We start from the raw sequence: 63,538 nt of genomic DNA on the forward strand, positions 1-63,538 counted from the left end.
CCAAACTGAATCAAAAACGCTTTTATTATTTTTTTTTGTTTAAAAAAATGTTTTAAAAGCGTTTTTCGATTCAATTTGCCATGCTAAACAACCGTACTGAAAAATGTCGAGATAATCGAGTGACAATTTTTTGATCAACATCCCACATAGGTATACTTGAAGGTGGGTCTAGGAGGTCTAATTCGGTTAAATTTGATTATTTGTTAAGGGGTTACATACATGTAGAAAACCGGAGAAAAAATTATACAGAATATTTGTTAAATCTATTCAAAAGATGATTATTAATCACTCCTGAAAGTTTCATGAAGATATTTCATGATTAAAATGAGTAAGAGACGATTTAAGAGGCGATTTAAGCTAAAAATTGCCGGTTTTCTCTAAACCCCGAGTTGATTTACGGGTGCCATGATATCTCGAGATGGGATGGACTAAACTGGCTGAAGACTCTCAAGACGGAGCCCATTTTTTTTTAAATTTGCTCTTTAAAAAAATACTAAAATCAAAAACTTACGATTTTTTATAAGAAATACACAAAAATATTTTTATCTTTTTTTAAAATAAACTTTTTGAAAATCGGGCTTCGTCATGCACACGGAATTGGTTTAACGAGTCTTCACCAAAATTTTGAGCAGATTTGGTCAAAACAGTGGCACCCATTTTATGAAACTGCTAACATGAAATTGCTATATCTCGGTAATGATGCAACCAAATATCTTCAAATTTGTTTTGTTAGTAGGTGAAAATGTGTATTTTAATGCCCTGAAAAAAAGAATTTTAAAAAAAGTTGAAGTGTGCGCTCATACTAACCTCTGACTTTTTTGACGATGTACATGTATTTAACCCCTTAAAGTTTTTACTTTTCTGAAAATCTCTGTATAAAATTCGGGGTTTGTTCTAACTAGTTTTAGACAGTTGGGAAACACGACTTGGCTTATTTAATCTACGTACCTTGCTTCTGAGTTAACGGGGTTAACTTATCCGGATGTGCGACGGATGGACGAAAGGTCGAATGCCAAAAGGTCGAAAGACATTAAGTCGAATGGACAAAAAGTCGAATGTGAAAAAATATAAATAACAAATAATTAAAATTATAAGCCTATAAAAAATCTATAAAAACATTTTCTTACAAACAAATCTGATTTTTTTATGTGAGTTTATACTTGGTTTATCCATCCTTTTAGTAATGATATTTTTTTAATAAGGCTGGTACAAATATTTTTAAAAGTTTTTGCCCCTTCAAAATTGGCCCGAAAAATCAGGGGGCAAAAAAAATATTTTTACAATAAACTTCAAAATTTCAATGAAAATTCAAGTGCAACCAGCTGAAATTAAATTAAAATACATTCTTCTGCGTTTTAAATCATTTTTAGCATGTTTGGGTTTATTAAAAAATCTTAAGATTTTTTGAAAATTTTCGATGCAAAATCTTTTTTTTCGATACAATTTTTGTTTTTGTCAGATCTTAGATTTTTTGAAAACTAATGATTGCAAATCAACTGAACTAGTGTAAAATGCATTTTAAAACACTTTTTTCATTTAAATGTGAAGACTATGGCTTGTTATTTAAATTTTTATATTTTTTTATTTTTTTGCCTCCCCCCCCTTGACCTCGGCCAGGGCCGAGGGACAAAAACTTTTTTAAATATTTGCATCGGCCTAAGCAGAAAAATTTCCAACCCATTTTTGAAAAGATTTCCAATCTATAAACATTAGCAGTTCTTCCAAAATAAGTTCGACATCTAAATCGTTTTTTTCAAGTTTTTATATTATTTTTGAAAACAAATTATTCTTGTTTGTCATAACTTTTTGTGAGTTTTTCAATTCTTCATGAGCAGTTCTTTGAAAAAAAAAAACGACTTCTTAAAGATTTTTCAAATTCCTTTTTTATTTTTAAAAACAATCAATTTAAGATTGACAAAATATTTTTGTTAGTTATTCCATTCTTTCAAACATGGGCAGTTCTTCCAAAAAAGTTCGACTTCTTGAGTATTCTGGAAGTTTTTTTTTTAAAAAAACAACCAATTCATCATAATATTTTGTGAGTTTTGAACATGAGCAGTTCTTTTAAAAAAAAGTTGACTTGTATAATATTTATTAAGTTTCTTCATTAAAAATGCAATTCTTGACTGTCGCAATATTTTTGTAAGTTTTGTTGCGCGTATTCCCGAGATAGATACGCGGCATATCAGGCTCGAAACGACGCGCCGCATTGTTTTTGTTGATCTTCTTCTTCGAATCGCCTGGCATTGTTGCCAGGAATGTTTTTGATTGCATCAAACGTGCAGAAAATCGCTGGCAACAATGACTATGGCACAGCTCAGAAATGCCGCGCGGCGTGGACTTTTGAGAGAAACGTACAATACCATTCTTTCAAATATGAACAATTATTGCGAAAAAAAAGTTCAACTTCTAGAATATTTTTCAAGTTTTTATTTAATGTTCGAAAACAACTTTTTCTTACTAGTCGTAATATTTTTGTGAGTTGTTCCATTCTTCTAAACATGAGCAGCGTTTTGAAAAAAAGCTCGACTTCTAAAATATTTTAGAAGCTTATTATTTATTTTAAAAAAGCAACCTATTCTTGACTATCATTCATTCTTTCAAATATGAAATGTTCTTACAAAAAATTGTTGGAATATTTAAAAGACATTTACATTAATTCAAATTTTAATTGTATCTAAAAATGCAAGACGCTTCTTAAATAAAGTTGCAAGTTTTCTGTAATGCATTTTCATTCTACCTTTCATGGTCACAATAGATCCTAAGAAAAATCTGACTCAAACTCATGGATGCATGTATAAAAAAAAATTGATCTATTTATTTATATTTTTAAAGGTAAACCCCCTCTATTCCCCCTTTTTTAAAAGTCTCCACCAATCCGGGGGCAAGTTTATATTCAGAAGACCTCTAAATATTTATGTTTGTAGAAGTGAAAATAGAGAAAAACGTTCAAATCACCTTTACGTAGATGCTTTGCCATATTTGTGCATTTAGGCTCACATCAAAAGCTTTGTTTTGTAAAATGATTTTTTTTATTTGACTTCTTGTCCATTCGACCTTTTGTCCATTCGACCTGATGTCTTTTGACCTTTTGTCATACATTCAGTTAATTTAATTGGTTTTCAACCTTATTTTGATGGAAAATAAAAAAAAACATTTTTTTTTTTTGCTAAGTGAGCTAAACCATAGTCTGTCTCTTTTGTTGCTTTGTTTCAGTGCTTCGTTAACGGTATCATTTATGACAGGTTAGCGATATTAATTACGCGATATTTTCCGAGCAATTTAACCCGATTTGTCGATTGTTTTTTGGTTCGTTGAATAAGAGCATTTATGCGTTTAATTTATGATATCACAAGATAATTCTGTTTTCGATAGAGACATAAATATTTTATTTTTAAATTTATGACTGGCAATTATTTTATGTTATTTTTATGGGGGCTGAAAAAAAAAATATTAAAATTTTGGTACATAATTTTGTCATAATGTCGAAAAATAATACAAATTATAAGGTTTTCTAGACCTACTGAAATAACTAAGATTTAACACAAAAAGGATCAAAACCTCGTCAGAGTGTCACCAAAGGGTAGTTTGGACCGTCTGACAGCTGTCAAAAACAAGAAAGTCAAAGTACGAACTTTAGTTTGACAACTATTATTTGACTTTCGGTCATTCCAATTACGTTAAATTGATTTATTGAATCCACTTTTTTTATAATTTTTTTTGATTTGAGTTCGACTAAAATATCAAATGAAACATTTGTTTCATGTTCGACAAACTCAAAGTTTGGTTTTAAATGTTTTTTTTTTTTTTTTCAAGTGGCAGCTGTTTTCCAACCACTAGATAAACAATGCACGCTGATAAGGAATTGGGTTTTTTTTTCTGGATTGAAAGAAGTTGGTCTTTTAAAAAGTAGCTCAGAAGCAAAAACTGTCCTTGCAAAGCAATTACGCCGGTTCAAGTGTTGCCAACCACGTTCCAATCCAAGCAATCGCTCCTCGTAACAACGTGCACAACATCTGAACAAACATGGCCAACTGCCGGTAAGGTTTCCCGAAAGCGAATTCAATTGCCAAGTACCTTGCACTGACAAATGTTTGAATAGATGTGCTCAATCCACCTCATCAGTTTAATCGAACGCCACTGTTCCAATTTCAACCGAAACGGCTTCCGTCTCATTCCGTAGTACGCTCTCGTCCCGTCCAATGGCGGCAACAAGTGGTGCCAGCAGCACAAAACGTCACTTGGCCGTGGCGGCCATGTTTGTGCCGGTGTGCCTGCTGGCACTGTGCCTCGTCCCGTTCCGTTTCAATTCCGTGAGTAGTGCTGCGACGGAAAACCATTAAATGCTGAATAACCGTATAGCGGCGGCTTCTCCGTATTTACACTCTGTCGGAACAATCGCAGAACAGATTCTTCCAGCACGGACCGCACCACCCTCAGTCGTCATCTTCCGGGTTGCTGCAGTACGTCGGACGGGTTTGCCGGGTGCAGTTCCAGGGTTGGAGCGGGACGACGACGCCGGGACAGCAAACACGTATGAACTACTTTTTCTTGCTACATTGACGGTCGAAGTAGGCTGGATATTAACTTTCTTTCAAAATTACTTTGATTACACCGGAATCAAACTTAGTCTTAAATGAGTTTTTGAGCAAGTGTCAGATTTTGGGTGCATAGAAAAAAAATGATGGTTATATTCATCAAGAAATGGTGACAGATATTGTGGCAAAAATGATAAATTTTACCTCAGAAAATGATGAATTTTCATCAAAAAATGATGAAATTTACCTCAAATAATGGTGAAATTTACCTAAAAAATGATGAAATATACCGCAGAAATGTTGAATTTTACCAAAGAATGTTTATTATTGCATTAAAAAATGTGTAATTTGTGGCTCAGAAAGTGGAAGGATATGTATTGAACTGTCATCCATTTCAGAGAACGTAAATAAAACATTTGATTCAAACGAATATTTTATTCTTGACTTTCAGGGTACTTTGTGCTTGATCACTCTAAGAACTCGGGTTGGGTTTTTAGCAAATATTACTTTAAGGTTAGACGGAACGCCAGTTCTTGGACAACTTTTGTTCAACTTAAATAAATGTCTAAACAACACCCGGACTATTCTTCCAAAACAGTCCGGAAGAAGCACTAACACAAACTCACCAAAACAAACCACGACGGTGACACGAAATCTGCGACGATTCCTGGATGTAAACACCCGGCACCTTCCTCCAAACCGATCCGGAAGAAGCACCAACACAAACTCACCAAAACACACAAGGGACCATCCATAAACCACGTGGACACTCTAGGGGGGGGGGGGTATGGTGATTGTCCACGATCCATACAAAAAAGATTTTTTTTGTATGGACAATTATCCACGAGGGGGGGGGGGGGGGTTGAGATTTCCAAAAAAGTGTCCACGTGGTTTGTGGATGGTCCCCAACGACGACTGCACAGAATCTGCAACGATTGTTTGACGCACGAGCGACCAAAACTCCCGGACACGCGACGATTGAATCACGATCCGACAGGCTTCTGCCAACCACTTTTCAAAACGTTGCGTTTGACAGTTGTCAAAGTCCCTGGGTCAAAAGATGATTGAATATTGTACCTAAATTTGATGAATATTACTCAAGTATACGAGTAGCAAAAATAATGTTGAATATTCATCAAGTATAAAAAATCAAAAAATCACTCGGAACTCTACAAAGAATAGTAAAATTCTTCCAGATCTTAGTGAAAATCACTCAAATCTGACACATGCCCCATTTACTCAATTTTGATTAGGAACGAGCAGGACTAAAAGTTAATGTAAAATTGTTTTGATAGATTTCAGAAACTTTGACAGCTGCCGCAACCGGTTGCCAGATACTTGGGACCGGCGATGCTCACCTTGGGCGCCCCACTTGAGCAACCGTTTCCGCTTTCCGGACAAGGTTGCAAACACACACACACATACCTACTCGCTCAAGCAGATTCTAATCTTTTGCCCGGGAAAAACTTTTACTTGTGCTGAGCTTGGCTAGGCTTGAGCAGGGCCTGCTTGGATCACTTTGTGAGCGGATTTTGTTAGCTGACAACACTGAAAATTTATCTTTATAAACCTCTTTTGAAATCACTTATTCTACGTCAAAACAGAACTTAGTCAGAAATTAGTTATTAATCAGTTTGTGAAGTTTTGCTCAAAACTCATTTTTGATTAAATTTAACTTTGCGTGTACTTTAATTTGGCTCGTTCTAATTGACTCAGTTTGCTTAAAAACTGAACCTACTCAGAGATGAGTAAAGGGGGCATCTGTCAAATTTAAGTGAATTTCACTCAAATATGGGCGAATATCACTCAGTTTTCGTGGAATTCTGAGTGAAATTCACTCAAATTTGGCAAATGCCTCCTTTACTCATTTCTGCGTAGGTGCTGTTTTGACGAAAACTGAGTGATTTTGAACATGCGTGTATGGTAGCATATATTTTCATTCTCAAACTGTCAAATAAAGCTCGTTAAATTAATTTTGAATGTTTTCCCTAAAATTTTGTAAGAAAATAATTTTACAAAAGTTAAAACTGAAGTTACAGGGTCGTTACGAGCCCATTTCCCACACAGAAAAAGAGTAAGGCTCATGTTAAACCATGTCCAACTCGCTCGTTGTTTGCACTCTGAACTTTTGATACACAGTTTCGTCGACACACGCTCACAAAAAAAAGAACAAGTTGGCGAACAAGTTCGCAAAACTTTTGCCCAAGTTACAAGTGGAAGCGCAAAAACAAAAAAAAGCCGGCCCATCGTAACGGTATGAATTTTAAAACAAAACGATAAATAAAAGTGAAGTTTTTTTCTCCTTTCAAGCCAGCAACCACCATCCGGAAGCGGTGAACACGGCCCGCTGGTGTAAAACTTTGGACGGGAATGTATCCTTCGCCGGAAGGGGGCGCTTCGAGCGCGGCTGGATCGAGCGAATCGCTCGCGAGATTGAGGTTAGTGTGTTTTTTTTTTTTCGAGGGTGCGCACAGTAGGCGTTGACATCGAATCTGACCTTTTGAACTCAGCCCGGCAGCTTGGTGATGCTAGTGGAGCACCCCTTGGTTCGAGTGGCACGATTCTACCGGGACGCCATCGGGGACGTTCATCCGAAAAGTCCCTTCTGGACACTGGCCGTGGACATCAAAGCTCATCACCGCGACCGCAACATCCACACACCGCCCAGTTTCGTCCAGTTGCTGTCGTTTGTCGTCGATTCGCGCAACGGTGACCATCCCCTCGGTTACCACTGGCAACCGTACGCGACGCTCTGTCAACCGTGCCTGCTGCGATACGACGCCATCGTCAAGCTGGACGCGCTCACCGGCACAAAACCGGTCTACCGTGCTCACCAAGCGGAGCTGGACCAGCTGGTCACCCTGTACGGTGCCGGGATGGACGAAGCCCTGCTGGAACGGACGGTCGATTACTATCGGGACGATTTGATGCTTTTAAACTACTCCGTGGACCACTTCTATCGGGAGCTGTACCGGAGCTTCCACGCCACCATCGTGCAAGTGCGCCCGTTTTGACTGCTCAAACGTCAGAATTTGACGCCATCGCCTACCATGATAGCGGGTGAATAAATCGTTAAAACGGCTTAAACGCCTCCTAGATTTTGTAATCATGCCCGGTCGAGCTGCTGCTGTCATAATACGCGCCACAATTACGCGGGGTGGGGAGGGGGGTGCCTGCGGGAGGTTGCGCGTTTGGCCGCGCGAGTGAGTGTGTAAATTTTCCGATTTTATGTTGCGCTGGATGAATGGACGCCGGACTAATAAATGGCTGCGCGAAATGGTGCGGGGAAATGGTTGCTTTAAGTTGCTAATTGTTGCAAAAGCGAGCAAATGGTGATTTGCTGCTGCGTTTTAACCGCTGGCAGTGGGTTTGAAATAGCATGCTATTAAGTTGGTTAGTTAAGACCACCGGCCTTTGTCAACGTTTATGGATGTAATTATTGTGTGCGATTGCAAGAATTTGACTGACTCTGTAATTTCATGCTTTAATTGATAAATATTGAGTGCGATGGAAACATCATCAAAACAAAATTATAGTGCAAACAAATTAAACTCAAAAATGACGAACTTCTCGTCACAGTGTCCTGATGCAAACAATGATCGAGCGCGAGCTGTCACAGTGCCTGCGAAATATGTTGGCTGACATATCGGGCGGTCAGTCAAAACAACCAGCTGGAATTCGCATGACAAACAAACTTTTGCTAGCAAGAGCAAGCAGATTTAATGCAAACCAACCCGCCGCTGCCATGTAAACATACTTTGAATGTGTTGGTTAATTTGTGACTAGAAAGCATTATTTTTTACCGCGAAGCGAAAAAAAAGTTCGATTTATGCTTTTTTACTAACATTACGTTGAAACTTAAAACTTCATTTGAACTGTCGTATCCATATTTATAGAATTATTTACTCACATAGAGCTTTAAAAATAGACTTATGAAAAATATCATTTCCATTATCGAATTCGAGACACTTATCACCAGTTCAATTTATGAGATGAAATAGCTGCCTAAACTGTTTCCTCATCATCGTAAATAACTGAGATCATCTAAGCTGTCAAATTTTTATGGAATTCGTATCAAATATATTTGAATTTTAACAAATATTCAAAAATGTTATAGTACGATTCACCAAAATCTGGCATTTCACTTTTAACCCAACAATGAGTCGTTGAGTTGAGCTGAGTTCACTCAGATTTCGTTCAAATCGAAACAGATAATTACCAGAATTCTTTTTGTTTGTTCATTTTGTTTTGACGAAATCTGTTTCGAAATAATTAAGAACTTTGGTGTTTTAAATGAGCGTGTAGGGCCTTTGCAAACAACGATATCACCCATATTTTTAGTAATTTTTAGTAGACACTGGATGGATACAAAGAGATTTCTTACCACTAAGCCAACAACTTAGCCAAACATTGTTTACTAGGAAACCAATAACAGACACTTACAATAACAAAGATTCTGGTGACAACAAACCTTCTCACAGCTTTTTTATTGTGTTGGACTAGAAAACCTTGTTTGTGATTTTTGATTTTTAGGTGCAAACAAATCCGTTGTAACTTTTACAAAGGGTGAAAAACGGAATCGACGTCACACTTTATAATGTGGCCCTCTTAAACCTTGCGGTTTCGTCAACGGTTCCACAGGTGTGTATCGTTCTTTTTGCGACAAGACTCCGCCTCCCAGGTCTCCTAAGTGTGAAGGTATGGCACGGGAAGAGGGCACCGAATACCTATATTTACACTTAGAATTTTTTGCGTCCGCCTCGGGATTGGAACCAGCGACCTCTGGATTGTGAGCCCAGTGCGCGGTCCGATTGATCCACACAGGCAGACAAAGGGTGAAACCTTGAATGCAAACAAAGAGTCAGTCCCAATTCAAGGTATGTAGATTAGAGAAGGTAAGGCGGGATTTCCCAGCTGTCAAAATAGTTTGCACGAAACCCGGATTTTATATGAAGATTTTTAGAAAAGTAAAAATTTTACCATTTTCTGGGCAAATTTCACCGGAATTTTTTCCTGTAGGGCATTCCAGACTGAACCGGAAAACGCATCTAACTGAATTTATTTTTTTGAAAACATATTTTTGTGTTTCGGTTTAGCTTGGCATGCTTAACAACCCTACAGAAAAAAAATCCGGTGAAATTTGACCGGAAAATGGTCAAATTTTCACTTTTCTGAAAATCTTCATGTAAAATCTGGGTTTCGTGCTTATTAACTATTTTGACAGCTGGAAAACCCGCCTTACCTTACTAATCTACATACCTTGTTCCCAATTGCTCTAGTGACAGTTCACGTTGAGTAAGAGTGGGATTGGCTGCTTGTTTACATCCCATGTTTCGCTTTATTAAAAATTGACGGAAGTTAACGTGAATTCTAGATTAATTTTTCAAAAGGATCAATCTGTATAAGGCCCAGCGAAAAAAAATAAATTATCCCAAAAATGACGAACTCCTCGTCACAGTGTCCCGATGCAAACAATGATCGAGCTCGAGCTGTCACAGCCCTGCGAAGTGAGTTGGCTGACATAACGGGTGGTCAGTCAAAAACCAGCAAGAAGTCGCCTGACAAAAAACTTTTGCTAGAAAGGGATAGAAAATCTGATGCAAACAAACCTCCAGCTGTAATGTAAACATACTTTGAATGTGTTGGTAAATTTTTGACTAGAAAGCCTTATAGGAATCCCAAAACACATTGGTTGTTTTGAAAAATTATTCGAGAATTCATTTCAATTCAAAGTTCACTTAAATTTTACATTTCCAGATTTTTTTTTTTTTTTAAAGGTCCTATAAACTATTGTCTTTCATATGTTTATAGGACCAATTCAAAACAAAACTCTTGATTTCTATTTTAACTGATTATTCAGTAAGTATGGTTTTGACGAATGTAAAATTATACACTTAACAGCCTGGACCCGATGCCTGATTTTTCTGTTACATTCTTATTGGAATTCTATATAAACTGTCACGGGAATCGCAGGCACTGGGTCCTGACTATTAATACACATTTCTAGCAAAACAATGCATTTGGACCAATGTGAGTTTGTAAAAATAAAAGTGTATCTGTTCACGCTAGTGAATGTTCACATTAGAAGTGAGCGGGACACACTTTTTGTTCACAAACTCACATTGATCCATTTGCATTGTTTTGCTGATATTTCACGAACTACGGTCTTTTCACATGGTTTGATTCGACTAAAAACGCCTCAGTGACGAATTATTCTAGCTGTGCTGGTTCTGCCAGCATCCTGCTAGAACGCCGTGACTGGGACTGGGACGCGTAGCTGTCAAAACAGAACTACACGCTTCCCGAGAAAGCTTTAAATCGATTTAAAATTTAGATCACTTACCCATTCCATTTTAACCAAAAATAGTTAGAAGAGTTCGCAACATTTGAGGACTGTGGCCGTTCTTTCCGTTCCATAAAACTGTAATTAAAAAAACAATTCAAAATTATGATTTCCGTCGGTGCTTCGCACCGACATTTAATTCACTTTAGTTACACGTTAAATTGGAGTAATACACTAGTAGGGCTTTGAGACAGAGGGCACGGCGCCCGAACTTGACTTGATGGTTGTTCCTCCCGCAGAACACCCTCCGGACCCACTTCAATCTCTCGTTTTCAGGTTAGGTTTCCGCAGTCGAAGCTAGTCCCGCCTCGGCGACCCTTAGCCGAGACACGAACCGGGAGAATGGTGACGTTTGGTTCGTTTCGGAAGGGCCGGCTGGGCGGGAAAATTCTTCCTCGTTTCGTTTGACAGTTTTTGGCACTCAATAGGGGGGTGGTCCGGAGGGTTGGGGTGGGGTTCGGTGCGCCGGGTTTTTCTAGTTTCTAGGAGGTGGTTTGGCATCTTGTGTGTGTGTTTGGGATGATCTAGTAGTCGGCGCGTTCGTACTTGGCGGGGTCGTACGAGCCGTCGTCTTCGGGGCCATGTCCCCAGGCAGGGGCGGCAGCGTGTCCGGAGTGGGCACCGGCACCGGCCAGAGCGTTCAGGTGGGCGGCCTTAGCGTGCTGCACCTCGGGGGTTTCGACTGGAACTCCGTTGTGGATCACCGGGATGTGCTGGGGTCCGTGCCAGGCACCGTACGACTTGGCCTCCTCGTGGTGTCCGTAGTGTTCCTGGGGAGCTGGGGCGTAGTGCTGGTGTCCCTGGACCTTGGCGTAGGCGGCGGCGTGTTCGGCCTTGGCGTGCTGCACTTCCTTGGGCTCAAGCGGAACTCCCTTGTGGATCACCGGGATGTGGATGGGTCCGTGCCAGGCCTTCTGGGCTGGGGCATGGTCCCAGTGTTGGTGGTGGGCGGCGATCGGGGCAGCAACTGGACCATGTCCGGTCTTGACGGCGGCGTGAGCGGCAAAGTGGGCAGCCTTGGCGGCGGACACTTCCGGGGTGTCAGCAGGAACGTATCCCCATGGGGCGGAACGCTTGTGCAGGCGGGACTTGGCTTCGGCATGGGCGGCGAAGTGGGCAGCCTTGGCAGCCTGGACTTCCGGGGTCTCTAGCGGGACGCCGTTGTGTCCCAGAGCAATCGGGTGCGCGTAGGCCCATGGGGCGGCATAAGCGGTGTAGGCCGGAACGTGGTGGGCGTGGACGTCATGAACCGGAACCGGAGCTGGTCCCTTGGGCAGATTGGTGGCCGCAACCTGGAAACCGTGGATCGGATCCGCGGTGTACTTCACGGTCTGCGTGTGACCATCTCCATCGACGTACGAGTATCCACCGTGGGTCACTCCATGGGCGTCCTTGGTCTCGTGCTTCTGCGAGTTCTGGTCAGCATAGCCGTACGAGTATCCACCGACACCGTCATGAGCCTGGTACTGCGAGGACACCGCATGGCCCAGATAGTGACCGGAAGTGGCCGAAGCCAGCAGCAGCACGGATCCCAACACCTGCGAGAAAATCTTAGGTTACACTTGGCATTTTCAAACACCGATATCTCATCAACGAAAACACGCAACAATCCCAAATTTCAAACACATTATTTTCTCGAGTGAGCACACAATAAAGTCCAATTTGCCTCCTCATAAGTCAAAACAAACAATAGAAGCACCGCCATCTTGTATTTTTTGACAGCTCCATACACTGTTAATTCAAGTTGATGAGACCAGCACAGAATTCACCCCCACAAAACTACTTACAAATGCTCTCATTTTGAAAATTGTAACTTAAACAAAACTTCACTATTGATTGTTCACTATTGAGTGCGCTGCTAAACCTCCTAGCTGAGCCTGTTGCTACCCGGACTAGGACTGTTTGCGAACTGTGCCTTTCTGGGCCGGAACCGTGCGGTTTTATACCTCAAAGTCCCTTCCACGCGGAGCTTTTCCGAAAAACCCTCCTCTCTCTCGCTCTCTCGATCGTTTTGCGGCTTTTCACGATCGATCGCGTGCCGGGGTCCGTGTGCCGCGCTCAATTTTCTCCGAAAGGTCCCTCTCTCTCTCGGTTTGAACAGCTGACCGCGATCGGCGCACAGATCAAAGCCAGCTTGGATGGTTCTAGAGCGGTGTGGTATGTAAAAAATTCATTGACCGCTGAGTTTTGTGGGGGGTGTGGATTAGCTTATCGCAGCAGGCCGATCGCGAAGGTGGCAAGAATTTTTTTTTTTTGCAGTTTGGGTTAGGTTGCTTGGATAGAAAGGGGCCACCCAAGGTTTTGGGTACTTGTTGCTGCTGTTGCATTGCGGATTTTAAGCGGAGAGTAAACGTTCTAATTTTATTGTTTGATTAGCCGGGCTTAAGCCGGGGTGTAGGTTGCTGTGTTCGCACTTTAATCGAGGAAAAGCTTTGGGCATGGGCAGGGCCGATGCAGTGAATAGACGGAAGACTAATGACTGTTTTAGAGTTATTTGGATCGACGCGGCGTGTAGTTGGGGCAAGGTTTTGCAAATTGTTCAATTTTCTAAAGGTGATAAAGGGTTGACTTAAAGGGTAGCACTGGTATCTGATAATTGACCGTTCAGGTTGTTATTTGCGATGAAAATGTTGCAACTCTGTAAAATGAGCTTTCAATTTGCTCGTGTTCCTTCAGAAATTGACAATTCAGCAGTTTCGTCCCTTAAAGAGTACTGAAGTCCCTGAACTAAACTTTAAACAAACTGCACGCTCGTTCAAAATCACTCAATTTTCGTCAAAACCGAACCTACTCAGAGATGAGTAAAGGATACATCTGTCAAATTTGTGTTAATTTCACTCAGATCTGGGTGAATATCCCTCAGTTTTTGCGAAATTTCTGCCCCCTTTACTCATTTCTGAGTAAAGTTTTGACGAAAACTGAGTTAATTTCAACGTGCGTGTGAATTTATAAACATTGCACGCGGGCTGTCAAACTTTTAACCTGAATCCAGAGTATTGGCTGATGCACGAAGTGATTTGTTTACCTTTTTTGGTACCCTCCGCAAACTTCAAACCATACAAAATTGCTGCCGGATCTTTTCCGGAGAGATCCGGAAAAAGATCCGGCAGCGATTTAATTGATTTGACGTTTGCTGAGGGTGCCGAAATGTTTGGTTATGTTCTGCTTGCAAAAAAAATGCGAAAACATGATTCTTCTTTCTCTTCCTCGCAAATGTTGGTTATCATGAGACTTTAGCTGATTTTTTAAGGCTGACCGCCGGATGTCAAGGTAACATATTTCATGAGGATTGTTACAGCTTTTTGGGGACACTCGGACAAGGATTTTCTCATTTTTGAGTTGAATCATTGTTTTAACAAACTGTCGTCTGATGTATTAATATTAAATTTATTTTTTTTGAAGTAATAGAGGCCACAAATAACATTAAAATCACCAAATAAATACAGCAAACTCTTTACTTTTTGGCAAATTGACTTAAAACTTTAAATTTTCAGATTTTTTAAATTCCAATATGGGCAAATAATTCGATAAAATTTTCTTGATATTAAAAATCTATTTTTTATAAATCGCTTCTCGTAAAATTAAAAATGGCTTTAAGTCGAATTACAAACAAATCACTAAAGAACTTTTGATTCCAAATTCAATTTTCACGAATACGAAACACAAAAAACCCAAATGTTCGAACGTTTTGTCCACTTAAGAAAATTGCATTTTTTTGTAGATCTTCGTAGATATTTGAAAATAGTCTATATCATAACCTAAATTTAGCCAATGACACCTAATCGATAAAAAATTTCTTCTCAAGATACAGATTTTCGAACATTTGCACTGCACTTTTCTAAGGAAAACCTAAAAATTTGTATGGCGACTTTTATGGAGAACCCAATGCTGCAAATAGGCTAATTTGGACCAGAAAAAATGATGGACAAAGTTTGTTCTAAATTTTAAAAAAATACAGTAAAAACACAATTTGTGGAAACGAAGAGGATTGCTCATATAAAATTTTCACAAAACTACGTATTTTTCCTGTATTTTCAAAATGCTATTTTACTCGAAAAATTTAAAAATAATTATTGTTTCAATATGGGTATACATATTTTCTAAAAAAAATACTTAAAATCTATGTTTTCTACAATATGGGTATCAAATAATAAGATTTTTTGATGCATTTCGAAAGTCATCAAAAATTTTTGAAAACACAAAACCTTTCTTAAAACAACGTATTTTCTAAAAAAAAATGCTTAAAATTTGAGTTTTTTAACAATATGGGCATCAAATGATTAAGATTTTTTCATTCATTTCGAAAGCAATAATTTTTTTTACAACACTCGGAATTTTCACACAACTTTTGAAAAAAATACTCAAAATTTAAGTTTTTTACCAAATGGGTATCAAATAATTGGAATTTTTCATACATTTAGAAAAAATAAGGCATTTTTTAAAAAATACTCAAAATGTTAAAAAAAACTACGTATTTTCCAAAAAAAACTCAAAATTTCAGCTTTGTTAAAATATGGGTATCAAATGATTGGGATTTTTTGACACATTTCGAAAGAAATAGGACCTTTTTTTGAAATTTTTAGAATTTTCACAAAACTACGTGTTTTCGAAAAATACTAAAAATGTCAGTTTTTTTACAATTTGGGTATTTCAAAAAAATGTTCAGTCAATTATGCTTCTACTCATGTGGGTATTTCAAAAAAATGTGTTGTAACTATCGGAATGTACAAAAACAACCCGATTACTGGATACCCATTTGTAAAAAACTATATTTTATCAAAAATACTTAGTTTTGTGAAAATTATGAATATTTTCGAAAATTGTGTTTTTTTTCGAAATGTTTGAACAAATTTCGATCATTTGATACCTCTATTGTAATGTTGTTAAAACACAAATTTTTAAGTTTTTTCTCGAGGAAAAAATGCATTTTGAAAATACAGGAAAAATACGTTTTTTCTTGTGAACATTGAACATTGTGTAATTATAATATCAATGGATAGTAGACATCATCTCGATTCCAAAACACTATAATTTTAGAAGTTTGGATGATTCTTCATAGGATCATAGCCAATGTCGCCCATATAGCCCAAATTCCATAAGCTCTTTGATTCAGTTATGCACGCCTCAGTTTAGCATCCCCCATATGCGGTGCTAAACCGAGGCACGACTGTGTAGAGTCCAAAATTGAATATTCAAAAAAAACTATTGACACAAAATTCTATATGAAATTTTTCACTTTATTATAGATACAAAAATACTACAAAATTTTATGAAAAAATAGTATTTTTATTATACTCTTATTTTTATAATTTGAAATATGGGTTTGAAACAATATTTTTCATGAATTTTCACAAAAATATTGTTTTTGCTTCAAAAAAAATGTCCTAAATTGACACCGTCAACTGGGTCGAATCGGGACACATGGGATAATTTAACGACGACGCAATATTGTATGGATTTCCACTGTATAAGGCTTTCTAGTCAGAAATTTACCAACACATTCAAAGTATGTTTACATGACAGCTGGACGTTTGTTTGCATCAGGTTTCCTATCTCTTTCTAGCAAAAATTTTTTGTCAGGCGACTTCTAGCTGGTTTTTTTGACTGACTGCCCGATATGTCAGCCAACATACTTCGCAGGGCTGTGACAGCTCCAGCTCGATCATTGTTTGCATCAGGACACTGTGACGAGGATTTCGTCATTTTTGAGTTAAATTATATTTTTTTCACTGTCTAGGCCCAGTTACAATTACGGGGAATGCTAGCAGATTTTGAGTTAGAAAAAATCTGGAGTTTTTTTTAAAGGTCCAATAAACCAAATTTCCAGTTTTTGCTTTTTGGGTGTTTTTGAAACCGCCTTGAGTCAGGGGTATTAAAAAACACCCAAAAAGCAAAAACTGAAAATTTGGTTTATTGGACCTTTTAAAAAAAAACTCCAGAAATGTTTTATACTATTTCTTTAAATGAGTATTAGAACGTATTTTTCTTAGCAGTAGCAATAAAACGCGTTGTTTTTGTTTGATAGTTAGATTGGGACTGTTTATTTGACGTTTTCTTGAGACAAGGTTTTAGAGAGTCACAGTTTCAGTTTCGGTACACCGTGAATTAGGGTTAGGCGAATTGCACTTTTATTCTACACTCAACAATTTTTATATGCGATTATCCTTTCAAAATTAGTTACTGAATAACTTAATTATTCCCAATTCACATTGGAGCTATTTTGTGGTTATATTTGAATGTAATCATAATAATTTATGACTTTAATCGACTTCGAAAGGTTTCAAAACACATTTTAAATTAACATAATTCTTATAAAATTAAAATATTGTTGGAGATTCCCAAACTATTTCAATGCAGAAGATACTTCACTTACTTTTGTACCTTTGAACTAGAAGTTTTGCTTAAATAAACTCCACAATTAAATCAAATTAAAGTGATTTCATCCAAATTTACCCAAAAACCGAGCAGTTGCATTTCCTCACCCGGCCCAAACCGGCGCGCAACAAGAACAACAATAAATCACTTAATTTGCCCATAATCGCCATAAATTAGCAAACCTGCACGTTTAACGTCGTTGGCCCGAAAAATTAATTACCCTCTCTCTCTCTCTATCTCTATCTTTCTCGGACTCTGCAGCTCCGTTGAAGCACGACGATCGGCAACGGTCAGCTGGGCGATGAGATAAGGAAAAATGCCGAAAAAATAAAGCTCGAGCTTGCCAGACCGAAACTCCTCAACTCGAAGAGTCGTCGAGAACGCAAATAGGTGTGAAAGAGAGCGACTAAACTGAGTGAGAGAGAGGCAATCACCATTAGCCACCTCATATTAATACAAGCTCATTAAACTTTTATTGCTTCTCATGGCATGCTGCGTGATCCGTGCACTAGCCATGTCCAATCTAGTGTGCAAGGCAAATGACCAAAACACGGGGTCTCTCCCCAGTTTAACTATATGCAAGGGTATGAAGGGTAGCCTTTGTTGAGGATATTGCACAAAAATGCCCATTGACTGTCATTATTGTTTGGCTTTTCGGGTCGTAAAAGTTTAGTTCTACGTCAAAAGTTGTGAGAACTAGTTTGAACCTAAACTTGACTTAGTTTTTCAACCGTGTAGCGAGAAACAAAAGTACGCATAACTTTTACCCACTTGTTGACAACTAAAAATGAGTAAATATGGAAGACTCAATTCTAACCGCTGTCCGTTTCTGAAAAGCAACATTCCACCTTAAATCACCCCCACTGCTGATCCGATTATTTATCATCACTCAATCAGCGTGTATGAACCTCGTCAAGAATGCCAAGCTTGCGTCCTAGCAGGCGGCGTCGATCATCGGAGCTGGGCAACATTTCAGTTCAGTGGATTGCTCGACGCACCTCACGCCACATGCGGAAAAAGCAATTATCGGCCTACTGGGTGCGAAAATTGCTCGCAGACATTCATTACTTGAGTGTCTCAAAGTTGTTGTTCGAACTGTCAAAAAATCATACACGCTCAATCAAGTAAGCTGAGCTTTTGAGTTTTCTTCCCTACTTTTGCTACATGGGCCCACACATTTCAACCCAAGTCCTCTTAAGAGCTAAACGTCTAAACTATCAACTACCTTAAACGCTCCGCTTAAGGTAACTAATCGATCGAAAGAAGAATAACCCCACAAAACGCCGAACCATTGGGGTTTCACACGGTTCGTCGTGAAATCGATTCCGGACCGCGTGATTTCAGGATGACCTTGCCGTTTCCCTTCGGCTGCCGTTTTGGTGCAGTGCGCGCAGCTAATAAAAATCAAAACAAACCGACCTTTGCAAGGTTGATTGCGCCCTGGAATTCATGAGCATACACACACAAACACATGCTCCACATTGTTGCATCCGATGAAGGCGGATGAGGTTAATTGCTCTATTGCGTTGGGTTTTTTTGAAGGGGTTGGGCAATGTTGTTGTGGTAGAACATGTCTAAAATTGGCTGCAATAGAATTTGGATTTCGTTCAGAAACTTAAATTTAGTCAAAACCTTACAGTCATCCCACATATTCGGAACACTTTTGTGATAATCTGTCATTAGCATGCCAAATGCAACTTTTTTGTCGACTCTACTATTTCTACGACCTTCATTTTAACATTCTCTTGCTATTCCACTAGTAAAAGTAGTCCCTTTTGAACAAAAACCTACATTTCAAGACTATTTTATCCAGAGTAGCAAAACACAAACAAAGGGTAAATTCAACTCAACTCTGAGTATCCCAAATCTAACCTTTTTCATAAAAAGGATACCTTCCATTTTCTCGGTTTAAGTCAAACCGAACCTACTCATAAATGAGTAAATACTCAAATCTGACAGATACCCCTCTTACTCATTTCTGAGTTAGTTCCGTTTTGACGAAAACTACACTCCAAATAAAATTAACCCATTTTTAATTCTCTTTTTAACACATCAAATCTATTTACGAAAAAAAAACACAGTTTCTGACAGTTTCTGACAATTTTGATTTGTTTGATTTGAGGGTATAAAAAAAGACAATTTTTAAGCTATGACCTAGCAAAGGCAAAAAATTGCAGTGCTGCTAAATTTAAAAAAAAATATTTTAAAAAGAGTTAAAATACAAATTTTAACGATAAATTGGATTTATAATAGTAATGTATATGTGAATTGATTATTTACTAGTAAAATGAATTGAATTGAAATGGAATAGAAATTTACAAAAAAAAATATAAGGTTTTCGTGATAAATCCTCCTATAGGAATGTTTTCAATTTTTGGCATTCACTCTAGCATTCACTGCTTTTTTCATATTTTAGTTTGGAATTCGAAAATCTTGATGATATTTTCATCAGACTCGATTATCCGAAGCCTCAATTATCCGAAGGTTTGCATGAGACTTCGGATAATCGAATCACGAACAAAACAAATTTGTTTTCGTATTTTTTTCATTTTCTTGATTTAAATACAAAAGTTGAGTTCTACGAGCTCATTTCAGTCAAATTTGAGTTGTTGATTTTCCATTAAAAAATAAAATGCATTTTTTTCAATATTGCATCACCACCATTTTGGCCGCCATCTTGGATTTAAAAATTCTATATCGTTTTAGCATAGTTTGGGGGTCATACCTAAACTCGGAAATCAAAAATTAGATAACGAAATTTTTTTTTCTGTGATTCGATTATCCAAAGTGAAATTTTTCCGAGTAATTTTGTATCATTTTTAACATTAATCAATTTTTATTTTTTTGTTGCTGAGATACCAGCATTTGAATGTTTAGTGCTATTTGGTGATAAACGCATGAAAAACCTAATTTTCCGGTTTGCATTTGATTAACCAAAGGTTCAATTTTCGAAACTTATTATCAATGTCCTGATCTTTTTGAAACACCATTATTGAAAAATACGGTACATTTAATCAAAGTTTTTGTTAAATACTTATTTATTTTAAGTCTGATTTGAAAAAAAATATCAACAAATAAAATAAAAATGGACGTAAATATATGTTTTCAAATATAGAGGTTTCCAAGTCAAATTTATCAAAAAAAAAACAACTTAGAAATTTATGATGTTCAATTCGTACGAATCTATTAGGACTGCCTACTCTTTTATTTCAAAGTAATTAGAATGTATCTCGGCCGTCCATCTCCCATAATTTCTTGATTAGGGCGCACTTTCAATTGAAAATTATTCTGAACAATTATGGAGTTTTAATAAACCCAATGTTATTTTTTTTTCGCTTTCTAGATATTTTTTAAACTGCCTTGAGTAAAAATTACTCAAAAACCCAAAAAACAAAAAAAACAGGTCCATTTGACCTTTTAAAAAAATCCAGAATTTAAATAACATGAAAGAATTTATTTATTTCTATTGAAGCAAATAAAAATATACTTGAAAATATTAATTTGAGCAAGATTATTGCGAGATTACTTGATTTCCAATGTTTCCATCTTTGACGTCAAGGAGTACTGGTTTGTTTTGCATTGTTTTGTTTATTTTATTATAAAAAGTTGAAAAATAATATTCTTATAAATATACCTACTTGATGCTTAATAAGGCTTTCTAGGCCCAGTGAAAAAATATAATTTAACTCAAAAATGACGAACTCCTCGTCACAGTGTCCTGATGCAAACAATGATCGAGCTGTAGCTGTCACAGCCCTGCGAAGTATGTTGTCTGACATATCGGGCAGCCAGTCAAAAAACCCAGCTAGAAGTCGCCTGACAAAAAACTTTTGCTAGAAAGAGATAGAAAACCTGATGCAAACAAACGTCCAGCTGTCATGTAAACATACTTTGAATGTGTTGGTAAATTTGTGACTAGAAAGCCTTATTCATCAAATTGATTTCTGGAGTTTTTTTTGAAAAGGTCCAATAAACCAAATTTTCAGTTTTTGCTTTTTGGGTGTTTTTGAAACCGCCTTGAGTCAGGGGTATTAAAAAACACCCAAAAAGCAAAAACTGAAAATTTGGTTTATTGGACCTTTTAAAAAAAAACTCCAGATTTGAACTATGCAAATACGGAAATGGTGCATCTTGATATCTTAGAAGGATACATGGGAAATTTTGCGATCTTTAAGAAAATATTACTCTTGAATGGATTTTATTTAACCGATCTCAAATAAAGAGTGCACGATTTTCAATAAATTCCATAATCCACATTTATACACCCGGAACCTAACTGAAACATTTTTTTATTGGATTTTTCGAAGAAAATCAGTTTTTAAGCAGAACAAGCTCATACTGAATTAGTATTTTACTTATTTAAAAATGTCCATAATAGTTCTGATTTGCACGCTGATTCCAAAGACGTAATTTTAACTAGAGTTGAATTCGCTAATCTAAAAAAAAAGACAGCTGTCAAATGCAAATAACGACCTCCCAGTCAAATCAATCCGAATTCTGAAACGGAATCTAATTAGAATCGTATACAAATTCCGTGTTCGAACCGATTGTTGCGTTTGAAACGGAATTTGTATACGATTCTAATTAGATTCCGTTTCAGAATTCGGATTGATTTGACTGGGCTGTTTGGAAATCGTTTGTGCACGCATATTCAACATCACTCAGTTTTCATCAAAACTGAACCAACTCAAAATTAGGTAAATTTGACATCTTTCAGATCTGGGTGAATTTCACTCAATGTGAATTCTGAGTAAAATTCACTCAAATCTGACAGATGCCTCAATCTAATCTAATCTAATCTAATCTAATCTAATCTAATCTAACACAAACGCAGCCAGTCCGATGAAAGCATGCTGGAAAGTCTTGTGATTAGATTACGCCACAAGCACTTTTCTTGTCATTGTTAATAATTGCAGTACATCCGAGAACACCCGAAAATGTATTGCAAAAATTAAAGCGGCCAGCCCTACTACGTTGTGTTTACCGCAGAGAGGATTCTGAGAACGGAACACATTTCACAGAATCTACAGGGGAGGAAGGATGCGTGGACATACCGTACCAAACGCTCCTGTTTACAGTTTCATATGTGTTATGTATAATGTGTTAAGTGTAAAATATAGTGTGCTTATATAATCAATTTAATATAATAATGCATTGAAATGGTCATTTAATAAAATCCCTTCACCTATCTATCTCTCTTGCCCGTGTGGATCAATCGGACCGCGCACTGGACTAACAATCCAGAGGTTGCTGATTCGAATCCCGCGGCGGGCGCTCTAAAAATTCTTTGTGTAGATATGGGTATCCGGCGCCGTCGCTCCGTGCCGTACTCAAACACTTAGGAGCCCAGGGCGGCGAAGTCCTTGTAGTTAAAAGGAAGACACTAGTGGTTGGTACTAGCAATGGTGGCCGACAGCTATAAAGTCAACTTCGTTTTTTTTCACCTATCTATAATAACCAAGCACACAAGCACACAAACAGCGAAACAATAGAAATGAAAATGAGCATGCAAAAACAAGACAGCGCGTCCCCGTGGTCAGCGCACTCTAAATAAATAACCATTGAACTTACCATAGAAAACTCTCAAATCTGACAGATGCCTCAATAGCTTATTTCTGAGTAGGTTCGGATTTGACGTTAAATGCTTGACTTTGATCAATGGGAGTTTTAAAGAATCTGTCATCATGAGTTCGAAATTTAAACACAACATTTTGGTTCGACTTTTAAAGTGATTGCAATATTTAATATATCTCTGTTTTTTTTTTGTTTGTCTCCACTACGGACACAAATAATCAAGTAAACACGAAAAATTACAATTTCAAGCGGGGGAGAGTTCGATTAGCATTTCAATAATTGGATTTCAATTGGATTTGCTTGCGGAAGCTAGTCCCCCGAACCGCACGGTGCGCACACACACGCCATTGATGGTTATGTTTGACAGATGTTCGCTTGTCGCTTGTCGTTCCGCGTCCGTTCTTGGATGGAGCACACGGTTGATGGTTCTCGTTGTGCGAAGGAGCGGAACTCCAAGTAGGCTGGGTGCGTGCGTTGGGCGTGCTCGTTGTTGTTGTTTTTGGTGCGGGGGAAAATTCTTCCTTTTCTTTGACAGATACGCACTCAATAGTGGCGGCGATCGTTGTTGTTGTTGTCTACTACGGATTGTGACACATGATTGTTGTTCTTTCGCTCTCTCTCGTTTTTGTGAGCTGGTGTTGTTGCGGTTGCAGTTGATCGTGGTTGTCCTGATTAGAATAATACTTGCTGCTGCTGCGTGACTTTTTCCGAAGCTCTAGCGCGTTTTGAAATACTTTTTACAATAGAAAAAATAAACACAGAAAGAGGAGGAGGGGGGGTCGGGGCTCTTACCAAGGAGATTGGCAGTGACTCTGAGTATTTTCTTTTTGTTATGATTTTTTAAAACATATCCTAAGGCCTAGCTAATTTCGAGGGGTTGGTGGTTTGGCATTTTTGGAGAGAAGGGGAAAATGGGAAAGGACAGGTTCCTTAGTAGTTGTGGGCATCCCACTGGGGCTTGTAGGAGCCATCGTCCTCGTGTCCGGCTGGGGCCCAGTGGGCACCGGATCCGGCGGAGTGCAGAGCAGCCAGATGGGCGGCCTTGGCGTGCTGGACTTCCGGGGTCTCAACCGGCACTCCGTTGTGGATCACCGGGATGTGCTGGGGTCCGTGCCAGGCACCGGCTCCGTGCCAAGCGTGGGCAGCTGGGGCGGCGTGCCAGGCAGGGGCAGCGGCGGCTCCGGGATGGCCAGCACGGGCAGCGGCATGGGCGGCAAAGTGCTGGGCCTTGGCGTGCTGAACTTCGGGCGTGTCAATCGGACCGGCACCGACGTGTCCGCGGGCGGCCTGGTGCGCGGCAAAGTGTTCGGCCTTGGCGGCGGCCACCTCGGGGGTATCGGCCGGGACGTAGTGCCAGTAGTGGGCCGAGGCGACGGTGGCCAGCAGCAGGACGGATCCGACGATCTGGACGGGGAAAAACATTGATTTAGTCAAAATTCCTCATTTTCTGAAAAACTGGCAACACTGCCCTAATGCTGTCAACAAATGAATAAAAACTAAACTTGGAATTTTTTCCGCCAACATTCTAGTCGAAAGCATTCAAAAATACTCAGATCACGTTAAACCTTAACTTACTCTAAATTGAGTATGGAAGGAAAATGTCAAATCTAGACTAAATTTTCAAAACAACCAATAAGTCATGAGTCACACTCAAATCTGTGAGAATAGCCTAAAGCTCTATTTAAATATTTATGTATACAATGGTAAAAAACACGATTAAAACCCATTTCTGATAACTTTTTAAATGTTTGGTGCTTAAAAATAATAAGGCTTTCTAGTCAGAAATTTACCAACACATTCAAAGTATGTTTACATTACAGCTGGAGGTTTGTTTGCATCAGGTTTCCTATCTCTTTCTAGCATTTTTTTCCAGTCTGCAATTTATAGCTGGTTTTTTTGACTGACCGCCCGATATGTCAGCCAACATACTTCGCAGGGCTGTGACAGCTCGAGCTCGGTCTTTGTTTGCATCAGGACACTGTGATGAGAAGTTCGTCATTTTTGGGTATAAATATATTTTTTTCACTGGGCCTAGAAAGCCTTATTGTACAAGACAACTTTTTTTTTTTTTGATAAATCAACTATGGTCCCTTTGGAATGAGCTGTCAAGAAGGACCTTTGCTGTCCATAAGAATCGCGAAGACAATTTTTTAAATTGATTTAAAAATCCATTTTAAATCCTTTGCAGTCGTACAAAGAGTCATTGTACTCAGAAAAATAAGCTTTATCGTTGTGAAAAATAATATCACAAATATAAGCTTAATTTTAAGAACCCAAAAAAAATCAAAGCATGCTTCTTTAAGGGATTAAGAAAATTTATTGACAGCTAGAGCAATATTGGTATCAAGAAGATCGACGGCCAGAAAGTCGAGAGTCGCTAAATGATGAGTTTTGAAGTAAATGACAAAAAAGATTTGAACGAGATATGATTTTTTTTGCTGATTATGGGTAAATTTGAAGTCAAATTTTAAAACAAAAATTTCTTCATATTTCAAAATGTTTATATTGTATCTCTTATGGATAGTAACTTTTATTGATTTGTTTTAAAAGCGTAATTTATTCAACCTTAAATTTGAGATCATTAAATTTGATTTAAATGTTTGTAAATTTATTAATCGAAGGAAAATATGCTTTTGTTTTTTTTTAGTTGATTAAACTGTCAAGCCGAGTTTACACGATAATTTTAAAATTACAGTACTAAATTTTTGTCTCATTCTACCGATAATTTTATTACAATTGGTTTTAAATCACAATAAAAAAAACTTGTAATTTTTGTATGGGTGAAAAGTAAGTTTGTATCTCCTAAAATTAAATTTCAAACAAAGGTAAAATATTTTATATAAATAAAATTACGTTTTATGTTGTTTTAATCGCACAAAATATAATTAAAAAATTAAAACTGATGAAGTAAATTATGTGGAATTGGATGAAAAAGTTGAAAAACCATTTAAAATCACAAGATAATAGTAAGACACAATTCTTAGATGATTGCGCTTCACATAAATAAAACTTAGTTCAAAATTTTAAAAACATTTTTTTTTTTGTCATTTTCATGATCACGTTCGAAGTCACATCAGAAAGACGAATTTCATTGTAAATCAATCACAGTTGGCCAAATTTCACGAAACCACCTGCTTTGATTGAACTTGCAATCCACGATCTTCAACAATTAGTTCTCTGCTCAAACTTTTCTTGTCCCCACTTTTTGTATCACTTTTGACAGTTCTTGAAATTTTCAACAATCACCAACTTTGCAGTGTTGCCATTTTTTGCACAGGTTTTTTTTTATTTCATCACATTTATAATAAACTACTTACGAAAACCTTCATTTTGAGGAGTAGTTTGTTGCGTTTTTCTTCACGAAACGAAAATTCACGGAAATCACTATTGAGTGCCTTTGAAACCTCCTTGGGGTGGGTATCTGTGCCACACTTGCCAGGACTGTTTGCAAACTGTGCCGAAACAATGCCAAGGGACATGGTTTTATACCCCCCCAACACAAGCTGCTGCTGGGGTTTGTTTTCCGGAACACCCCGACGACGATCGGCACTTGCTCTTGTTCGTGCACACACAGGAAAAACTGTAACAAACTCTTTTTGCTCGCTCTCTCTCGCTCTCACCCGCAACCGCGGGTCCGAATCGGCGCGATCGGCTCTTAATCGGCCAAGAAGCCAAGCCAAGCAAGTGAGACGCGAAAGATATGTTGGCAACCCTTCCCCCCTTCCCCTTAAGACAAACCAGAACTCGAGACTCATTCGACCAAATTATTGCCAGAGTTATCGGGGTTGAGAGCGGCGGCGGCGGCAGCGCAGTAGGCTTTGGCAACCTGACAGACCAGACCAACAACACAAGAACCCACAAACATGAACCACAAGAACATGTGGCGGAATATCGACAAACTTGCCCAAACAAAGCAGGCCCTGTCTTGGTACTTGTTTCTGTAGTTCTGCACGTACTAAACGCGCGATCACTTGCACCTTAAGAGAACATTACAGGGAAAAAAGAGGTTAAGAACGCTTTGGATTGCTTCATTTCCGCAGGTTCGCGAGAGCTGTCATCCAGTCAACGGTGACAACTGCTGGCAACACTGCCAGCGTCAATTGCGCGTGCATGGGTCGCCCCAATAAAGCGATTGAATAATAATAATGGCACGGCCTGCCCCGATTGATCATGTCATCGCGGCGTTGTTGTTGTTTCGCAAGAGGAAGAAAGGAACACGTGGTGGTGACCTTGCTTTCGCTTTCCGCGACGATGATAATTTTATGTGTGAGTGTGTGAGGGCTGCTGCGATGGGCGGATCGAGAGCGCGCCCCCTTAAGGTAATACAAGCCTACTGGGTTGGCAACACTGCACAATTACTTTCAATTTCATCAGGTTACTAAAAGTAAGATTTTGTTTAATATTATTTATTTCCTGGCAACACTGCTAGCTTTGACAGTTGGACTGTTGTTATTTCCAATTTCTAAAATTAGAGATCAAAATCGTGACCCAGCAAACTTGGCAACACTGCCCAGAGCCAACTGTCAGTGCGGGAAGAATAAAGATAATTTGCTTGTTGCAAATTAATCAGATGTCGCCCGCGACACATATGCATTTGATGCAGTAGATGGAGAGCACGATGAGAAACTAGTTTTCACCACCGGGCTGGACTGAGACCGGTGAAGTAACGCCCGACAGCCCGGCAGGTTGTTACAGATTTTTCCCCGCATTTCTATTAAATGATGAAATATTACGACATTGAATTAATTTGCATGAAGAGCCGAGACAAGTGCCGTTAGAAAATGAGAAGAGATTTGAAAAATAAATATAAAATGAAAAGAGCAAATTTCCATTAATTGAACTTGAAAAATTTCCTCTTTGTGCTACTATGGCATAAAAACATGACAAGGTTGCCAGAAAATCAATATTATTGAATCGGAATGAAGTAACTCCTTCTCTTATTCCAGAAGGCTTGGTCAAACCAGTTGTCTGTATCTGCATTAAAATATCATACAAATCCTCAAAAATCTTTGAAATTTTGAAAACTTCAATATCTTGAAAATTTAAAAATCTTTAAAATCTTAAAAAAAAATTAAAAAAATTGAATAATCTCAAAATTTAAAACAAAATAAAAAAAATATCTTGAAAATCTTGAAAATCTTGAAAATCTTGAAAATCTTGAAAATTTTGAAAATCTTGAAAATCTTGAAAATCTTGAAAATCTTGAAAATCTTGAAAATCTTGAAAATCTTGAAAATCTTGAAAATCTTGAAAATCTTGAAAATCTTGAAAATCTTGAAAATCTTGAAAATCTTGAAAATCTTGAAAATCTTGAAAATCTTGAAAATCTTGAAAATCTTGAAAATCTTGAAATCTTGAAAATCTTGAAAATTTTAAAAATCTTGAAAATCTTGAAAATCTTGAAAATCTTGAAAATCTTGAAAATCTTGAAAATCTAGAAAATCTTGAAAATTTTAAAAATCTAGAAAATCTTGAAAATCTTGAAAATCTTGAAAATCTTGAAAATCTTGAAAATCTTGAAAATCTTGAAAATCTTGAAAATCTTGAAAATCTTGAAAATCTTGAAAATCTTGAAAATCTTGAAAATCTTGAAAATCTTGAAAATCTTGAAAATCTTGAAAATCTTGAAAATCTTGAAAATCTTGAAAATCTTGAAAATCTTGAAAATCTTGAAAATCTTGAAATCTTGAAAATCTTGAAAATCTTGAAAATCTTGAAAATCTTGAAAATCTTGAAAATCTTGAAAATCTTGAAAATCTTGAAAATCTTGAAAATCTTGAAAATCTTGAAAATCTTGAAAATCTTGAAAATCTTGAAAATCTTGAAAATCTTGAAAATCTTGAAATCTTGAAAATCTTGAAAATCTTGAAAATTTTAAAAATCTTGAAAATCTTGAAAATCTTGAAAATCTTGAAAATCTTGAAAATCTTGAAAATCTTGAAAATCTTGAAAATCTTGAAAATCTTGAAAATCTTGAAAATCTTGAAAATCTTGAAAATCTTGAAAATCTTGAAAATCTTGAAAATCTTGAAAATCTTGAAATCTTGAAAATCTTGAAAATCTTGAAAATCTTGAAAATCTTGAAAATCTTGAAAATCTTGAAAATCTTGAAAATCTTGAAAATCTTGAAAATCTTGAAAATCTTGAAAATCTTGAAAATCTTGAAAATCTTGAAAATCTTGAAAATCTTGAAAATCTTGAAAATCTTAGAATCTTGAAAATCTTGAAAATCTTGAAAATCTTGAAAATCTTGAAAATCTTGAAAATCTTGAAAATCTTGAAAATCTTGAAAATTTTAAAAATCTTGAAAATCTTGAAAATCTTCTTGAAAATCTTGAAAATCTTGAAAATCTTGAAAATCTTGAAAATCTTGAAAATCTTGAAAATCTTGAAAATCTTGAAAATCTTGAAAATCTTGAAAATCTTGAAAATCTTGAAAATCTTGAAAATCTTGAAAATCTTGAAAATCTTGAAAATCTTGAAAATCTTGAAAATCTTGAAAATCTTGATAATCTTGAAAATCTTGAAAATCTTGAAAATCTTGAAAATCTTGAAAATCTTGAAAATCTTGAAAATCTTGAAAATCTTGAAAATCTTGAAAATCTTGAAAATCTTGAAAATCTTGAAAATCTTGAAAATCTTGAAAATCTTGAAAATCTTGAAAATCTTGAAAATCTTGAAAATCTTGAAAATCTTGAAAATCTTGAAAATCTTGAAAATCTTGAAAATCTTGAAAATCTTGAAAATCTTGATAATCTTGAAAATCTTGAAAATCTTGAAAATCTTGAAAATCTTGAAAATCTTGAAAATCTTGAAAATCTTGAAAATCTTGAAAATCTTGAAAATCTTGAAAATCTTGAAAATCTTGAAAATCTTGAAAATCTTGAAAATCTTGAAAATCTTGAAAATCTTGAAAATCTTGAAAATCTTGAAAATCTTGAAAATCTTGAAAATCTTGAAAATCTTGAAAATTTTAAAAATCTTGAAAATCTTGAAAATCTTCTTGAAAATCTTGAAAATCTTGAAAATCTTGAAAATCTTGAAAATCTTGAAAATCTTGATAATCTTGAAAATCTTGAAAATCTTGAAAATCTTGAAAATCTTGAAAATCTTGAAAATCTTGAAAATCTTGAAAATCTTGAAAATCTTGAAAATCTTGAAAATCTAGAAAATCTTGAAAATCTTGAAAATCTAGAAAATCTTGAAAATTTTAAAAATCTAGAAAATCTTGAAAATCTTGAAAATCTTGAAAATCTTGAAAATCTTGAAAATCTTGAAAATCTTGAAAATCTTGAAAATCTTGAAAATCTTGAAAATCTTGAAAATCTTGAAAATCTTGAAAATCTTGAAAATCTTGAAAATCTTGAAAATCTTGAAAATCTTGAAAATCTTGAAAATCTTGAAAATCTTGAAAATCTTGAATATCTTGAAAATCTTGAAAATCTTGAAAATCTTGAAAATCTTGAAAATCTTGAAAATCTTGAAAATCTTGAAAATCTTGAAAATCTTGAAAATCTTGAAAATCTTGAAAATCTTGAAAATCTTGAAAATCTTGAAAATCTTGAAAATCTTGAAAATCTTGAAATCTTGAAAATCTTGAAAATCTTGAAAATTTTAAAAATCTTGAAAATCTTGAAAATCTTGAAAATCTTGAAAATCTTGAAAATCTTGAAAATCTTGAAAATCTTGAAAATCTTGAAAATCTTGAAAATCTTGAAAATCTTGAAAATCTTGAAAATCTTGAAAATCTTGAAAATCTTGAAAATCTTGAAAATCTTGATAATCTTGAAAATCTTGAAAATCTTGAAAATCTTGAAAATCTTGAAAATCTTGAAAATCTTGAAAATCTTGAAAATCTTGAAAATCTTGAAAATCTTGAAAATCTTGAAAATCTTGAAAATCTTGAAAATCTTGAAAATCTTGAAAATCTTGAAAATCTTGAAAATCTTGAAAATCTTGAAAATCTTGAAAATCTTGAAAATCTTGAAAATCTTGAAAATCTTGAAAATCTTGAAAATCTTGAAAATTTTAAAAATCTTGAAAATCTTGAAAATCTTCTTGAAAATCTTGAAAATCTTGAAAATCTTGAAAATCTTGAAAATCTTGAAAATCTTGAAAATCTTGAAAATCTTGAAAATCTTGAAAATCTTGAAAATCTTGAAAATCTTGAAAATCTTGAAAATCTTGAAAATCTTGAAAATCTTGAAAATCTTGAAAATCTTGAAAATCTTGAAAATCTTGAAAATCTTGATAATCTTGAAAATCTTGAAAATCTTGAAAATCTTGAAAATCTTGAAAATCTTGAAAATCTTGAAAATCTTGAAAATCTTGAAAATCTTGAAAATCTTGAAAATCTTGAAAATCTTGAAAATCTTGAAAATCTTGAAAATCTTGAAAATCTTGAAAATCTTGAAAATCTTGAAAATCTTGAAAATCTTGAAAATCTTGAAAATCTTGAAAATCTTGAAAATCTTGAAAATTTTAAAAATCTTGAAAATCTTGAAAATCTTCTTGAAAATCTTGAAAATCTTGAAAATCTTGAAAATCTTGAAAATCTTGAAAATCTTGATAATCTTGAAAATCTTGAAAATCTTGAAAATCTTGAAAATCTTGAAAATCTTGAAAATCTTGAAAATCTTGAAAATCTTGAAAATCTTGAAAATCTTGAAAATCTTGAAAATCTTGAAAATCTTGAAAATCTTGAAAATCTTGAAAATCTTGAAAATCTTGAAAATCTTGAAAATCTTGAAAATCTTGAAAATCTTGAAAATCTTGAAAATCTTGAAAATCTTGAAAATCTTGAAAATCTTGAAAATCTTGAAAATTTTAAAAATCTTGAAAATCTTGAAAATCTTCTTGAAAATCTTGAAAATCTTGAAAATCTTGAAAATCTTGAAAATCTTGAAAATCTTGAAAATCTTGAAAATCTTGAAAATCTTGAAAATCTTGAAAATCTTGAAAATCTTGAAAATCTTGAAAATCTTGAAAATCTTGAAAATCTTGAAAATCTTGAAAATCTTGAAAATCTTGAAAATTTTAAAAATCTTGAAAATCTTGAAAATCTTGAAAATCTTGAAAATCTTGAAAATCTTGAAAATCTTGAAAATCTTGAAAATCTTGAAAATCTTGAAAATCTTGAAAATCTTGAAAATCTTGAAAATCTTGAAAATCTTGAAAATCTTAAAAATCTTGAAAATCTTGAAAATCTTGAAAATCTTGAAAATCTTGAAAATCTTGAAAATCTTGAAAATCTTGAAAATCTTGAAAATCTTGAAAATCTTGAAAATCTTGAAAATCTTGAAAATCTTGAAAATCTTGAAAATCTTGAAAATCTTGAAAATCTTGAAAATCTTGAAAATCTTGAAAATCTTGAAAATCTTGAAAATCTTGAAAATCTTGAAAATCTTGAAAATTTTGAAAATCTTGAAAATCTTGAAAATCTTGAAAATCTTGAAAATCTTGAAAATCTTGAAAATCTTGAAAATCTTGAAAATCTTGAAAATCTTGAAAATCTTGAAAATCTTGAAAATCTTGAAAATCTTGAAAATCTTGAAAATCTTGAAAATCTTGAAAATCTTGAAAATCTTGAAAATCTTGAAAATCTTGAAAATCTTGAAAATCTTGAAAATCTTAAAAATCTTGAAAATCTTGAAAATCTTGAAAATCTTGAAAATCTTGAAAATATTGAAAATCTTGAAAATCTTGAAAATCTTGAAAATCTTGAAAATCTTGAAAATCTTGAAAATCTTGAAAATCTTGAAAATCTTGAAAATCTTGAAAATCTTGAAAATCTTGAAAATCTTGAAAATCTTGAAAATCTTGAAAATCTTGAAAATCTTGAAAATCTTGAAAATCTTGAAAATCTTGAAAATCTTGAAAATCTTGAAAATCTTGAAAATCCCAAGAATCTTTAAAATCTTCAAATTCTTCAATCTTTTAAAAACAATATACAAATGAAGTCCCCAAAAATTTCAAATTTTGACGGTGCAAGATTTTAGAAAATCTTCAAGATCATAAATAAATAAAAACCAGTTTTTAAACCTAGAATATTCTAAAAAATAACTATGATCATAAAAATAAAATAAGTTTTTTTAATCTAAAAAAATAAAAATAAATAAATTAAAAATTAAATTAATAAGCATTTTTTGAAGTTTATGTCCTTTGACTTTGACCAAAATCTAAAAGAAGCTAAAATACATTTTATGCCTTTTCTTATCCAAAATTTTCGAAGTTTTGACGAAAATTGTTTTTTTTTTGTGATAAACATTTTTTGAAAAGAAGGGCGAGATGAAAAATATTTGCATCGACCTCAAAAAATAAAAATATCTTAAATCGATTTTTATTTAAATAAAAACCTAAGAAATCACAAAAATGTTTTAAATCTGAAAAACTACAATAAATTTGAAATTAGAATCTCAAATTTTGAACACATTGTTAAAATTACATATTTTTTCCGTTTCGTTTGCTATCGGCAAGCAGCAAGGTTCATTTATCTCATAATTGGGTATAACTCGGTAAACGTGTTGAACAAAAATAAAACAAAATTCTTTTTTGAAAATTTTTTCATTACAGAAAAATTTATTAATTTGACAAAATTTAAGGCAAAATTTACCTTGGATTTAAAGTTTTAGTGATATTGAGAAATTAAAAGTGCTAGGGGAAATTCTCGTATCTTTGGCAGGTTAAGCTCTCGCTCCAAACTCCATCCAATTTGCTGATTTTCACTATTTAAACAACTAATTTTGCAAAACTTTTGGTAGAAACTTGCTTGCTAACTTCTTATTGAGCTATTTATCACTCGATTTCAGTTGAAAACGCTTTTATTTAGCTTTAATTGCATGTCAAAGTTCTGACCTGCCAACATTAGAGGCACGCTGGAATTAGATGCTGTTCCCCTACATGGAGTTAAACTTTCTGTGAAGTTTATCACGACAGTTGCGACAGTTAAACTTCATGTTACCGACTCACATTTCTCTTTTTAATTTCTCGATTGGATAAAAGTCAATTTAAAGTGACAGGTGAATGTTGTGAAAACAAAACAAAACACGCTTACGAAAAAACTGCCCATTTTGGGTTAAAATATGGTATTTTGACGTTTCTGTAGAAAAGTGTTTTTTTTTTCAGAATTACTCTGCGAATTAGAATGTTGAAGAAATGAATAAAAAATTGGCAGTGTCAAAGATAGATATTATCTTTTTTTAATCCCACAGAACATGCTTCCTGCTCGAGCCTTTTCAAAGCTACAATTTGCCTCTCTATAGGGGAGATGGGGGTAAGACGGCCACCCTAAGGGAGAAGTCTAATAAAATTTACACAACAGATTATTTTGATCTCAAATTACGTACATATTGTTCTACTACTAGTCCATTATAGAAATGACATAAATTAGTTAGTCTAAAAACCAATTTTCATTACTTTTCAGGAATTTTAAAAAAATAATTGAAATCGTATATATATGAAATACGCGGGGTAAGACGGCCACCCATGTGGGGTAAGACGGCCAGTGCTATAAATTAACTTAATAACTTTGCTAAATCCACCCAAATTCCTACAAGGTTGGTTGAACAGACTTCTCTGAACATCATAACTATTTTGGTTGAAAAAATCAGGTTTCAAATGTGAAGAAAAATGCTGTTTAAAAATTTTCATATTTTGGCTCAGTGAATTTCATATTATTGCGACCACATTTTATGAAAAACTGTGATTTTTTACTACAAAACAAACACAATTTGATGCAAAATAATTAGTTTGTGTATTTTGATTAGAATAAGTAAATCAAAATTATGTAAACAATATTAAATTAGCGATTTTTATGAAAAGTTTGATAGGATTTTATACTATTCAATAAGTTTTGCTATATCACAGTAAAGAATGTTGTCGAAACGGTAGTTAACAGCATTTTGATTAAAAATGGATAGTTTTATTGAAATTGCTTTTCCTTATCTACAAATATGTCTTAATAACCGTCAAAAATATAACCTATATCAATTAAAATCTACAAATTACGGGTGGCCGTCTTACCCCCGGAGGAGGTGGCCGTCTTGCCCCCAAACAAATTATTTTTTTTAAACAATTTTTGTAAATAGCTCATCGCATTTTTTAAACTTTTCCGAGGGACATAATCTAGGGAAAACTTCAATTTAACATGAAAAAATATTTGAAGACAGGAAAACATATTGTTATCTAACAAAAATGCCTAAGTTGTTATTCATGAAAATTACATCCAGTTTCAAGTTCAAAAATTATTTGTTTATTTTGAGCTATTTTTATACTATTTCAAACAATATTTTTGGCAAAGGTGACTCCATATGCATTATTTAGCATGAGGAACAGTATTGCTAAACATTTTAGTAATATTCATTAGTATACTTAGTAAAACAGTGGGGTGGCCGTCTTACCCCGCCTGGCCGTCTTACCCCCAGCTCCCCTACAATAAAACTCACTTTTTGCACCGATCTTGTTTACCCCTCAATTAGGCAGGAATTTAACCCCTTTTATCTAATTCAATTAAGATCGCAGCTCCACCTGGAGCCATTCACTCTGGGCGATTGAATCCTAAATCAGATTAAAATGTGCCGATCCGAACCACCACCTCCACCGTTGTGTGTATTCAAGAGACCCAGCCCCGGCACAAGATTACCATCGATCAATTATAATTGTCCGCATATACCTGTCCCTCCGACTCCAAGCAAAGCGAGCTCCCTCAAGGTCACCGCGGTCCCCGGAGACTTGTCGATTTGCAGGTGTCCAACCTCCACCCTCTGGAATCTGCACGATGAGAGGAACCCCTCCCCGCGCCGTAGTAGTAGGCGTTGGAGCAGTGCGCTGCTCCATATGTCAAGCTGTCACTTTTTTTTCCAATATGGCGATCGGGCGCGTGGTGACGCAAAAAGTGCACACATTAATGCGGTTATTATTATTATTTCAAACTTCTTTTTTTTTTGCTGTGGCGGTGACAAGTCTCGGATGAAGTTGTTGGATGGCCTGTGAGCGCAGATGAAAGTGAAACCCGGCGATTTACGCTTTGCGATTCGCGATCACCGATCGGCAGTGTTGCCAGTAAATTTTGCACCAATGTCAAGAGCAAAAGCTGCGTAAACCTAACCTCAACCTAGGTGACATTGACAAACGCATGTGGGGCTGGTCACCAGATCGCAATCTAGTTGGCGCTGGCAGGACTTGGTCGCAGTAGCCCGGGCTGTCATGTCACCGCACGCGGCCTACTATTAAAACACGATCATTCGAGTTTAATCATCCATGTCAGAGGGGGGAATGCATATCTGTGCGAATAAGCTTCCCGGTTTTTTTTACTGCGCTGAAGTTGGACATTATGATCAGATTAAAAGTTGCGCGGCCATAAATTCTCGTGCGGTGCTAAAACTGTCCAATTCTTGTTTAATCAGATCCACTTGAACGCTCCAAACGGGTTGTACTAAAACATTGTACTACTAAATGTTACTCGCATTTTTTTGTTGCTAAAACTCGCGTACTACTAATTGATTCCGCGGAATTCCATCACCATAAAGAGCGACACCCTAGTTGGCCTCCTTGAATTAATTAATTCAACAAGTAGGAACGATTAGATCAATCTGTTTTTTTTTTGTTGCTATTTCGACAATTTTACGCAACGAATTCTTCCGAATCACTCACAACATTGATGCCCACTTAGCAATCCTCGCAAATTCGTGTAGCCCCTTTGAAAAATGTGAAAAATCTGACAGCTAAGCTTGTCTTTTGCAAAGGGGCTATCATCTGTCAAATTGGTTGAGATTTCAACAAAACATTTTGACAGCTTGCAATCGTCGACGTCATAAAAAGGGCCTAACCCAAACAAACCAAATTAAGCGTCGCAAAGGGCCACTCAGCAAGAACGATAAAACTACTTTGAGAAGAGACACAAACCATCTCACGTCGCTCGTAATTCGATCCACTCCGACTAATTGATTCCCCGTTCCGGTTGTCGTCGTCGTTTGCGTGAATGAAAGACGAGATGGGCTTCGTTTTTGCTGTTGTTGTTCTTTTTTTCGTTCTTGTCTCAAACATGGCTGATAAGCAAAAAAAAGGATATCTCTGCGAACCTGATTGATGATTAACTGGCGAGGAATGCTGGCCGGTTTAGTAGCTTTAAATGTAAGGATTTATGGCTTCTGGTTGAGCAACGGCGCAATAATTTGGAAGTATGGCATGATTCTTTGAGGGTTTGCTTGAAGAGTTGCTCGCTCCCTCAAACTTGATTGGTTAAATTTTTATCTAAGCTGGAAAAGAATGGTTGGGCAGGTTCTGTTAAACGACTGTTTTTTTATCAAAGTAGGCATTGATGGTTGATTCTGCTTGAAATTTTAAACACTTATTTTAAATAAGACTTGATTTTTTTAAATGTCTAATAAATCTAAAATTAATTCATTTTCGAGTTCGAATAAGAATTTTCAGGAGTTAAAATTTCTTTAAAAAAATCCAAAATTGATTTAAAAGATTCCAAAACGATGTGATTTTCAAACTTTTCGAAATTTTCAAAAACTTTGCGATTTTAAGATTTTTAAAATTTTGAAAGGTTTTACAATTTTTAAAATTTATGAATTTCTAAAAATTTCAATATTTTAAAAAAGTTGATTTTCAAAGTTTGGATTTTTGAGATCTGAATTTAATTTCCAAGTTTAAAGATTTTTTTGAAATTTTATCAAATTAAAGCAATGTATGATTTTTAAGATTTTTAATATTTTCAAGATTTTCAAGATTTTCAAGATTTTCAAGATTTTCAAGATTTTCAAGATTTTCAAGATATTCACGATATTCAAGATTTTCAAGATTTTCAAGATTTTCAAGATTTTCAAGATTTTCAAGATTTTCAAGATTTTCAAGATTTTCAAGATTTTCAAGATTTTCAAGATTTTCAAGATTTTCAAGATTTTCAAGATTTTCAAGATTTTCAAGATTTTCAAGATTTTTAAGATTTTCAAGATTTTCAAGATTTACAAAATTTACAAAATTTTCAAGATTTTCAAAATTTGAAGATTTTCAAAATTTTAAAGATTTTCAAAATTTTCAAGATTTTCAAGATTTTCAAGATTTTCAAGATTTTCAAGATTTTCAAGATTTTCAAGATTTTCAAGATTTTCAAGATTTTCAAGATTTTCAAGATTTTCAAGATTTTCAAGATTTTCAAGATTTTCAAGATTTTCAAGATTTTCAAGATTTTCAAGATTTTCAAGATTTTCAAGATTTTCAAGATTTTCAAGATTTTCAAGATTTTCAAGATTTTCAAAAAAATGTTTTTGAGATAATCAAGATTTTTAATAGTTCAAAGATTTCAAGATTTACAAAAATCAATAAATTTAAATTTTTCATGATTTTTTATTTTGTTCATATAACTTACGCATATACAAATTAACTCAGTTTTCATAAAATCCAATTCTACTCAAAATTGAGTTGAGTAATCAGATTCGAGTACGGGTATGGGTTTAGAAAATTGAAACAACAAAACTGTCACTTTTGACAGTGCACGCTCAAGGAAAATCCCAATCCTTCTCCTCCCCCTATCGCATTCTGCAAAATGAGCGAATCAAAACTTTTCCAAAATGAAACCCATTCCAGCTCACCAGCTCAGAGGCAAGTGCAATTTGCTGAAATGCACAAACACAGTCGCGCGAGCTTCTCTTCGAAATTAAAACAAGCGAAATTAATTTCGCTTGTTTACCTCGCAATTTTCATAAAGAACTGTCAGTTTGCGTGCGCTCGAGGATTTCCTCGTTTTTTTTCATTTTATTTTATTTCGCTGATCCTGCCACTTATTTCGCCCCCGTGCCGTAATTACATTTTCCAACTTTTCTCATAAAACAAGCTCCGAACGGCCTCGATTTCATTCACTCTCGTCACTTCAACTTTTTTTTTATTTCTGGAAGCAGGAGAAGGAAAATCCTTCGAAATTCAACTTCTTTGAAAAAATGGCACCCCAAAAGTAAGAAACGCAAAGTAAGCTCCAAAGTGCATAAATTTAAAACCCATCAGCTCGTGCCATGCCGCGCACGCCCACATGACTTTCGTGGGCCCTAACCTGCAAAGTTGGCGGGGGCTGTTGTGGCCAAGCCGAACCAAATTAAACCAATTATTATTTGCACACTTTTCGGCACACAGTTTCCATTCATTCTAAGTGGCTTTTTCGCTTTCATTGGATTATTTTGAGGGGAACGGAGAGGTGGTGCTAAGGAATGTGGAAAACCCATTCATGTTTAGCGCAGGACCACCTCTCCTCCCCTCCTTAATATAAAATTAATTCTCACCAATCGAAAATGAACTAGGCAAAAGTGGGTAAAAATCATCATAGAGCAATTTTCAAGACTTGATTTGGCAACACTGTTTCTAAATTTTTTTCAGGTTTGGATTTCATCAAAATACGTTCATTTCAAAATAAACGTGTAATTTTGACAGCTGTCACTTTGTAACTCAATCTATGAACAAAACGGCACGGAGGAAAAAAATGCAGTTCGGTAGCAGCGGATTAAAATTGGTGTGAGGTGCAACAACAACAAAAAATGCAGCTCATTTTCAAAGCAAATGTCGGGTTTAAGTGGCTTTAGCTAAAGGAAGGGAGGGGGGCAGCAAAAAAAGTTAATAATTAATTGGAACAGCGGAGCAACGGAGAACGTTGGTGGGCACGCTTCCAAACCCAGGATAAGCGCATAATTTTGCTTGCACTTTTGCTGCACACAATTTTGCATCGGATTTAAGCAGGCGGTGGTGGTCTGGGCTGCATTATTAAAATCGTATTTATGTTTGTGTGGGTGTGTGTGTGTGTTTGTGTTTTTAGAGACGAAGCAATCAACATAGTGGTTCGGGATAGGAGAAGGTGGTGTGTTTGTGTGTGTGTGCACTTTAATGTGGCTCACTTAATTATAAGCTCATTTTTGCTACTTACTGCGATGGTTTAAATTTAATTGCTATTGAATGGAAGGCATGAGGAGCTTAATCCCTGGAACGGTTTAGCTTATGAGTGCATCAAATTAATTATTTTTCTACAATTATGTTTTAACTTTCTATCGAAAATAACAATAGTTGAAAAACACACAGATAACCTAAAATCACCCAAAAATCGCATTGAATTACTAAAATTGTATTAAAATATGTTTATAATAAGATTTTGAACATGTGGTAAATCTGAGTAGGATTCAAACAATTTTCATTAATTTCAAGTTTTCTCAAATTAGAGTAAAATAAAATTTATTATTACTAAGCGTGTCCAACATAAAATACTCCGTTATTTGACTATTCAATGGATTTTAAATGCTACATGTTTTCGGTTTCGTAATAGCCTAACATTTGACAAAAAGTGCCCGATGTTGGCCTTATGTTAGCTCGATAATTATTATGAGGAAATACTGTCAAAAGTGCCAGCTGAGTACTGTCATCCAAATTAGCATACACGCTGTAGAGAAAATAATTAGATATTCAGTGAAAGAATACTTTTGAAAAGCAATTTGATAAAAAAAAAATCTTTTTTTTTCAAGATCTTAAAAATATTTTTTTTTGTGAATTTTGTAAAATTACGTTTTTTATTTTTGAAAATAAAAGAAATCTGGAAAATCATAAAATCTATAGGTTTATAAAAATTTAAAAGTCTCAAAAAAGTTTAAAAAAAAACATAAAAATTATAAAAGTCATAAAATACCAAAAAAAATCATAAAAATTATAAAAATCATAAAAATCAAAAAATCATAAAATAAAATTCATAAAAATAATAAAAATCATAAAAATCATAAATATCATAAAAATTATAAATATCATGAAAATCATATAAATCACAAAAATCATAAAAATCATAAAATTCATAAAAATCTTAAAAATCATAAATGTCATAAAAATCATGAATATCATAAGGGTAATTCTCTACCAACTCACACGAAATCGGGAAAAGTTGCCCCGACCCCTCTTCGATTTGCGTGAAACTTTGTCCTAAGGGGTAACTTTTGTCCCTGATCACGAATCCGAGGTCCGTTTTTTGATATCTCGTGACGGAGGGGCGGTACGACCCCTTCCATTTTTGAACATGCGAAAAAAGAGGTGTTTTTCAATAATTTGCAGCCTGAAACGGTGATGAGATAGAAATTTGGTGTCAAAGGGACTTTTATGTAAAATTAGACGCCCGATTTGATGGCGTACTCAGAATTCCGAAAAAACGTATTTTTCATCGAAAAAAACACTAAAAAAGTTTTAAAAATTCTCCCATTTTCCGTTACTCGACTGTAAAAAATTTTGGAACATGTCATTTTATGGGAAATTTAATGTACTTTTCGAATCTACATTGTCCCAGAAGGGTCATTTTTTCATTTAGAACAAAATTTTTCATTTTAAAATTTCGTGTTTTTTCTAACTTTGCAGGGTTATTTTTTAGAGTGTAACAATGTTCTACAAAGTTGTAGAGCAGACAATTACAAAAATTTTGATATATAGACATAAGGGGTTTGCTTATAAACATCACAAGTTATCGCGATTTTACGAAAAAAAGTTTTGAAAAAGTTACTTTTTGCGTTTCTCTTTGTTTCGTCGTCCGTGTCTGTCGCGGGTGACCATGAACGGCCATGATCGATGACGACCAACTTTTTCAAAACTTTTTTTCGTAAAATCGCGATAACTCGTGATGTTTATAAGCAAACCCCTTATGTATATATATCAAAATTTTTGTAATTGTCTGCTCTACAACTTTGTAGAACATTGTTACACTCTAAAAAATAACCCTGCAAAGTTAGAAAAAACACGAAATTTTAAAATGAAAAATTTTGTTCTAAATGAAAAAATGACCCTTCTGGGACAATGTAGATTCGAAAAGTACATTAAATTTCCCATAAAATGACATGTTCCAAAATTTTTTACAGTCGAGTAACGGAAAATGGGAGAATTTTTAAAACTTTTTTAGTGTTTTTTTCGATGAAAAATACGTTTTTTCGGAATTCTGAGTACGCCATCAAATCGGGCGTCTAATTTTACATAAAAGTCCCTTTGACACCAAATTTCTATCTCATCACCGTTTCAGGCTGCAAATTATTGAAAAACACCTCTTTTTTCGCATGTGCAAAAATGGAAGGGGTCGTACCGCCCCTCCGTCACGAGATATCAAAAAACGGACCTCGGATTCGTGATCAGGGACAAAAGTTACCCCTTAGGACAAAGTTTCACGCAAATCGAAGAGGGGTCGGGGCAACTGCTGTGTGAGTTGGCGGAGAATTACCCATAAATATCATAAAAATTATAAAAATAATAAAAATCATAAAAAATCATAGAAATCATAAAAATCATAAACATCTTAAAAATAATAAAAATCATAAAAGAGTAAAAAACAAAAAAATCGCAAAAATTTTAAAAATCATTTAAAAAATATAAAAATCATAAAAACAAAAATTATAAAAATCATAAAAATAAAAATCATAAATATCACTAAAATCATAAAAATCATGAAATTCATAAAAATCATAAAAATCATAAAAATGAAAATCATAAAAATAAAAATCATAAATATCATGAAAATCATAAAAATCATAAAAATCATAAAAATCATAAAAATCATAAAAATAATAAAAATCATAAAAATCATAAAAATCATAAAAATCATAAAAATCATAAAAATCATAAAAATCATAAAAATCATAAAAATCATAAAAATCATTAAAATCATAAAAATCATAAAAATCATAAAATCATAAAAATCATAAAAATCATAAAAATTATAAAAATCATAAAAATCATAAAAATCATAAAAATCATAAAAATCATAAAAATCATAAAAATCATAAAAATCATAAAAATCATAAAAATCATGAAAATCATAAAAATCATAAAAATCATAAAAATCATAAAAATCATAAAAATCATAAAAATCATTAAAATCATTAAAATGATTAAAAATCATAAAAATCATTAAAAATCATAAAAATCATAAAAATCATTAAAATCATAAAAATCATAAAAATCATAAAAATCATAAAAATCATAAAAATCATAAAAATCATGAAAATCATAAAAATCATAAAAAACATAAAAATCATAAAAATCATAAAAATCATAAAAATCATAAAAATCATAAAAATCATAAAAATCATAAAAATCATAAAAATCATAAAAATCATAAAAATCATAAAAATCACAAAAATCATAAAAATCACAAAAATCATAAAAATCATAAAAATCTTAAAAATCATAAAAATCAAAAAAATCATAAAAATCATAAAAATCATAAGGTCATAAGGTTAGTCCGGGGCCAACATTTACTTCCCTGTCCGACGGAAGGCGTGATCAGACAAACTCGTCTCAAAATTTGCCACCGGGACCTTCTGGGATCAAACCCAGGCGGACTGGGTGAGAGGCAATCACGCTTACCCCTACACCACGGTCCCGGCTACAAAAATCATAAAAATCATAAAAATTAAAATAATCACAAAAATCATTAAAATCATTAAAATAAGAAAAATAATATCATAAAAATCGTAAAAATCGTAAAAATCAAAAAATCAAAAAAATCATAAAATTAATTAAAATCTTAAAAATCATAGAAACAATAAAAATCATAAAAAATCATTAAAATTATAGAAATGATTGAAATCAAAAGAATTATTAAAATCATTAAAAATAAAGTGAAAATCATAAAAATCATAAAAATAACATAGAAATAATAAAAAAATCAATTTAAAAAAAATCGAAGAAAAAACAAAATAAAAGAATCATAAAAAACATCAATTTAAAAAAAAACTTGAAAATAGAAAATCTTGAAAATTTAGAAAATTTTGAAAATTTTGAAAATTTTGAAAATTTTGAAAATTTTGAAAATCTTTAAAATTTTGAAAATCTTGAAAATCTTAAAAATCTTGAAAATCTTGAAAATCTTGAAAATCTTGAAAATCTTGAAAATCTTGAAAATCTTTAAAATCTTTAAAATCTTTAAAATCTTGAAAATCTTGAAAATCTTGAAAATCTTGAAAATCTTGAAAATCTTTAAAATCTTTAAAATCTTGAAAATCTTGAAAATCTTTAAAATCTTTAAAATCTTTAAAATCTTTAAAATCTTAAAATCTTTAAAATCTTTAAAATCTTTAAAATCTTTAAAATCTTTAAAATCTTTAAAATCTTTAAAATCTTAAAATCTTAAAATCTTAAAATCTTAAAATCTTTAAAACTTAAAATCTTAAAATCTTAACATCATAAAATCTTAAAATCTTAAAATCTTAAAATCTTAAAATCTTAAAATCTTTAAAATCTTTAAAATCTTTAAAATCTTTAAAATCTTTAAAATCTTTAAAATCTTTAAAATCTTTAAAATCTTTAAAATCTTTAAAATCTTTAAAATCTTTAAAATCTTTAAAATCTTTAAAATCTTTAAAATCTTTAAAATCTTTAAAATCTTTAAAATCTTTAAAATCTTTAAAATCTTTAAAATCTTTAAAATCTTTAAAATCTTTAAAATCTTGAAAATCTTGAAAATCTTGAAAATCTTGAAAATCTTGAAAATCTTGAAAATCTTGAAAATCTTGAAAATCTTGAAAATCTTGAAAATCCTGAAAATCTTGAAAATTTTGAAAATCTTGATAATTTTAAAAAATCTTGAAAATCTTGAAAATCTTGAAAATCTTGAAAATCTTGAAAATCTTGAAAATCTTAAAAATCTTGAAAATCCTGAAAATTTAGAAAATCTTGATAATTTTAAAAAATCTTGAAAATCTTGAAAATCTTGAAAATCTTGAAAATCTTGAAAATCTTGAAAATCTTGAAAATCTTGAAAATCTTGAAAATCTTGAAAATCTTGAAAATCTTGAAAATCTTGAAAATCTTAAAAATCTTGAAAATCCTGACAATTTTGATAATTTTGAAAATCTTGATAATTTTAAAATTCTTGAAAATCATGAAAATCTTGGAAATCTTAGAAATCTTGGAAATCTTGGAAATCTTGGAAATCTTGGAAATCTTGGAAATCTTGAAAATCTTGAAAATCTTGAAAATCCTAAAAATCATTAAAATCTTGAAAATCTTGAAAATCTTAAAAATCTTGAAAATCTTGAAAATCCTGAAAATCTTGAAAATTTTGAAAATCTTGATAATTTTAAAAAATCTTGAAAATCTTGAAAATCTTGAAAATCTTGAAAATCTTGAAAATCTTGAAAATCTTGAAAATTATGAAAATGTTGAAAATCTTGAAAATCTTAAAAATCTTGAAAATCCTGACAATTTTGATAATTTTGAAAATCTTGATAATTTTAAAATTCTTGAAAATCATGAAAATCTTGGAAATCTTAGAAACCTTTGAAATCTTGGAAATCTTGGAAATCTTGGAAATCTTGAAAATCTTAAAAATCTTGAAAATCCTAAAAATCTTGAAAATCTTGATAATTTTTAAAAATCTTGAAAATCTTGAGAATTTAAAAAAATGAAATCCTTGAAAATCTTGAAAATTTTAAAAAAATTTGAAAGCCTTGAAAATCTTAAAAATTTAGATAGTCTTGAAAATCTCATAAATCTTGAAGATCTCAAAATTCTTGAAAATCTTGAACGTAACGGTGAAAATTATGACAACACTTTGCTACAAAATAACATGTCAACACATAGGGCTTTCAAGGCCCGGTGACAAAAATATAATTTAACTCAAAAATTATGAACTCTTCGTCGCAGTGTCCTGATACAAACAAAGATTGAGCACGAGTTGTCACTGTCCCTGCGAAATATGTTTGCTGTCATCGGGCGGTAGGCCTTTAAAAACAAGCTATAAGTCGCACGACGAAAAACTTTTGCTAGAAAGAGAAAGCATATCGCATGCAAACAAGCCAACTTTGTGGCACTCAGACATGTGAATGTGTTTGTTAAATTTTAACTATTTAGATTTGAATTTGATCCAATTTTTTAGTTTTCAATAACTGAGCAATTCTCTACGAAATCGGTCTTTTTTCTTCAATTTTAATTTTTGTATTTTTTAATCCGGCTGAAACTTTTTTGGTGCCTTCGGTATGCCCAAAGAAGCCATTTTGCATCATTAGTTTGTCCATATAATTTTCCATACAAATTCGGCAGCTGTCCATACAAAAATGATGTATGAAAATTCAAAAATCTGTATCTTTTGAAGGAATTTTTTGATCGATTTGGTGTCTTCGGCAAAGTTGTAGGTATGGATACGGACTACACTGGAAAAAATAATACACGGTAAAAAAAAATTTGGTGATTTTTTTATTTAACTTTTTATCACTAAAACTTGATTTACAAAAAAACACTATTTTTAATTTTTTTTATTTTTTGATATGTTTTAGAAGACATAAAATGCCAACTTTTCAGAAATTTCCAGGTTGTGCAAAAAATCACTGACCGAGTTATGAATTTTTTAATCAATACTGATTTTTTCAAAAAATCGAAATTTTGGTCGTAAAAATTTTTCAACTTCATTTTTCGATGTAAAATCAAATTTGCAATCAAAAAGTACTTTACTGAAATTTTGATAAAGTGCACCGTTTTCAAGTTATAGCCATATTTAAGTGACTTTTTTGAAAATAGTCGCAGTTTTTCATTTTTTTAAATTAGTGCACATGTTTGCCCAGTTTTGAAAAAAATATTTTTGAAAAGCTGAGAAAATTCTCTATATTTTGCTTATTCGGACTATGTTGATACGACCTTTAGTTGCTGAGATATTGCAATGCAAAGGTTTAAAAACAGGAAAATTGATGTTTTCTAAGTTTCACCCAAACAACCCACCATTTTCTATCGTCAATATCTCAGCAACTAATGGTCCGATTTTCAATGTTAATATATGAAACAATTGTGAAATTTTCCGATCTTTTCGAAAAAAATATTTTTGGAATTTTCAAATCAAGACAAACATTTTAAAAGGGCGTAATATTGAATGTTTGGCCTTTGTGAAATGTTAGTCTTGATTTGAAAATTCCAAAAATATTTTTTTCGAAGAGATCGGAAAATTTCACAAATGTTTCATATATTAACATTGAAAATCGGACCATTAGTTGCTGAGATATTGACGATAGAAAATGGTGGGTTGTTTGGGTGAAACTTAGAAAACATCAATTTTCCTGTTTTTAAACCTTTGCATTGCAATATCTCAGCAACTAAAGGTCGTATCAACAAAGTCCAAATAAGCAAAATATAGAGAATTTTCTCAGCTTTTCAAAAATATTTTTTTCAAAACTGGGCAAACATGTGCACTAATTTAAAAAAATGAAAAACTGCGACTATTTTCAAAAAAGTCACTTAAATATGGCTATAACTTGAAAACGGTGCACTTTATCAAAATTTCAGTAAAGTACTTTTTGATTGCAAATTTGATTTTACATCGAAAAATGAAGTTGAAAAATTTTTACGACCAAAATTTCGATTTTTTGAAAAAATCAGTATTGATTAAAAAATTCATAACTCGGTCAGTGATTTTTTGCACAACCTGGAAATTTCTGAAAAGTTGGCATTTTATGCCTTCTAAAACATATCAAAAAATAAAAAAAATTAAAAATAGTGTTTTTTTGTAAATCAAGTTTTAGTGATAAAAAGTTAAATAAAAAAATCACCAAATTTTTTTTACCGTGTATTATTTTTTCCAGTGTAGTCCGTATCCATACCTACAACTTTGCCGAAGACACCAAATCGATCAAAAAATTCCTTCAAAAGATACAGATTTTTGAATTTTCATACATCATTTTTGTATGGACAGCTGCCGAATTTGTATGGAAAATTATATGGACAAACTAATGATGCAAAATGGCTTCTTTGGGCATACCGAAGGCACCAAAAAAGTTTCAGTCGGATTAAAAAATACAAAAAAAATCGAATGACCGAAATCCTAGAGAACTGCTCAACTGTGTAAATAACTCATTTTGACGATTTTTTACGTTACACATTTACGGAAAACTAAGAAAACAATCTTTAAAAGCATCAAATAAATGAGTTCCGCATTCCAAAACTGCAAATCACCTTGCAATTTTGCAAAACCCCACCATGTTTAACCTTCAAAATCCGCTCCAACTTCCAACTGCGCTGTAAATGTCAGCTGTTCTCGCGAGGTACCAGTTTCCATTTTGAAAAACCCGCCCAACCACCTTCCAGATATATCAGAAACCAAAATGACAACCAGTTTTGCAGCCAGTTTCCCACAAAGTGCCTTTCCGCATACTTTTTACTCGAAATAAACTGCAAACTCACTCGCGCGACCAATGACCCCGTTCACAAAGTATCGCGCAAATGTAGTGCAGAGAGTAGGCGCTGAGTTAAGAAAAATGTTGACAGGGCGAAATTCCTTCCTCTCTCGAGCACACGACCTTGAAAAAAGTTCCACCTTTTCGCATACTTGGGGGGGCGGCTCTTCGGAAGGTAGTGCAAATTTATAAAGCCGTTTTAGTGCTTCCTATACCGACGGCATACCTCTCAGGCCCAGGCCTACTAATCTCGACGCCGGCTTACTAATCATACACGCTAGCGCTGGGTCTGCCTTCAAGGGCGTCGTCGCCGCACGCTAAATCTAAACGAGCCCAACACAGCGCACAAACTGTATCGAATTCCGATCATTTATGCAATAAACCCACATATCTTGGGCACCAAGGCACCTCTAAGAGGTGTAACGTTCACTTAGCGGACTAGGTTTTTGTGTCTTTTCGACGACGACGACAACCGGTGAATTCCGTTGCAGGGCCAGGACGGACGCGGCGGCGCCGCCTCCGCAAATTGGTTCCCCGGTTGAGCGCAGTAGGCCGGTGGAACTTTCCGGAAACGCTGCGCCGGCAAGTTGGAGCTGTCAGCTTGAAATTTATTGACAGATGAGTTTTAGGGCTATTAGCCAAAATTGGGTCAAATCGTACCCGTCAAATTCGCCCAGCCTACTCTTTGTTTTTTCCCATGGTCGCACCAACGAAACGCACAGCCCTGCCGGTCATTTGGCGTAACATGTGTTCAGTGCGGGTGCGCGCTTGCTTATCCTTCTGGGGTTCTGGAAAATAATAACATTGATTGCATCCAAAGATCTGCAAAAGCCAAGCCCCGCAAAGCTTGAACGACGCGAGGCCTAATCAATTCGATCCGATCGTGAAGCGGAATTTCCGTGCACAAAAAGACAGCAGGTCTGTGCCGAGCGTTGGACGACAGGGTGTTGGGAAACGGGAGAAGGTTATGCAAATTTATGTTTATGGTCACACTGGCAGGCCACAATTGGCGCCCAATTACATAGACAGAGAGCGCGCGAGCGGGCCCGAAGGAATGCCATAACTCATACGAGTCGATAACCGGCCGGAATTCGCTGCCTGGCCGAAAGAATCAAGGACGGGCTGGCCCAATTTCGGAGTTTGCACCAGTTTGCGATTCATACACTCAAAATTGGGTACAAATCATCTGACAGTTGTCGAAATCATTTCTGCACTTTTCTTCAAGCGTGCAGCGTGACGACATTGCACTTCTGGCGTCACTGACGACCGCCCATACAAAAATATTGCAGCGTCACGAATCGCAGTAGCCTGCGCTTCGATCAGCTGCAAACGATCAATATCTCAATCGCGCCTGGCTCGCTTCATGCCAATTGCATCCATTATGAGAGACTCTGTATGAAATCCACCTCCCGGCTTCGAGACTTGATTCAATCAGATTACACGATTTTATCGCCATCATCGCCACCGGGCTGCTTGGCATGCAACTGATTTATTCCGTTCGCTACCGAACTTTTTTTTTCGCGAGAAAAGGGATCATTTACTGCTTGGCGCCATCTTTTTTTTTCTCCCTCCCGTCTGTTTGACAGCTGGTTCGTGCCGAGAGGTCAATAAATCGAGCAAATTGATAGCTTATCGCTGACATTTTGAGAATACTTTGATTGACAGACGACCTTCAAAAAGCAAAAACAAAAAAAAAAGGCCTACTTTGGGAAGTAAACAAAGCCAGGCAGCTTAATTAATAAGCATATTTTGACAGCCACGGTGGCGCAGTTTGGCCAAAAATGGGTAACGATTGGTTGGCTGGATACGGGCTCTAATTATCCGTGCAAGATTGACATTTACCGATTGCGGCTTATCTGGATCGCGGGGTGTCAGCGGGGCACGAGTCGTTATGTTTGGTGATACTTTAACCTTTCAACGGATGGCAACAATGGTGGTTGCTTAAAATTGAACCAAATTTTTACACGATCAGTAAGCCATGAAATCCGTATTTACTGGCTTTAAAGGATATTTAAATTTAACGAATCGTTAGTGAACAAGACATTTTTATTTATTGGCATGAAAAAAAAATGTTGAAAATCGTTGTTTAGCCTAAACGCAAACTGGATAAAAAAAACCAAGAGTTTGGTTATTTCGGATGAGCGTATCCTCATGCACGTTCAAAATCACTCAGTTTTCAGAACCTACTCAGAAATCGGACCTACTCAAAAATAAGTAAACGGGACATCTGACAGATTTGAGTGAATTTCACTAAGAATTCAACGAAAAGTGCGTGAAGTTAACCCAACTCTGACAGTTGCCCAATTTACTCATTTCTTAGTAGGTTTGATTTATAGAAAACTGAGCGTTTTTGAACATGCGTGCAAACTTTTTCAAAAAATATTATTCAATTTGGGTAATTCTCTACCAACTCACACGAAAACGGGAAAAGTTGTCCAGACCCATCTTCGATTTGTGTGAAACTTTGTCCTAAGAGGTAACTTTTGTCCCTGATCACGAATCCGAGGTCCGTTTTTTGATATCTCTTGACGGAGGGGCGGTACGACCCCTTCCATTTTTTACCACGCGAAAAAAGAGGTGTTTTTCAATAATTTGTAGCCTGAAACGGTGATGAGATAGAAATTTGGTGTCAAAGGGACTTTTATATAAAATTAGACGCCCGATTTGATGGCGTCCTCAGAATTTCGAAAAAACGTATTTTTCATCGAAAAAAAACACTAAAAAAATTTAAAAAAATTCTCACATTTTCCGTTACTCGCCAGTAAAAAAATTTGGAAAAAACATATTTTTTAACTTTGCACTTTTTTTTTATTTAAAAAAAATGTCAAAAAATATTATTTTCTGAAGCATTCAGAACTGGAAACTTGCTTATTTGTTGGGCAATTAATGTTACGATATTATGGAATATTTCAAAAACTCGCTCTAAATATTCAAAACTTTGAGTAGTGATTGCATAAAAATTACATTTCCAGTAAAAAAAAACAGATTTTTAAAGTAAATTCATTGCTTATCTATTTATTCATGACCTCAAACAATTTGTTCTGGAAAAAATATGTGCCATGAAAAACTTATTTTCTGCACATTTCTTTTATTTCAACTTAATTTTCAATATTATTGTATACACACTTAGATTTTTTTACCCGAATACGGTAAAGTTTACCGAATTTTCATTTGCTGAACACAGATAAACTGTAAACTACCAAATTCGGTAAAGAAAAATACTGAAGTTCGGTAATGAAGTTGATTATTGTTCATCGTACAACTGAAATTCGGTAAAATTTTGTTCATTTTGACAGATGGTTTACCGATCTAAACTTTACCGATTTTTAAATTACCTTTTTCGGTAAAAAATCTAAATGTGTACCATATTGTCTGAAACTGGCCACAGAGACAAATTTAAAAGCAATTTCTTGGCTCACGGTGATTAAAAAAATAATACTCTAACAAAAAAATACTATTCATTTAAAATTCAAAGACAGAAAATTTATAATCATTCTAGAAGTTGTATTTTTTTTAAACCAAGCTAAAAACACACAAATTTTGACCATTGAAATTGCTATTATAAATAAATTTGTTCCAAAATACTGTAGCCGTTGCGATTCGATCGGTTGGAAACGGTGCAGCTTATGCGCCACTCCCGTGAGGGAGACTGCCCGCCATGTTAAATTTGCCCGGTTTGAGACTCTCGAAGAGGTGCTCGGTTGAACTTCTTCCCAGGGAAGAAGCAAGATCGAATCGGCCAGCGTACCAAAGTGACCCACAAGAACGGTACGGAAAGCTCAGCCTCCCGAAAAAGCTCCTCAGAAATCCACCAGTATAGGACCCCCCGTGCCCGTATGAATCATCATGGGTAGTACCGACACCCGCCACCAGAGAACTTCACGAAGCATGGGAAATACGCAGAACTTTTGCATTGGGGAGGAGAGGACTGGGAACGGACCCTAAAGTGACGGAAGCAGCGCTCCGGATCGACCAGAAAAACTAACACGTGAGCTCATTTTAACTGCAGGAACTTTTATTGAACTCCAGAATAATTACTCATAATTTAGTTGGCAGGGAATCAGAAAAAGGTGCTCGTTTATTGGACTAGTCTAACATTTCGTGTATTTCATTCATTGTTCTGTTCTAGCGTCTAGACATCTCCCTACTGTGTGCGTTTGCTCTCCCTACTTCTACTGTTTGTTCTTCTGTTACCCCGTGCTTTTGTGCTTAGCTCCTCAACCTCAAATCTTCAGCTCGTCAGCTGGAACAGCTGATCGCTGACGTCACCGGCAGTCAAGCGGACTGCGGCAGACAAAAGGCACTAGAGTGCGATGTCGTGGACGTGTGGGGCGTGTCAATAAAGGCCGTCACACTCCGGGCGCATGGCAACACGCGCTTAAACAAAATGGACGCCGTCCATCAAAATGGCGTCCGCTCTACGGCCGCAGCCGGAACGGAAAAACGTTCGTGACGCCTTCTGTGGCCGTCACCCTTCACCCGATGAAACTAGAACGGACTCACCGGACTGCTGCTCCTGCTCCTGTTACTTGTTGATGCTGCTGCTGATGTTCACCGCGTGCTCGCGGACGGCGCGAACGACGATGTCGGTTCGACCTGCGGTTGCGTGGTCGACTTTGATGAAGTTGCGCGGGCCGGGGTTGGCTTTCCGGCCAGCACGTGGGCGGATAGGACCGCCTCCAGACGAGATGTTGACGGCTCGTCTCTTCCGGCGAATGTAGCGTGTGCCGGGTCAAAACTTGTCCCACACTCGATGCGGGGCGGTGGTGGACGCGCGCTCGTACTCCTACTGGTGCTGCTTGGCTGGTAGGGTGAAAGAAGCGAAGCCAACGAACTTCGCAACGAGGTTAGCACATGCACGGGGATAGTCGCACGGGGTAACGGTTTTACCTGATCTCTAGCTAGGCCGCACAAATGTTCACTTCTTCGCACACACACGATCCTAAGCTTGTCGAAATCTAGGGGGAGAAGTTAGAATTTAAAGCCTAACCGGAAACACTACCACGCCACTTTCAAACCTCAGGACTGGAAAAAAAGGGAACCCGGGATAAAAGTCCGCGCACTCCACACTTCACAAAGGTCTGGGACAAAGTGAACGAGTACTAGGTTCCTCAGAACGGGGAAAGTGGCCCCAGACGTACTTTTGGTACGCCGTTTCCCGGAGATTGCCTCGGGCTTCTTCGGATCTTTAAAGATCTGAGTTCCCGTCTCACTCTAGCGGTCGGCAATGGCTCTGACCGTCCCTTTCCGTCTTCCCGAAGGATTCAACATATGAGCGACCTCCGCGAGATTCTCTCTCCAGGTCTTAAACCGATAACGAAAGTTACCAACGATCGTGAGGGCTAACATCACCTACATTGATTACCGTGGTAACGGAGATCAAATTACATTTAAAGACGAACGGAAAAACCGAAATAAATAAATAAATAAATGCTAACAAGTGCAACTGTTACATCACTCCATGCTTAAATTACGAAAATTCAGTTTTTGAAAAAAAACTGAATTTTCGTAAGGGGAAATCTTACGAAAAAACAAGGAGGAACCACAAAAAAACAACAAATTAATACTACAAATATATTTACATTTCACTAAAAACAATTTGCGAAAGATTCTTCAACAGTTCGGGGTCATATATGATCATCGGTTACAAGTAACCTCCATCTCTATTTCCAAGTCATGATCCATCACAGAAAATGCTTGTTACTGACCATCAACGTCTTCACTCCGGTCTCCAGCGAACGTTCAGAAATCCTCAACAAAATGCTAGTGCAAAAATTTTATAACCTAATTACAGATACTTTCTTTTTCGGTCATTTACATTACAGGCTATCGTCTCTAAATTTATCCCAGAAAAACTACTTGTTTGAACAGTCCAAGACTCACAGTTTGACTATGACTAGTGGTTGACATTCCGCATTCATTCATCCTAACACTCAAATCCCAATCAATACCCCAAACTAAAATATACTTTCAAATAAATAATATTCCATATTTAATGAAAATACAACCTAAAGTCTCCATACTTTATGTTCCCGAAATACTACTGGCTCATTAAGACTCAGAATCTACCCCAATCATTACGTTGAGCAAATGAAACTTCGTCCTAATTCACCGAAATCATCTGTTCTGCAGAGTTTAGGCCCACCCCAAAGCTTTACTTCAGGCAAATTGTCCTTCACTCTAACAGAACGCAGCCTAATTAAAATATCTGTATTGAATTTCCACCCCAGAATCGTCTCTGGTCACCCGAAATTCAACAAGACAACTGAAATTCGCCACAAGGGTTCTCCCAAATAAACACTGAAAAAATTTCACTCTACCTAACTAACTGGAACTGTCAAACCAAAAGCTTCGTCAAAAAGCTTCGCCGAGGACGTCAAACGAAAACGTAAACAAACGTGGCTGTCCGTAATTTTACTCGCGGTGTGATTTTCTCAAAATGTGCTCTGAAATGTGTCCAAAAAGTAGTGGAAAGTGTCTGAAACTGCTTCAAATGCTTTTTTCCTGATGCTAATTTACGGGGGGAGTATTAACTTTCCCTAAAACATCCAAAAATTGATGTGCTTTGTGTATTTATTTGCAGAAGCTGCGTCGTGGGACCAAAACAACTCTGGGTGCTGAAGGCTGACGGAAATCTACTAATTATGTTGAAGGCTGGAAAAATTTTATGCTGCTGAACTGAAAACCAAGTGCTGAAGGCCAAAATCTACTACTGGATGGGAAAATATGTTGCGGAAGGCTGAAAATTACGACGGAAATATGTTGCTGAAGGCTAAATGTGCTGTGACGTCATCAACTTCGATTCTGATTGGAAGCTGCGACGAGTTCTAATTGGATAACCTAACCTACTCAACACGACGACATTTATGCTGCGCGATGCTGAATTATGCTGACTACATCTCTACTCATCTCAAGTTCCCGAAAAATATGCTCCAGACGACAGAACTGAAGACAACATACATCATCGACCATGCTACGACAACATCACTTCGTGGGACTCAACATAAACATAATCTACAGAGATCCAAGAAGAAACTAACACTAACGATAAGTACTCACATGTAGTTTTTATAAGATTAGGCGCGACTAACAATTAACAAGTTTTATTTACATCAGGTAGGGTATTTGCTCCCATCCTTGATCCTATTCCTATCCTAAATCTAATTTTTGTCTCGTTGGACGGTCTGTTTACGATGTCCGAGATCGCGATTGACTAGTTCGAGGGTGTTCGTGGTATTTATGCTCTAGTTCTTCGTTTTAGTCGCCAGTAGTTTATGTTATTGTGGGACGCTCAACTCTTTGATCGAGGAGACTGGAAGGTTAGAGGTTTTGTGAGATCTTGTTGCTTTCGATTGGGTGAAAGGGACATAGCTGGTTGGGTCATAGTTTGCCTAGCATATTTTGTCGACAGTCAGCAGGTTCGAGCATAGATTTTCATGTTGGCTAGGGGAGTTGATCTTTCGGTCTCGTCCGCAAAAGCTCATGAATCATCTGTACTCTCATCTGAAGCTGGACAGGTGTGGCATGTAGTTGTAGTTGTTGATGCCTAAAGAGTGTTTTGGAGCATAATTTATGCTTGGTTGCCTCTCTACGGTTAGAGGGTACATAGCTCGAGAAAACCTAAATTTGAAAATCCTAAATTGCAAAATCCTAACTGAACTTGATCGATTCTAACCGCGGTGTTAGTCGACCGAACGCGAGGGAGGTTGGTGAAACTTTTTAAGGTACTTGCAGTTGAAAACGCCCAGACGTTTACCTTTTTCGTCTTCTAGTTCGTAGCAGTGTTCGCCCACTACCCTTTTGACCAGCGCAGGAACGTATTTAGGCGCAAGTTTGGCACAGTAACCCTTACCCTTGTCGGAAAGTTCGGTGTTCTTCTTCAGAACCTTCTCGTTGACCGTGTACTGTGGACATTTCGCGTTTGACCTGAGGTTGTAGTACTTCGAGTGCCTCTCGAAGGCCTTCTTGAGATTCTCCTTGACGTCGGCGTACAGTTTCTCCCTCTCAGCGTTGTTCAGACTCCCACTATCAATCGACGTGTCCCTCATGCAACGGTACTCTCTTCCGTCCGAGACCATGTTACGCCCGAACAGGACAAAGTAGGGCGTGTACTTCGTCGCGTCATGCACCGAGTTCCGGATGGCGTTGGCGATCGTCTGGATGTTGTTCGCCCAATCCTTATGGTCCTTCTTGATCGTGGCCCGGATGGCGGTTGTTATCACCCGGTTGGCTCTCTCCGAATCGTTGATCTGCGGATGGTAACTCGGCGTTCTCCAGTGGGTTACGTGATATCGACTCAGCAGATCTTGGAACAGTTTGGACGTGAATTGTGTCCCGTTATCTGTGAGGATTACTTCCGGAACCCCGAACAGCAAAAACAGCATATTCTCAACGAACGGAACGAGCGAATCCGCCGTGGCTTGCCGAAATGGTTGTACTAGTACGAACTTGCTGAAAACGTCTGTTAGTACCAGCAGACAGGTGCTTCTCCCTTTCCCCGATGCCGGAAGCGGTCCAACGTAGTCCATCGTCACAAATTGCCACGGGTATTCCGCAATCTTCCGCTGCACTTTCAGTGGAGCTGTGGTGTTGACGTTGGTCGCTTTGCTGGTTTGACAGACGAGACAATCCTGGCAGAAACGTTTCGTTTCGGTGTTCATCAACGGCCAGAAATATCTTTCCCGAAGCGTGGCCAGAGTCTTCTCGAACCCGAGGTGAGCGGTTCCGTGAGTTTTCCGGAGAATCTCTTCTCGTTCCGACTTCGGCGGGTAGACTTTCCAGCAGAAACGACTATCCTCGACCTTTCCTTTGTTCTTGACGAACTTGTAAACGCTGCCGTCGACTACTCGGAAGTCCGTGTAGGCCTGCGGGTCCATCGTGATCTGCTTGACCAGGTCCTGGTACTCTGGATCGACTTGCGCTACGCTGATGGCATCTAACGAGCGAGACAAACAATCTGCGGTGATGTTTTGCTTCCCCTTTCGATACTCCAACTCGATATCGTACGATTGGATCTTAAGAGCCCACCTGAGCAGCTTAGAGTTACCAGACTCGACACCTATCGTGAACAGCCAGAGGAGACTACGCGCGTCCGTGACGACTTTGAAACGGCTTCCTTCCACGTAGTGCCGGAAGTGCTCGATCGCGAGCAGAACGCCTAGGCATTCCTTCTCCACGCTGGCGTATCGCTTCTGGGTGCTGCTTAACTTCTTACTGAAGTAAGCGATGATTCGCGGCTCGCCATCCAGCTTCTGGATCAGCGCGGCTCCGACAGCATTATCAGATGCGTCTGACTCGATCACAAACGGCTCGGCAAAATCCGGGTTGGCCAGAATCGGTGCCGACACCAGTGCGGCTTTCAACTCTTGGAATCCTTCTTCCGCGGCTCCCGTCCACTGGAACTTGTTCTTCTCCTTCCGTAGCAGGTCCGAAATTGGCGCGACGATCTTGCTGTAATTGGAAATGAACCGTTGGTAAAAGCCCGCCAGGCCGAGCAGACGGCGAATGTCCTTAACGCTCTTAGGGCGGCTGTAGTTCAGGATCGGATCAATCCGCTTGCTGTCGATCGCGACGCCCTGTCCGGTTAACAAATACCCCAAATAGTTCACCTGCTTTTTACAAAACTGCGACTTGTCGAGCGAAATCGTAAGGTTCGCCTTTTCCAAACGTTCCGCCACGATTCCCAGTAGTCGAAGGTGCTCGGACAGGTCCTTGGTCGCCACCACAATGTCGTCCAAGTAGACAAATACATGGGGCTCCAGATCAAACCCAATGACCTTATCCATCAGTCTGCACATCGTGAAAGGAGCGTTTGTGAGTCCGAATGGACACACCTTAAAGCGGAACAGTCCCTTTGACGTCCGGAACGCCGTGAAGTCGCGACAATCTTCTTTGAGCGGTATCTGGAAGTACGCGTCTTTCAGGTCGATTACGGAGAAGTAGCACGCACTCTGCAACCGATGGAATATCCCTTTCATGTCGCGCATCGGGTAGGAATCCTTCTTCGTCATGGCATTGATCCTTCTCGAGTCCAAACAAACCCTTAGCTTACCATTCGACTTGCGGACGGGAACCAATGGGTTCGCCCACTCACTCGTGCACTCCTCGATGGCATCCATCTGCCTGTAGCGTTCGATCTCCTTGTCCATTTCCGCTTGGATGGAAGGTGAGCAGCGGTAGAGTGGCATTCGGCGAGGTTTCGCGTCCTCTCGAAGTACGATCTCGTGCTGCAAAAGCGCTGTTCTTCCTAGACGACCTTCCATTGTACACGGGAATGTCCTGATGACGTCGGCCAGACTTCCTCTCTCTGCTTCCGTCAGGTCATGCTCGGTCTTGATCGTTTCCGGCGTGGTCACCGACGGTTCTGGCAGGTCGATGCCCGGAATGTCAAGGGAATCGTCCGGTGGTGGTTGCTCGATGACCGGAAGTGCTTCGACCGGATGTATGAAAAAGTGGAACAACTCTTCCGGAACGTCCTGACTTCCTGCGGTGATCTCAGCGATCTCTTCTAGTCCCGTTTCACCCTGCATCATCGGTTTAATCCCGAAGGTTGTCCAGAAGTTGATGCCTAGGATGAAGCTTCGTGTGATTTCCGGTACAATTACTACTGCTACGACTTTCGTCACGTTTCGAAACGTAACCGGCATGTTGACGTACCCCACGCATGAGTACTGTGTGTGGTCAGCGGTACAGATTCGAATCGGTGACGGAAAAATCTTCAAACCGTAACGATCAGCTACGTCTCTCGAATTGGTAACGCTTACGCTGGCACCCGAGTCTAACAGGGCCTCGAATTCTGCATCGAAGACACGGATCTTCACGTGTGGACACAGGTTGGTGTGGATTTTGATCTCCAGTAGGTTCTGAAAAGGGTCGAAAAAAGGTGTAGAACTGGGAACATTGTTCTTGGTTGGAATGCTCGAGTTCCCGTTGCGGCACTCCGAGTTTAGTTTCCCGGATTTTGTCCAGACTGAGGGTGTGGGTTTCCTTGACCTTGTGTTGTCTGAGCAGCCTGTGCGGGCGCGCTCCTTCTTGGGTGGACGTTGCAGGTCGCAGCAACTGTTCCTGCATTTCCACAGACGTAACAGAACGTCGTCTTTTCTGCTTGACATTGTCTCCAGAAATGTCCGTGCTGTCTGCAGTTCCAACACAACGGAAGTCTCGTCGTTTCCTGTGAAGGATTGCCTCTGCACCCCTCAACGGGACGGTCCCGTCTCCATGACCGGTTCTCCGGTTGTCGCTGGTTCTGTCTATCGATGGCGTTCAACTCTTCTTCGCTATCCGTTTCCGGTTGATCTGCCTCGAGATTGTTGACACCGTGACGCGTATTTATCGGGTTGAGAGAAGGATCGTTAGCGTCGATGCGTTGACACAAGGCTGTGAGCAGGTCCTTGCTGTCTATGTTGAAGTATAATAACTTGGAACGGTAACGTTGTTGCATATTCTCATAAATGATGCGGAACATCCTTCTTTCCGTCAAAGGTCTCGTCAGAAGTTTGTTCAAACGCTCGATGTCCGACAGGAAAGCTGAGAATTTTTCTCCTCTCTGTTGTTTGCGGTCTGCGATTCGTTGACGAATACTCTGGTTCTCGTTTGGATTACCGAACCGGAAACGAATCTTCGTTTCGAAGGTAAGCCAATCCCAATCCTCCTCGTAGTAGGTGAAGAACCAATCTGATGCCTCGCCTCTTAGTAGTAGATGGATGTGACTAAGCATACTACTCTCAGAGATCGAGTTCATCATGGCCAGTCTTTTCACCTTGAAGATGAAGTCTTCCAACGTGGTCGAGCGCGGTTCCCCAGAAAAATAAATGTTCCATTTCTCAATCCGTCTGTCGTACTGCTCCGTTCGGCGGCGTCTGGTCCTTTCAAACGGTATGAAATTTCCTTGACTGTAATCGCCATCATCTTCAGAGTCGTCATCCTCATCTCCGTGGTCATAGTTGTCGTAGGCACCGTGACTTCCGGAAGCTTCATTTCCAAACGGCGGTCGATGCAAGCGCAAAGTCAGTCCCTGCGACAGGTTGTTCTGCGCGTTCTGCTGTTGGAATTGATTTCTCTGCGACGGCGTTTGGTTCCCCTTTACCGAGTTGACCTGTCCTGTTGGTTGAAAACGGTTGTTCTGTCCTGGTAGACCAAACTGGTAACCCTGCTCCTGTTGTGGCCACTGGTACAACTGGGGAGTTTCGTTCGGAGGTGGTGGAACTCCGCGATTCTGTTGAGGGTTTGGCCATTTGATCGATCTCGGCCACTGGTACGACTGAGAGGTTTGGTTTGATGGATTTGGAGGGAGTGGTGAACCTTGACTGAACTGCGGGTTCTGTCGATTGTCCGGCAATGGCGGCGGTTCCTGGTTCTGCGCCGACGGTGGAAACTGGTTCGTTCTCGATGAAGATTTGTTCAGCGGAGGTTCGGTTTGTCGCGAAGGTACTTCCGAGTTGTTTTGAGGATTAATTGCCTTCTTCCGTAACTCAGCTAAGTTGATATTCTGCAAGCGATCGGTTAAGTCCCTACACGTCTGCCTAAGTTCCTTGTTATCCTTGCGCATTTGTTCCATTTCGGCTTGTAACTGTTCCCTGGATGGAACGATACCAAGACGTTTACTCGCGGGAACTTTGGGAATCGCACCAGTGTAACTTGGGTTGACTCGAACTGGACTAAGGTCGATCCCAAAATCGCCAAAAGTCAAGTTGTGCTGATTCTGGTTACTTCCATTTAAGTCTCCAAGCAAGTCAGTCACCGTATCGACGACAAGGTTCGATCGTACGCTGGTATTCCGGCCAGCAGTTTGGTTGACAGACAGGTTCCCCGACTGGTTCTGTTCCACCGGAAGAGCAGCTGCTCCCTCATCCTGGTGTACTTCTTCGCTAATCGGCTGCAACTGAACCCCAACGTGCTTCATAAGATCACAAATATCCTGTACCAAAACATCCCTCATTTCCTTCGTTTGAGGCGTAATCTGACTGTTTTTAGTACGCAGATAGTAATACTTAAGACGTGAGATCAATTTTGGATCCTTTTTCTCTCGTAGGGCTAGTTCAATCGAAGACACTCGCGAAAGAATGAAGTCGTAGTCCTGTTCGATCGTGTAAATTGACAGATATTCGCGTTTCTCTTGACTGTCCTCTTGGTAATGTTTTTGCAAAATTTCAACTTTAGTCTCTGTGTCTAAGTTAAGCGCATCATCAAGACTTCTCACCCTTAACTCATAGTCCACCTCATCATTGAGCAGATGTTTCGCGTAAGGAAATTTTAAACTCATTTTGAATCAATTTGATTATTGTAATAAATCACCCTAAAAACGAAACTGGACAAACTCGCAATCAAATACTACTATGACACAAACACTCTGTAATCAGGACAGTTAATAAATACCACATAAACTGTAATAAATATTCATAAATAAATAAATAAATAAATAACACCGATAGTGACTTCCACAAATAAATATGCCTAAATGACCTCAGTATCCGAAATAATTTCCCAAAATAAACTCTTTTTCGAATCTTTTTGATCAGAACTCCAAAATTAATATTTCCCAAAACAAATAATCATTTTTCACCAAATTAGTACTCCAAATAAATTTATCCTAACATTTATCATCAGTAAATCATTCTTCCACATCGGCACCAAATCATGTGCAATCAATCAATCAATCATAATAATCTCCAAATTCAACGAATTTTACGTTGGGCGCCAAAATGTAGCCGTTGCGATTCGATCGGTTGGAAACGGTGCAGCTTATGCGCCACTCCCGTGAGGGAGACTGCCCGCCATGTTAAATTTGCCCGGTTTGAGACTCTCGAAGAGGTGCTCGGTTGAACTTCTTCCCAGGGAAGAAGCAAGATCGAATCGGCCAGCGTACCAAAGTGACCCACAAGAACGGTACGGAAAGCTCAGCCTCCCGAAAAAGCTCCTCAGAAATCCACCAGTATAGGACCCCCCGTGCCCGTATGAATCATCATGGGTAGTACCGACACCCGCCACCAGAGAACTTCACGAAGCATGGGAAATACGCAGAACTTTTGCATTGGGGAGGAGAGGACTGGGAACGGACCCTAAAGTGACGGAAGCAGCGCTCCGGATCGACCAGAAAAACTAACACGTGAGCTCATTTTAACTGCAGGAACTTTTATTGAACTCCAGAATAATTACTCATAATTTAGTTGGTAGGGAATCAAGAAAAGGTGCTCGTTTATTGGACTAGTCTAACATTTCGTGTATTTCATTCATTGTTCTGTTCTAGCGTCTAGACATCTCCCTACTGTGTGCGTTTGCTCTCCCTACTTCTACTGTTTGTTCTTCTGTTACCCCGTGCTTTTGTGCTTAGCTCCTCAACCTCAAATCTTCAGCTCGTCAGCTGGAACAGCTGATCGCTGACGTCACCGGCAGTCAAGCGGACTGCGGCAGACAAAAGGCACTAGAGTGCGATGTCGTGGACGTGTGGGGCGTGTCAATAAAGGCCGTCACACTCCGAGCGCATGGCAACACGCGCTTAAACAAAATGGACGCCCTCCATCAAAATGGCGTCCGCTCTACGGCCGCAGCCGGAACGGAAAAACGTTCGTGACGCCTTCTGTGGCCGTCACCCTTCACCCGATGAAACTAGAACGGACTCACCGGACTGCTGCTCCTGCTCCTGTTACTTGTTGATGCTGCTGCTGATGTTCACCGCGTGCTCGCGGACGGCGCGAACGACGATGTCGGTTCGACCTGCGGTTGCGTGGTCGACTTTGATGAAGTTGCGCGGGCCGGGGTTGGCTTTCCGGCCAGCACGTGGGCGGATAGGACCGCCTCCAGACGAGATGTTGACGGCTCGTCTCTTCCGGCGAATGTAGCGTGTGCCGGGTCAACTTGTCCCACACTCGATGCGGGGCGGTGGTGGACGCGCGCTCGTACTCCTACTGGTGCTGCTTGGCTGGTAGGGTGAAAGAAGCGAAGCCAACGAACTTCGCAACGAGGTTAGCACATGCACGGGGATAGTCGCACGGGGTAACGGTTTTACCTGATCTCTAGCTAGGCCGCACAAATGTTCACTTCTTCGCACACACACGATCCTAAGCTTGTCGAGATCTAGGGGGGAGAAGTTAGAATTTAAAGCCTAACCGGAAACACTACCACGCCACTTTCAAACCTCAGGACTGGACAGGGGAACCCGGGATAAAAGTCCGCGCACTCCACACTTCACAAAGGTCTGGGACAAAGTGAACGAGTACTAGCTTCCTCAGAACGGGGAAGGTGGCCCCAGACGTACTTTTGGCACGCCGTTTCCCGGAGATTGCCTCGGGCTTCTTCGGATCTTTAAAGATCTGAGTTCCCGTCTCACTCTAGCGGTCGGCAATGGCTCTGACCGTCCCTTTCCGTCTTCCCGAAGGATTCAACATATGAGCGACCTCCGCGAGATTCTCTCTCCAGGTCTTAAACCGGTAACGAAAGTTACCAACGATCGTGAGGGCTAACATCACCTACATTGATTACCGTGGTAACGGAGATCAAATTACATTTAAAGACGAACGGAAAAACCAAAATAAATAAATAAATAAATGCTAACA

The 63,538-nt window shown here is 37.0% G+C and overlaps 2 protein-coding genes across 3 annotated transcripts; one reads left to right on the forward strand and one right to left on the reverse strand.

Moving 5' to 3' along the window:
- Positions 1 to 4,034: 4,034 nt before the first annotated feature.
- LOC120432254 (carbohydrate sulfotransferase 13-like) lies at positions 4,035 to 7,697 on the forward strand. 2 transcript variants are annotated; one of them, XM_039597434.2, is made up of 4 exons: positions 4,035 to 4,313; positions 4,420 to 4,534; positions 6,849 to 6,976; positions 7,049 to 7,697. In XM_039597434.2, exons 1-4 carry the CDS (start codon positions 4,203 to 4,205, stop codon positions 7,550 to 7,552), a joined length of 858 nt encoding a protein of 285 aa, XP_039453368.1. In that variant the 5' UTR covers positions 4,035 to 4,202; the 3' UTR covers positions 7,553 to 7,697. The 2 variants fall into 2 exon arrangements, with proteins under 2 accessions (XP_039453368.1, XP_039453367.1); XM_039597433.2 differs by having other exon boundaries at positions 4,039 to 4,313; positions 4,405 to 4,534; positions 7,049 to 7,694.
- Positions 7,698 to 11,351: 3,654 nt separating this feature from the next.
- Positions 11,352 to 26,308, reverse strand: LOC120432304 (histidine-rich protein PFHRP-II). The gene is made up of 4 exons (XM_039597490.2): positions 26,148 to 26,308; positions 23,763 to 24,234; positions 12,669 to 12,694; positions 11,352 to 12,419 (listed from the first exon to the last, which is right to left on the reverse strand). The coding sequence occupies exons 1-4, from the start codon at positions 26,157 to 26,159 to the stop codon at positions 11,406 to 11,408; spliced, it is 1,524 nt and encodes a 507-aa protein (XP_039453424.1). The 5' UTR covers positions 26,160 to 26,308; the 3' UTR covers positions 11,352 to 11,405.
- Positions 26,309 to 63,538: the final 37,230 nt, after the last annotated feature.

Source organism: Culex pipiens, chromosome 1 (assembly GCF_016801865.2).
Source record: "Culex pipiens pallens isolate TS chromosome 1, TS_CPP_V2, whole genome shotgun sequence".
Lineage (NCBI taxonomy): Eukaryota > Metazoa > Arthropoda > Insecta > Diptera > Culicidae > Culex > Culex pipiens.

Excerpts from the sequence above, each read along its gene's own strand:
- LOC120432254 (XM_039597433.2), top strand. The coding sequence starts at position 4,203 with ATGGCGGCAACAAGTGGTGCCAGCAGCACAAAACGTCACTTGGCCGTG. Across the intron at positions 4,314-4,404 it reads TCCCGTTCCGTTTCAATTCC|AACAGATTCTTCCAGCACGG; the intron begins GTGAGTAGTGCT and ends GAACAATCGCAG. Across the intron at positions 6,977-7,048 it reads GAATCGCTCGCGAGATTGAG|CCCGGCAGCTTGGTGATGCT; the intron begins GTTAGTGTGTTT and ends TTTTGAACTCAG.
- LOC120432304 (XM_039597490.2), bottom strand. Across the intron at positions 12,695-23,762 it reads GTGGGATGCCCACAACTACT|TTACAATTTTCAAAATGAGA; the intron begins AAGGAACCTGTC and ends GTTTTGTTTAAG. Across the intron at positions 12,420-12,668 it reads TTTTCAAAATGAGAGCATTT|GTGTTGGGATCCGTGCTGCT; the intron begins GTAAGTAGTTTT and ends ATTTTCTCGCAG.